We start from the raw sequence: 72,089 nt of genomic DNA, 5'->3' as shown, positions 1-72,089 counted from the left end.
GTGTATATCAATCTACTGAAACGGCCGCTAGCGCATCATCAGCGTGGCATGTAAGTCATGACATACATGGCATGCATGTCATGGTTTTCATGTTACCACCTGTTATTCATGTTCTTCATACAGACACATCGCGCAATACCAATTTTGGTGCATATCAATCGAGCGAAACGGCCACGAGTGCGCCATGAGCGTGGCATGTAAACCATGTCGTACATTTTATGCATGTCATGATTTCAATGTTACCACCTTTCATTTACGTTCGTCATACAGCCGCGTCGCGCAATGCCAATTTTGGTGTGTATCAAGCCAGCGAAACGGCCGCGAATGCATCATGAGCGTGGCAATTAAATCATGACATACATGACATGCATGCCATGGTTTTCATCTTACCAACTGTTGTTCATGTTCTTCGTACAGTCACATCGCGCAATACCAATTTTGGTGTATGTCAATCTACTGAAACGGCCGCTAGCGCATCATGAGCGTGGCATGCAAATCAGGTCGTATATGACTTGCATGTCATGATTTTCATGTTACCACGTCTCACTTACGTTCGTCACACAGTCGTGTCGCGCAATACCAATTTTGGTGTATATCATGCAAGCGAAGCAGATGCGAATGTACCATGAGCGTGGCATGTAAATCATGACATACATGTCATGGATGTCATGGTTTTCATGCTACCACTCGTTATTCATGTTCTTCATACAGTCACGTCGCACAATACCAATTTTGGTGCATATCAATCTAGCGAAACGGCCGCGAGTGCGCCATGAGCATGGCATGTAAATCATGTCATACATGACATGCATATCATTCATGTTACCACGTGTCAGTTATGTTCGTCATACAGAAATATCTCGTCATACCAGTTTTCGTATGTATGCCTTCATTTAAACGGCCGCGAGCGCCCCGAGACCATGTCATGTAAATCATGCTGCACATGACATGCGCGTCATGATTTGCATGTTAGGACCTGTCATTATGTTCGTCATGAACTCTTGTCACGTCGTACCAATTTTGGTATATATGAAATTAACGGAAAGGCCGCAAGAGCCCACAGGCCGTGGAATGTAAGCTGTGCTGTTCATGACATGCGTGTCATGATTTTCATGATATGACCTGTCATTTATGTTCGTAATAAGGCCATGTTATTACACACTAATTTTGGTATACATGCGATTAACGAAACGGCCAGAAGAGCACAAAGTCGTAGATAGATAGATAGATAGATAGATAGATAGATAGATAGATAGATAGATAGATAGATAGATAGATAGATAGATAGATAGATAGATAGATAGATAGATAGATAGATAGATAGATAGATAGATAGATAGATAGATAGATAGATAGATAGATAGATAGATAGATAGATAGATAGATAGATAGATAGATAGATAGATAGATAGATAGATAGATAGATAGATGTAGACGAAAGGAGATGTTTGCATGTGACGGAACTGCAACGTTTCAAACTAATATTGCATTTCGTGATTTCAAAATAAGAATATGAAGAACTTGGTTTGTTAATTGTGAGGTATAAGTGGTTACTTTTGAATATAAATTTATTGACGGACATATTTCGTCATTTTCACTACTGAAATTATTTATTTATTTTGCCAGAAAATTGCTCATAAATTAAGTGAACTGAGTATTGCTATCGTAAATGCTTTGGCAATATCGCCCGCCAACAACAGCATAATTATGCACATCACTACCAATTGCACTATCAATAATAGAATCGATCGGTTATCGATGGTAGTACTATCGATAGTTTCTTCACACTATCAATAGTTCGAAAAAAAAAAAACCATGGATGCTACTGATAGTCAATGTGCCGACAGTTTTGCATCCCTAGCAAGCTCTCCTACATCAGTGTACAATAAACAGTCAACTACTCCAGTTTAGACAGGGTTCACTTTCTTGTTATACCGATTCCTGTGACGGAGGGATCAACCATGTTTTTTTCCTAACTCACGTGAACGCAGCATAGACGAAGCGAAAAAAAGTAAACGCGCAGCTAGCGCACTTCTATTTTCTAGGCCACATTTTTTGGACCTCGCACGACCTTGAAACATGGACATTTAAAGAGACACTAAGAAGAAAAACGGTTTTTCTCGTATTAATAAATTACTCTGCGTCTCTCATAATCATATCGTGGTTTTGGGACGTTAAGCCCCAGATATTATTATTATTATTAAATTACTCTTTCACGACACCAAAATCACCACGCATGCCGCGGGAAGACCATTGGTACGTGAGAAAACGCCAAGGAAGAAAAAAGCGGGTGTCGACGACACCTTGAAGTTCCTGCACCAAACGCCATGACGTGCGCATCAATATTCTTTCCTTGCAAGTATGAACCAACTAGCCCAGCAGCAAGTTTTATTGGACGTCATAAATTTTGACCGCGTCTACTGTGACCCGCCTACTTCTTAATTGATAAATATGAAATCCATTATCTTACGAGGGAGTCGGAGACTTTACATATAAAGTTTCAGAGAGAGGGAGAGAAGCAAGGAAAGACAGGGAGGTTAACCAGACGCACATCCGGTTTGCTACCCTGCACTGGGAGAGAGGGATAAGGGAGCGAAAAGAGAGACAGAGCATGAGAAGAGGAATTTGACACAATCGCGAGCACACTTGGGGAGGGCCGTAACAAAGGGGGGGGGGGGGGTCGAGGGGGTTCTGACACCCCCCGAAATTTTTTCATACTTTAACTTTCCGGGTGACACTAAAATACTTGCACGCCTTCACAGCGACCACCAGTTGCCAAAGTTAGCTGTGCTACACGCAAACACCCCCCGAAAAAAATTCCTGGGTACGGCCCTGCACTTGGGGTAGCACATCCAGTCTACAGGCGGTCGCTCAGATTTATTGCCTTCGGGTACTTCAGTAGCGCTTTAGTTGCCTTCTGTGCACTCGAAGCACGTGTCCAAGGTCCCAGAATTTTGCCTATAGAAAATGGTCTGGAGTCCAGTTGGTCCAAAAGTTTCAGAAAATTTTGTTAAGCCAGTATGGTCGAAATACGACTAGAACACTTTGAAACCCGTGACGTCACGTCGGAGTTTTCGGCGTGAAATTGAGAAATGAAGCTTGTGCCTCGATTTTCTCTTCTATTATGAGCCTATGATGGTGATATTAACGACAACATAGTTTTCAGAGTATAATGTATCAGTCTAAACTGACTCATAATAGTCGAAGGTTCATCGCTGCGCCCCGCCCTCCCTATTTAGGCAAAGTGTGGGGAGACTTTGTGCCCCCCCCCCTCAGGTGAAAAGGGGGATACAATTCCCCCCCTCCCCCCCCCCCCCCCTATGCCCGCCTATCCGATTATACGAATAGTCTACCTCTGCTATGGGAGAGCTATATGCTGTCCCTATAGGGAACCCAAGCTCAAGTTTGCGGCGCGACGACAGCGCCGCGCTGCGGCTCTGTCGGAAAGCTCTGAACCTTCGCGCGGCCGACTCAGCCCCTTTCACGGTAGCGGTAGCGCACGTGCGCACGCGTTCTTCTCTCGGTGCGGGTAACTGAGAGGCCGTCAGTTGGGTACGTTGAACCGAGAGGCTTGCTGTGCGAAGCTGCGCATTTCCGCGATGCCAGAAGCGACTCCGCGGAAGCGCAAGCGTGGTCCGAAGTATTGCGGTTTAGCGGCCAGCCACAACAGTGCAGACAACACCAAGGTACGCGATTCACGTGTTAAACTGTATCGTTTCCCGGGCGTGTCGCACGAGAAATAAAGGCGGCAAGCGTGGATAGCTGACAGTGCTGTCTCGCCTTCTATTTTGGCTGTCTGAGTTCATCGCTTTCGTTCGTTCCGACTACCTGAATCGGTAAGTAACACGGCGCATGCACGCAGCGACTACATTAATGATTACTCGCTGTCTTCTCGTATTGTTAGTCCAGTTACGGTTGTAGGTGAAGCAACTTTGTGTTTTGATTCCCCGTGTTCGTGAGGCCTACCCGTCGTTGTTGAACGTTCACATTCGCGTTATACCGTTAGCATTGCGCGGTTGGTTGAATTCAACTGAACTCGGCACATCGTCAGAAGTTCGGCGCCTGCATTTCACGCGTCGGGAAGGCTGCTTTATCACGCCGGAACGGACGTCTGTGCATTTTCAGCAAGCTTTGACATCGTTCTGCAGGTTTGCTTTGTTTTTGTCACTTTATTAGGGTGATATATATTTAAGCCGCTAAATATAACTGGCACTTAATACATGCTTTGCAATTGCAACCTTGAATTAACCACCTTCTGACTTTGTGCGATTTTCTAGCCGCGTTCACGCAACAGGTCAAGTCGATATCATAAAAAGAGACTGCAAGCATGACGCGAGAGCCGAAAAAACGAGGCGAGCAGTTCATCTTGCTTCACAGTGGTTAAAGCTCAGCTAGCTGCCTCGCGTCTTAATCGGCGGGTGATTCTCCAGCGGCACGGAAGACTTGACTCTAACCTTCTCAGGAAACAGGGCCATGACCGTGTAATTTCTTTTTTTCGCACTCCGCAAACGTTTGTTCACGAAAGTACACGGCTGCTACTGTAAGCATGCCATATCAAAACAACAATCATATGATTCGTAGTCCACGCCGCAGAACATCGATATAGCGTGTACGGTTTCATTTCGGAGTGCATGTGGACCATTATTCATCTTTAACATGACAGAATGAGACTTACCTCGAGGTATACGTCCTGCACGGTGTAATCGCGACTTGGGAAATGCATTTCGCTTTGAGTCGGGCGTCGTTGTCGTCGATCGACTGCTCTTCACCGTTAACGTGATTGACCAGCCTTTCTCCTTTTATCAAGTTCGCTTTTCGGAAGTGCTTGTCCAGCTGCGAGATCTTTTTGAACCCGCGCTGCAGGCGGTACATATTGAAGCGCCGCGAGAGCTCTGCACGTGCACAGAAGCGAGCGGCAACGCGGTGGAGAGAAGGGAAAACGCGCGCTGCTGACACCCCAGTTTCTATCTTTCTGCCAGAGATGGCGCTGCCTGTCAAGAGCAGCAGCGCCGCTTAGCGTTGCTTGGGAAGCCTATACTCCACCTCACAAGCTGCCATGGTTGCAGCAGGGTGTAAGCTACGTGGTGTAAACAAACCACGTGCTTGCGCAGCAAAACGTAGTTCTGTTTTATTGCATTATAATTGGAGAAGTTAAGAAAACTGCGTTTCTTTGGCACGTGCTACATCACAGAAATACAATATTAATGAGCACTAACAGACAATAGTGCCAAGGAAAGTATAGGGGATGTTTTTAGCAGTGAATGTAAGGTAAGCGTGAAGAAGGTCGCAGGTTCGGTCCCTGCCCGCGGCAAGCTATCTTTTCGTCCACTTTTCTTTCTTCACATTTACTTTACATTTACTGCTAAAAACATCCCCTATGCTTTCCTTGGCATTATTGTCCGTTAGTGCTCATTAATATTGTGTATAACAAAGAATACGAGCCCTTAAAATTAACACTTCTTTCCTTCAATCACAGCAATACGTGATATGCTAATCATGATTCGCATGTTGTTCATAAGCATTTAATTGTCGTATCGGTAACTGCCGATAATAGTGATGACTGAAACAATATGGCAACGTCCATGCAGACGCGATCGCCCGCTTCGATCCGAACTCACGATTGCTACTTGCCCACTCTTCTGACGGCAGTGAATAAATGGGGGAATCAGGTATCGCTTTGTGTCATCTCATGCTGAGGACCAAGTATCAGGTACGTTTTGTCCGTATTATTGAGATTAGCTGTTTGTTCAGCCACGCCTGCTAAGCCTTGTGCCCGAAAATTTGAAAACGAATCTTGGAAACAGGGCAAAATAGACACGAACACACTGCTTTCGGAAGCATCAGGAACGCAAATATAACGCAAACACAAGCGTCTGTTTAGAAATTACCGGCCACACAGCTCACGACGGCGATTTCATAGTTTCGGGGCGCAAGGAACCAGCGTCGACGTGTGCTGCTATGTTGTTGTTTCGTTTTCTGGGTGCTACCATTGCTGCCCAACGCTAAGAGCGTTGGTTGCTACCGTGTGCTTGCTTTACTCGCCCAAAGCGCGTTGCTGTTTTTTTTTTTTTTTTTTTGCATTTGCTGCCCAACGCTAAGAGCGTTGGTTCCTACCGTGGGCTCCCTCTACTCGCCGATACGGCGCGGATGAATACATCGTGAGGAGTGCTCGCTCCTCCCATTCGCTAAGCAGCCCCGTAGTTTCCACGGGGCTCCAACCAGCTTGTGAGATGGCGTATGGATTCCATACACCACGGTAGTATACACTAAAGCGTTGGTTCGTGCCGTGGGCTCCCTCTACTCGCCGATACGGCGCGGATGAATACATCGTGAGGAGTGCTCGCTCCTCCCATTCGCTAAGCAGCCCCGTAGTTTCCACGGGGCTCCAACCAGCTTGTGAGATGGCGTATGGATTCCATACACCACGGTAGTATACACTAAAGCGTTGGTTCCTACCGTGGGCTCCCTCTACTCGCCGATACGGCGCGGATGAATACATCGTGAGGAGTGCTCGCTCCTCCCATTCGCTAAGCAGCCCCGTAGTTTCCACGGGGCTCCAACCAGCTTGTGAGATGGCGTATGGATTCCATACACCACGGTAGTATACACTAAAGCGTTGGTTCCTACCGTGGGCTCCCTCTACTCGCCGATACGGCGCGGATGAATACATCGTGAGGAGTGCTCGCTCCTCCCATTCGCTAAGCAGCCCCGTAGTTTCCACGGGGCTCCAACCAGCTTGTGAGATGGCGTATGGATTCCATACACCACGGTAGTATACACTAAAGCGTTGGTTCCTACCGTGGGCTCCCTCTACTCGCCGATACGGCGCGGATGAATACATCGTGAGGAGTGCTCGCTCCTCCCATTCGCTAAGCAGCCCCGTAGTTTCCACGGGGCTCCAACCAGCTTGTGAGATGGCGTATGGATTCCATACACCACGGTAGTATACACTAAAGCGTTGGTTCCTACCGTGGGCTCCCTCTACTCGCCGATACGGCGCGGATGAATACATCGTGAGGAGTGCTCGCTCCTCCCATTCGCTAAGCAGCCCCGTAGTTTCCACGGGGCTCCAACCAGCTTGTGAGATGGCGTATGGATTCCATACACCACGGTAGTATACACTAAAGCGTTGGTTCCTACCGTGGGCTCCCTCTACTCGCCGATACGGCGCGGATGAATACATCGTGAGGAGTGCTCGCTCCTCCCATTCGCTAAGCAGCCCCGTAGTTTCCACGGGGCTCCAACCAGCTTGTGAGATGGCGTATGGATTCCATACACCACGGTAGTATACACTAAAGCGTTGGTTCCTACCGTGGGCTCCCTCTACTCGCCGATACGGCGCGGATGAATACATCGTGAGGAGTGCTCGCTCCTCCCATTCGCTAAGCAGCCCCGTAGTTTCCACGGGGCTCCAACCAGCTTGTGAGATGGCGTATGGATTCCATACACCACGGTAGTATACACTAAAGCGTTGGTTCCTACCGTGGGCTCCCTCTACTCGCCGATACGGCGCGGATGAATACATCGTGAGGAGTGCTCGCTCCTCCCATTCGCTAAGCAGCCCCGTAGTTTCCACGGGGCTCCAACCAGCTTGTGAGATGGCGTATGGATTCCATACACCACGGTGGTATACACTAAAGCGTTGGTTCGTGCCGTGGGCTCGCTTTACTTGCTGAACACTTGAGCGCAGACGCTATGGTAAGCCATCATAGCTATGGGGCGCCGTGCAGACATGCTGCGCGGATGAATGCATCGTGAATAGTGCCCGCTCTTCCTATTGGCTAAGTAGCCCCGTAGCTTTCACAGTGCTCCAACCAAGCTTGTGAGATGGCGTATGGATTCCACACACTGAGCGTGCACGTTCGAGTTGCAAGCAGAAACGAAAAACCCCACTCGAAAGACGCATTAATCGGAGCGCCACGCGCTATGCCACCGGTGGCCGTATGCATAAAACCGCATCGCCTAAACAGTGCAAGGTTTTTTTTGGGCGGAAGTCTGAATTCCTTAACCGATTTTCGCATTCTTCTAACAAGACATCCGTTATTTAAAGGTGCACAAGCTCCTACAGTGTTCTTTTATGCGCTTCATGGCGCATATAAATACAAAATTACAATAATCCCCAAGTTTGTTTTCGAGATACCAGGCACTTCGTTATCGCCATGGAGCTTCAAAGCTGAAGCCGTGCATTTTGATAATTCCCATGTCTCTTTCTGACGAGTTGTAAATCACGTCGGTGGGACTCGAGAAGAACATCTTCAAGCGAAGCTTGTGTTTACTGACCTGTGAGAAGCTGGTGTCCCAAACAAGCCCTCCTCACCCACAGCTGGCGCGTACCAGATAACTAATAAATGAAACGAAATAAATTATTTTTCCTGGGCTAGGGTTTGAACCCGGGTCCCCCCGATCCAAAGGCGAGTGCCTACACCACTAGACCACGCGCCCACACTTGTCCAGTGTGAACTGGACTGAAACACACAAATGCATTCTGCCGATGATGCAGAAAAAAAAAGAAGCAACAGTTGGGAAGCAGCCCGCTTGCTACGGGCGCTTCACTGAAGTATTTCGTGTTGGCGAACTAAAAGCAATCTGCTGGACAACGCGTAAGGTCGATGTCAGGAATTGAACATTTCAAGGAAATTTCGAATTCGAGAAAATTAAATTCCTAACCCGCGCTTCCGCGATCGCGTCTTGTTCCTTTTGTTCGGCCGCTCCAGGCAGGGTTGCCACTGACTTTCGAGTAAAAGTCGCCAAACGACGAGCAAAAAGTCGCCAAAAGTCGCCATCTTTTTTACAAATTTCGCCAAAAAAGTCGCCATTCTGGATATGGGCGGCATACCTAGTAATAAAAGTTTAAACTCACGTATGGCACCGTAGAACACAGTGTCATCCAATACCCTTAAATTATGTTGACGTTTCTCAATGCCAGTCGTATCGCCCGCTTCACCATGGGAGTCCATGGTGCTGCTTCTCCGACTAGCCGCAAGATGTGCGTGGTGGCGCAAGGGTGAATGAATGAAACGCTTATGATATCCTTCCATCCCTGTCCGCTCGTTTCAAAGGTACAAGTGCGGTAAACTTTGGGCGAAAACTGTGAAAGCGTTGTTTGTAGGCAGCTTTACGTAACCTTATATGAATTAAAAGGGTTAAAAGGTTTATTGAAGGTAACACGACAGAAGTCTTACAGGAAACGATCATTAGTGAGTCTTACACCTTTTCAGTTTGAACTGATGTGATACCGGACGCCACCGACCTTTTCTTATAGTAATTTATACCTACACGCGTTAATCCGATGCGTTATAATAATAAACAGGTAGACAATGTAAAATGTGATATAGCAATTTTTTTCATTGCACGCGCTCACTGAGAGCAGTGGAAAATGCTTCAATAAATATTTTTTTCTATTTGACAAATAGCCGCGTATCCGCCTCTCTTCGCTATTCCAAAACTGTCTTTACCAGCTAACTTGGGTGCATTGCAACAGTGAATAAGTCGCCAAGCTATTCAGAACAGTTGCAGCTTTGGCCGAACAAATGGTCGGAACGCTCGGCCAACCCGTCGTCTAGCCCCTTCAGAAACAAAACTTTAGAGAAGCTTAAAGCACCTAAAGCCATAAACTTATAGTCAAACATTACCCCCTCGTGGTTTGTAAGGCAGTTCGCTGACTTACATTTTGCTAGAATGTCGCTGTGGGACGTTCAAGTACCTCCTGCATCTAGATGAATTGGAGATACGCACGAATTACAGGATGGACTTCCGAATGACGCGTAATGTGCACATTCTACTCGTGGGTCTCAAAACGAAGGAAAATACAGAGAATGTTGCCGCTCATTCGTTGGGAAGACACTGAGCTTAGGATGCATAACTCAGTGGAGACCTTCGCCGAAAATCGTCAAAAATTCGCCATGTCGCCATTCATAATTTTAGGTCGCCACGGGCCTCTCAAATTCGCCAATTTGGCGAAAAGTAGCCACCATTGGCAACCCTGTCTCCAGGGGCTGGCGAGCGCTGGTAAGAACATGGAAGACGCCACGCCGATTCAGCCCGAAAACAGCGTTCCGGGGACGGCCGTTATCTACAGTAAAGCTGAAGGCTTACGTTACGAGGGAACATTGTGCAATGCTAAAGAAAGAAGGAAAGAAAAGCAGTAGGTGAGACGCACCCACCGCCAAGCTTCGCTTGTTCCCATCTCCCCGATAAGGAAAGGACTCCTGACTTTTTTGGTTCTGCTATCATGTTGCAGCTACACGAGCACCAGCCACGTACACACCCAGGACGTTCTTTCTTTTGGGGGGGGAGGGGGGGGGAGGGGAGGGGGCCAACCCAAAGTAATATTTCTATGCAAATGAGGGGGGGGGGGTACACTAACTAGCACAAACGTGAATAATACCCACCGTTTGCCATAAAGCCGCAAAATAGAAATGGAAGAAGCTGTATCTCAGAGGTACGCCTGTGAGGTGCACCCTTCCTTTATTTGTCAAACAAGCGACCAAATCAGGTGGACTCTCGCGGGAAAGAAACGCAGGAAGGGCATTGCCAAGCGCTAGTAAACAACCAGCGAGAATGCAAAATACGTATTTCTTGTAACGTTTTTTTTCCTGATCAGCTCTGGAAGACTTATACAGGAAGATATATTTGCGGGACATTCACAGCTCTTTTGGATCTCTCGTTTACTGCTTTACAAAGTTGAGGGCAAAGGCCGACTCGCTGGAGTTCCGGGAGTAGACATCCAACTCCTCGAACACCATTCGATGACTCCCGTTGAACAACTCCTGCCGTGGCAGTGGCAGCTTAAAAGCTGTAATTTGTCCTTCGTTGAAGTTCCGAAGCACGCGCCTGTTGCACATATCCGCATGCACTTTCTTGAACTGCAGCTCAAATATCCTTATACAGCGGTTGGCCCATCCCTTTCAGATGCCGGCATACTGCACGCAAATGCAACCATCTTCACAACAGAGGCCTACGCGATATTAGGGATGTTAAGCACATTAAATGATCAAACATACCAAGGGCAACTATATACAAGGACTCTTCGAGCGTCGTGAAAGCGTTAAAGACTCTGAAAATGCACACAAATCCAGTAACCGTACGGCTCTATTCACTTTTATGCAACACTTATTCGTCCCAGCAGAATGTTGTGGTATGCTGGGCGCCTGAGCACCGTGACATCGAGGCTTATGCACTGTAGCACTGGCTGACCGGCTCGCCATGTCTTCCCATGCAAACGGTGCCGACACGTCCAGGGAGGTCCCTGTACTGAGCTCAAGCCCTTTCTGAAGAAAACGCTCGTCACACTGGCAGCATTTATGGGACAGTCAAACAGAGAACAAACACCAAATGGTTAAACGAGACCTCGGTAACTGGCCACCTACATCAAAAACCCCCTCCCTCGCCCTTGCCTCAGAGTGCCAGGGCAAGACAGAACATACACTAACGGAGAGCAGTGGGAGACCGCACTGCTAAGCCCAGACCCAGAAGTGCAACTCCAAGTCCTTAGGCAAGTCGAGGGTGCCGCCAGACAGGGTTGCCAATGGTGGCTACTGTTCGCCAAATTGGCGAATTTGAGGGGCCCGTGGCGACCTAAAATTATGAATGGCGACATGGCGAATTTTTGGCGATTTTCGGCTTAGGTCTCCGCTGAGTTATACATCCTAAGCTCAGTGTCTTCGCAACGAATGAGCGACAACATTCTCTGTATTTTTTCTTGGTTTTAGACCTAAGAGTAGAGTGTGCACACTACGCGTCATTCCGTATGTCCGTCCTGTGTGTAACTCGTGTGCATCTCCTCAATTCATCTAGAAGCAGGAGGCACGGGAACGTCCCCCAGAGACATTCTAGCAAAATGTAAACCGCGAGGGGGCAGTGTTTGACTGTAAGTTAATAGCTTTCGGCGCTTTAAGATTCTCTAAAGTTTCGCTTCTGAAGGGGCTAGGCGACGGGCTGGCCGCGTGTTCCGACCATTCGTACCGCCAATGCTGCAACTGTTCTGAATAGCTTGGCGACTTATTCACTGTTGCAGTACCCCCAATTCAGCTGGTAAAGACTGTTTCGGAATAGTGAAGAGAGGAGGATACACGGCTATTTGTGCAATAAAAAAAATATTTATTGAGGCATTTTCCACTGTTCTCGGTGAGCGTGTGCAATGACAACAATTGCTATACAACTTTTTACATTGCCTACCTGTTCATTAATAACGCATCGGATTGACGCGTGTAGATACAAGTGACTGTAAGAAAGGGTCGGTAGCGTCCGGTATCATATTAGTTCACACTGAAAAGGTGTAAGACTCACTAATGATCGGTTCCTGTAAGACTTCTGTCGTCAGGCACGTAGCCAGGATTATTTTTCGGGGGGGGGGGGGGGGGGCCCAAGGCCTAATTGTTCGAAAGAAAGTATTTCTATGGCAAAAATAAAACAAAAGTTGCCCGGGAATATAGAAGGCCGGACGAATTTCGGGGGGGCCCGGGCCCCCCGGGGCCCCCCCTTGCCTACGTGCCTGTCTGTCGTGTTACCTTCAGTAAACCTTTTATAATCTTTTTAATTCATATAAGGGTACGTAAAGCTATCTACAAACAACGCTTTCAAAGTTTTCGCCCAAGGTTTACGACACTTTTACCTTTGAAACGAGCGGACAGGGATGGAACGATATCATGAGCATTTCATTCATTCAGCCTTGCGCCACCTCGCACATCTTGCGGCTAGTCGGAGAAGCAGCACCATGCACTCCCATGGTGAAGCGGGCGATACGACTGGCATTGAGAAACGTCCATATTAAGGGTCTTGGATGGTACTGTATTCTATGGGGCTATACGTGAGAGGAAATTTTTATTACTAGGTATGACGCACATATCTAGAATGGCGACATTTTTGGCGAGATTTGTAAAAAAATGGCGACTTTTGGCGACCTTTTGCTCATCATTTGGCGACATTTACTCGAAAGTGAGTGGCAACCCTGCCGCCAGAGCTCAAGGACTCATGGCTGCCACCTAGGGAAGGGAGCCCATCCCTCAAGTCTTGCCATCTTAAATAAAAGTTATTTCCTCCTCCTCCCGTTACCTTACCAGCAGAAAATGCCACATCATCCTTTGATGTTCTTAGGTAGGGAACCTCTCTTTAAACACGAATCACCATTACAGTTTTTAAAAGATGTACATAGTCTTAATGTCATGCGTCCAGGTAACCCGAGCACAGCCTCTCAACAGAGGGTGCTGCTGCGGCATTTACACTATAGAAAGCACCTGCCTCCCAGTTCTTGGACCCAAGGGAATTGACGAGGCATTCGTGCTAATTCAGTATTCTCAGTTTTATTACCACTCATTCTATTTATGCACACTCACATCGCTCTCGTGATTTTAACGCCTATATGTTGTTACGCACTTTATTGTGCAGAATTTTAGGCCCTGATACAGCCACTTAACACCATCATTGTTCACATGCCACGTCGCGTACTGGCGCTCTTTGGCCATCAGTGGCCCTTGCGCCATAAAGCACCATTTATCGTCGTCAAGACCGACTCGCTGTCAGAGGGGCTCTCCTTTTCTTCCCCCCAGAATGTCTCTAGAATTAACTTTGACCCGCGGTTCCTGTGGCTCTCTATGATGGAGACGTTCGGGAACAAAAGGATGCACCCGCTGCACATAAGATGCCCGCACATAAGATGCACATATGATGCCCGCTGCTCGTAACCTCACAAGAGGGTAGCGCTTACGCCTACCCTGCAGGCGCTCACCATTTACTCGAGCATTTAATCATCTTGATATAAACTGAGCTCTGTCATCGTTTGGTGAAAAAATAGCGCTTGGAAAATAGACATGGAGCTTAGAAGACAGAGCAGGAAAGTTGGGACAGTGTTGAGTCACCATTCTTGACTGCTAACGCTGTTCCCGGTCTCCTCCTCGGTCACGTGTAAGCGCTTTTTTTTTTTCGCCACAACATGATGCACCAACCAGCTGCACTTCTCGCCTGGATAAGTTCAGTCGTCGGGACCGGAAGAAGTTCGAACCGCCGTTGATCAGTCAACTGTGCAGGCGCAAGCATTGCATGCGCTATAGCAGCTTCAGCAGCGAGCACACAAAACGGTGGCCAAGACTATTTACAGCTATTACAGAGCTATTTACAATCATAGATTATCTCTGGTGGCCGGAGACGCAGCAGGTGTGCCACTTCAAAGGAATGCATGCCGACATTACGAGGTGCATGAGTTTTGTTAAATGTAGATGTAGATGTAGATGTAGATCCTGTACTGCTGGCTCACACCCACTCAGGGGGTTTGGCCAAGAATCAGGTATCTTAGAAAAAATATTTAAAATCTAGAAATCAGAATGATTTCTTATTTTGTATAACAAAAATATTTTTACAAGTTAATTTTGCGAGAATAGTAATTAAAAAAAGGAAATAGGTGGCTGGAATTAATTTTCCTCAAATAAGATATGAGTTATTGCAGAAAAGAATCTTGCTGTATTTTGCTTTTGGTTAACTATGGAACTTTGGGACTGTGGTTATTGTGCAAATCTTTTTGATTGTTCTATGAAATCTTGCATGGCCTCACATACTTTCCCGCTGCTGTGCCCGAGGGTAAGTGCACCTGGAGATAGTAAATTTGAGGTTGTCAACTCTAATCCCATGATGCGTAACGGCGTTTCTAGAGATGTCTTTCGTAATGTAGAAAATTTTTGGCAAGAGATCAGACAGTGTTCTATTGTTTCCTCTTCCCTACAATAACATCAAAGGGATGATGGTGCCAAACCGGCTCTATATAAATCAAAATTTAATGATGTAATACGACAACGCAACCTCGTATTTATAACTTCCAGATCTCTGTTATGACACGTTAAACTTTTACAGGGTGTTAATAAATGATTAAAGTCCGGGGAATTTCTTACAGATGGTATACTGAATTCTCGCATCATCATTTGCCTCCTACTATAAAAGCTGATGTAAGGGTAATATTAATACTACTGTAAATTACTATTACTATATTACGTTACTACTATTATATATTACGCTAATATAAAAGCCGATGTAAGGGTAATATTAATAACTGGGCCATCTAACGCCGTTTTCGCTAATGCATCAGCTGTTTCATTTAGAAATACACCTCTATGCCCAGGTACCCATACTAAACGAACATACTTTAAGTGATCAGGTACTAGGGATTTGAACTCTTTCAATATTTTCTTATCACCGGATGCCGTGAGAGCACTGCACACTGATAAAGAGCCCGTTACTATTACTGTGGAATTTATTGATCTGGGCAGCTTACGAAGGGCCAAGACTATCGCTAAAAATTCTGCAATAAAGATGGGTGTGTAATCTCGAATTCGGAGCGAAAAGGACCAGTCGAGAGCAGGGCAGTATATACCCATGCCCCTCTTTTCATCTCTCTGCGTCGCGTCCGTCGCAATGACTTTTGTTAAACATTCTTTCGGAAGAGCAGCGAAGACAAAGAAGTGACAAGCGAGCGTGGACACGAGCGCACGTCCGCATTCAATTTTTTTAGTTTTTTTTTTACTCAGCGTCAATAAACAAGACATTCTCTACTTCGAATCCGCTGCCTGGTTTTCAACAGTATGGTGCCGCGACCAGGATTACGAAGAACAGTTGAAGACCCCTGACGATGAAGCGAGCTACCTGAAGAGGACGGCCGATCGAAGCGATCAACGCGACGACACTGGGAGACTAAAACAAAGAACGATACACGTCATCACGATCCCATCGATTCTCGACCTTACCACATGGAAAGGCTACCACGGAAATGTGCTACCGTTCGAGCTTCGGTCACCAGGATCATCAACGACATGACAACTCTTATGCGGATGAAACCAACGCCGACTGGTGAGCTAACCGATCATCTTAACCTATTGAAGATAAAGGAAACGATGCTCATAGACCTTGACAACCAAATAGAAAAGCATGCCACTGACGATAACCTTGAGGATGAGATTAACAGCGTCGGGCAATATCAAGATTCTATTGTCCTCAGAAAGTTCCACGCTGAACGCATTTTATCCTCTCCTCAAGCTGTAGCTACGCACACATTTTACGACGATTCTCATCAAGCACGTGCGCAGATTAAGCTACCTAAGCTCGATCTACCGAAGTTTAATGGAGACCCAATTAGATGGCCCGAGTTTTGGGATCAATTTGAGTCAACTATTCATCAGAACTGCCATCTCGCAGACGTGGACAAATTGAAATACCTCCGGAGCTACCTGTCGGGTAAAGCGGAAGGTGTCATCAGCGGCCTGGCCGCAACTAACAAACGTTATAGCACAGCTATACATCTCCTCAAAGAAATATTCGGCCATAAGTCGCTGATTGTTAACGACCACATGCGCCGCCTTCTAAACCTACGTAAAGTCTGTTCGGGGGAAGATTTAGAAGGGCTTCAAAGGTTGTATGAAGAGGTCCAAACCCGCATGAGATCCCTTCATAACCTTGGTGTCGAAGACAACGAATATGGAATACTACTAAAGACGGCGATAATACAGAACCTTCCGCAGGAAATGGTGCTCCGTTATACTCAGCGCACCTTGTCTTCGACAAGCACAAGCGGTACTAGTGACCAAATAGATGAATTGTCTACTCTTCTAGACTTCTTGAGCCTTGAAGTCGGGAACAGGCTTTACTGATGACTGTTGACCAAAGAGAACGAGTCCTAACCACAAAACGACAAGCTACTGAACATACACAAGTTCCTGCATCTATGTTAAAGGGACACTAAAGAGAAACAATGAATTGGTTTAGATTGATAAAGTGCGCTCGGAGAACTCTTGTGTAGTTTATTTCACCACCATAGGTTTATTATTAGAGGAGAAAACCAACACTCTAAAAAAAAAGGGAGCGAGAATGGAGCAACGGGCTCCGTTCCTCCTTCGGAGCAGCGACTTTCTCCTTTGCGGACGATTTACTCGTCGCGCCCTCTTGCGGCAAGCGCCAAGGGAGAAACGTTTCTCCTCAACCACGTGACTTGCGCGCGCGCGCATGCGCACGCCGAGTGTGATTCCGTGCTGCGGAGAGCGGACGCTTTTTCGCGCTCGCTCGGCAGTCTCAGACCAGATTATCCAGTGCTACCGATCTCGGCCAGTCGCGTGCAATTATTTGTACCTAGGATTGATGCGAGCAACACACGAGTGACGTTCATTGTTTTTGTTCTATGTGTTGAGTAACGTGTGTGGCGTTTTTTTTTTCTTTTTTTATAGGCTCGGCGTGTGAGCGATGCGATGCACCGCATACTTTCGTGTGTCTCGTGTTGTTTGTATACGTTTGCGCACGATCTGCTTGTCACAAATACAGTAAGTCCCGCTTCACAAAACAGTCTTGTTTTAATGAACACCTTAGACTGTACACCAATAATTCAATTTTTTTCGGCGTTAACATACTTGGCAAGAGCACGCGTTTTTAGTTTTACACAGCACTTATCAATACAACAAGCAATATAAAGAAGCATGAAAGTTAATTTTTACAACATTTTAGCACACGTGATACCACTGGACAGCGCATGCGTGAAAGTACGATGACGTATAATTGCTGGAGTTTGACGTGTCGAAACCACCGTATGATTATTAGGCACGCCGTAGTGTGGGACTACGGATTAATTTAGATCAACTGGGATTCTTTAACGTGCACGCGAACATAAGCACATGGGTGTTCTTTGCCTTTCGCCCCCATCGAAATGCGGCCGCCGTGGCCGCATTTTAACGTTAACCTGCTTCATAATTGCACATATCTGAAAAATAAGTCAATGACTTTTGTCAATTAAGCCAAAATTCTCAATCACATGCGTTTTGGAATACGCATGCCATCACTGAGAATTAGGACCGACTTATGCACGCGTGCAGTATGTATCTCTCGTTCTCAGGATTTTGCTTTGGCGTGCGAAACTCAACACAAAATGCGCCTCTAATGACAGCTGTGCACAGTAGGTAATCACTAACACTCTCACTCACCTTTGTGAAAAGAGTATTCCAAATCCAACGCAAGACTAACCACCGCCACAACAACAACTACACAGTTGTCGCACAATGACCGCAATTTCACACGCCAGGCGAATACCGTGACGTAACAGTAGCAGAGCAGCATGTAGGTACAGCGTACTGAAATATTACAGAACACGTAGTGTGGGTAGCGTTCTTTTCCATGATTCGCGCAGTGTAGCGCCAGTTTCTCTACTCAAGTAATCGAGCTGCCGCGGCGCCAAGAGCCACTGACATCGCTCTCGAAAGACCACCGTCCGGCGCGAGGCCATCTTGTCTTGTTTCTTCACACGACCCGCGTTGTAATGTACGTATACACAAATGAGACGGCCGTACCGCATCAGAAGCATTGTCACTGAAGGGCTAGCAGTTGAACGAATCCATGGCCCATCGTCATACTTGTGGTCAACGCATAAATAGAATGTGAACCGATGTCAACGCCAAACCACTCAACGAAGTCGACGCGACGAAGGCGACGGAGTCTGAACGGCATGTTGGGCATGTTGCTGATCTTGCGCCCTCCCACAGTAACTATTGAAAATAAAAGAAATGAGAGAGAGAAATTTCATCTGTGGCCGCTGTCGGAAGATGGCGCTACTTCAAAATGTCATCGGAATGGTATGAACGGCTCTCAATGTGGTCGTTTTCGCACTAACTTATTCAACTCTGTAATTATATCGTTCATTATTATGCGGCTTTAGATTAACAGGTGCGCTTGGCTAAGCCATAGCTACTATTTAATAATTTCGGCGTATATTGTGACGCAGCCATGGAATCGTAAAGAGTTGAATAAAAAATGACGCACCTTTGTGCCACCATGGTCCACTGTAATTCATTGACTATATAAGGGCCAGCGCTTCATAGAGGGGTATGTGTAAGCGTCTGTACGTATGCGTCTGTAGTGAATGGTTTTATACAAGCGAATGAATTGTGTATGTATTGAATTCATTGTGTGTGCTATGTATCTGGCTAGTGAACGTGTGCGTATTAATAAAAGCTGTATGAACTTTCCGGTGCCCTTGAGTAATCCATGAATGGGCCTACCTTCCCGAAACGCCGTGTGCAGTATGAACGTACGCCGCCTCTGACAAAAAACTTCTTTTTTTAGTATTGTTTAATCCCTCTAGATGGCGCCAGCTACTACCTACTTCACGGCCGCGGCGCTCTCACAGCTCCACCTACTTATATGAAGTTGAACATCTATCTATCAAAACTATGCTCTGCTGCGCTGGGATTGTTTTGATGCTACAGAATGTACATTTTGGAGGCACAAACGCGTGGATAACGTCGCTACACCGTGTGACGCTTCGACAAATAAAGACAGCAAGCCTAACGTACAGTCTCCGGGTGAGAGCCACTTTGCAGTATCCGTCTCTTTTAAAGTGAACGCCGTCTCGCTGGCCGAGCGAAACGTACGAGTTCCGTCGTTCCGTTTCGCGAGGTTTTCATCACTACAGGTTTGTCTCCTTGATTTTATTGTTATATCGTTCGATATTAAGCTCAGCGGGACCGTTTTTTGTGATTGCCAGTGCCGCATACTCTTTATCAGTCGAGAATCGATGCACTCGCTAGGCCTAAATCTATTGCTCGCTTCGCTGGCTTGGCGTCAGCCATCTTGATTTTGACGGTTTCTCCATTGAAAAGGGAGGAACGGTTTCTCCATTTGAAGACGAACATTGGGGACATCGCCGTTTCTCCCTTAAAGGAGAGAGGGTCACTCCATTTTCTTTAAGAGTGTATGCGCGCTGCGATTGGCATAGCCGTCTTCAATAAGACGTCATAGTCTTTCTCCAACATGTCTCGTCAACCATTTGCGTTTGTCCGTCGCGTCGTGACCTAACAGATCGCGCTGTCGACGTGTGCCGTTCCTGTTTAAGTTCTCCAAGGGTGGGACGCCTGTCGTACGTTCAAAAGAGGAACAGTGGCAGTACCAGGAACGTCGACGCGCCCAGAAGCGCGAGTGTGCGTGTCAGCCAATGCCGCCGACGACGATCGCGCAAGTGAAGCCAAACGCACGTGCGACGTCTCGCCATCGGAACGCTTCCCCAGTTTCGCTAGCTGTCCCTCTTCACAAACAGTTGGAAAGGCACTAATGTTTTTATGTGTGCACATTCGAGGGATACTTCATGCCCCATAAAAAAAAAAAATGCGTCCGGAAGTGAACGCGCTGTTATCCACAGGGACGCATGGGTTATTACGTTGACTGTTATATGAATATGTGGCATTACTGCAGACGGAAAGCGGGACATTACAGATGCCGTCGCAAGTTACCATGCAATACATGCGGTATACCGTAGCGTAAGTTATGGCTATTTCTAGCGTTTGCTAAGTGATAAGCACGTGATGATAACACTGACTTGTGTCAGCTAAATGACGGATAATGGCGGCTAGTGTTGGATAATATAGCCTACAGTGTTGCCATGAGCACTCACTGCGGTGAGGGGGCCCGCATCTTTAGGCGGGCCCCCTCATCGTAGTGACGGCACAACACGAGTCTTCGACGTACGGTATCCGAAACGTATGGCGAGGTATAGCATTTTCAAGCAAAGCTTGTGTTGACTGACCTGTGTAGCTAATGATGGTGCTCCAAAAAATTGTCTTCACCCACAGCTGGCGCGTACCAAAGAAATAAAAATTGGTGGAGCTACCCACAAGTGATGCGAAGACTGAGGATACAGCGCAGCTGGAGGCCTTCTTCTCCTCCTTCCCTTCCTCCTCAACCTCGCTTCGCTTTCCCACCCCTTGTTATAGTATGCTATGCAAGACTATGCTAAAGCTCACCCTCCCCTTCTTTCTCGTCTCATCAACCTCACATCATTCCTTCTAACCCTCACTTCCCTTTCCCACCCGTTGCTATACTATGCATGGTTATGCTATGCTTTACCCTCTACTTTCCTCCTCACCCTCACTTCCGTTTCCCACCACTCGCTATGCTATACTATGCAAGGTTACACTATGATTTACTCTCTCCCCTCCTCCTTTCCCTCCTCCTGACAACCACATCACTCCCTCTTACCCTCACTTCCTTTTTCCACCCCTCGCTGTACTATACTATACAATACAAGGCTATGCTATACTTTACTCTCTTCCCTCCTTTCCCTCCTGCTCACCCTAATTTCCGTTTCCCACCTTCTTGCTATACTGTTATGCTGTACTATGCATGGCTATGCTTTGCTAGGAGCTGCTTGGTACCCGCTTTCAGTGGCGCATACCCGCCCGAGATTCTGCCAAAGCTACTGGGAGTTTTGCTAAACTTAATCAGCTCCGCTGTTAATAGAGCGTTTGAGAATTGGGGGCCCCAAGGAGCTTGGGGACCCAAGAAGTTTGCGAGCCGTCAAGGCGCATGCGCAGAGCCCAAGCCACTCTTGGGCTCTTGCGTTCGCGTTGACCCGAGACGCAAAAAAAAAAAAAAAAAAAATGGGGGACCCTTAAGCTTCGCCTTTACGAGTTGAACGCAATAGCGAGATCCGGCCCCTAGTGCGCACTTCAACCAGTAAGTGCATACTTATTAATGTGTATTGTTACACACACACGCACACAGACACACACACGCGCGCGCGCGAATGGTACATACAGGGTTTTGATCTAAAGCAAGAGTCGCATGACCTCCAAGGTAGACGCCGCGCGCTTGCCATCTCGGAGGCCATGAAGACTCTCACAATGCCTCACAGACGGCAGCACATTATCTAGCGTTTGCTGTTTGCTTGATCAACGCCTCCTCTGGAAGGCCGGTGGTGGCTTGATATGTTTTCCGCTAGATGGACATAGTTGTCCATTTTTAGAGCTGTTTGAAAGTTCGTGTGTGTTTTTAGCGGCGATGGCTGCACTACCCCGGCCTTTTTCGACGTAGTTTGATGGCCTCCCAAATGCACCTACAAATCGCCGAATGGGCTCGTTTTCGTCGTGACACCTGTCCAACAAAATGCGTTAAGGAAAGAGCCTGCGCCATTCAAATCTTTTCACTACATGGCATTTATGTAGTGTTTTTTTTTTTTTCCGCGGCAGCTGGAAGTAACATCGTGGCTTTGTGGTAGGACACCTGCTTGCCACGCGAACGGCCCGGGTTCGATCCTCAATAGGACCGAACATTGTATTCTTTACTTTATTTGCTTCTTTCTCGATTTTTCGCTCACAACCAACGGTGCCGACGCCGACGGCGGAATTTCTGCGACACGAGCTCTCCAACGCTATTGCGTTAAAATTGAAAACTAGCGTGGGTCCCCAAGGCGTCTTGAAACACCAGCGAGACGACGCAGACGCAGCGCGGGCCACGAAACAGTATGGCCCGCGTCTCGCATGATTTTAATTTCGCCACGTGTGGCGCTCCATGGGTTTCACCCAACGCAGCTTGCGTTTGTCTCTATTCTCAAACTCTGCTGCTACTCCGAACGCAAGAGCAAACAAAACAATAGGATGCTGGCGGTACTGTTGCGCATTCAAATGCCACAATACGTAGAAATGAGAGAGGACGTTTCCTCCCATGTTTTTAGGGGCGAAGCTCCTTAAGGCGGCACCCGTTCGTCCCTCGTAGTCGTAGTCGTAGTCCGTAACCAGTCTTACGCTTTGACCTCCAAGGTGGTGCCGGTGGGAGATTTTTCCTGTGCGTTGTTGAACAATAAAAAATTCGCAGCGGTAGCTACAAGCCGACTTCTTCTGTCTCTCATTCCCATTAGCAGCCATTCTTTACCTCCAAGGTAGTGCCTGGTGAGATTTCTCCTGTGCGTGATTAATCAATAACAATTTTGTTCAAAACGCTGTTGATTGATGAAATAAACCAACGAAAGACGCCAGATGTTTTGTAAAAGCAAAACGGAAGAACGCCAGATGTTTCTAAAGCAAGAGGAAAAGACGCCAGCTGCTTAACGAAAGACGCCAGATGTTTTCTAAAGCAATGGTTTTCTAAACAATGAAAATTCACAGCGTACATGTAAAATTAAAGTGAGCTGCAAGTCGTCATAACTCATCGAACCTTTAGTATAAACGCGCCCTATCTCACGTCGGTGATGATGTACTGGGCAGAATTCACGGAAGATTCACGGTTTACCGATGAACCTCCGCAGCTTCGCCCACTCATCATCATTCACTCCGTGGATATGCTGTGATTTTTTTAATCAAGAAGCTCGCTAGCAGACGCTGCATTCGTCGGCGTTGTCTCTCGCGGGCGAGGGCGCGTTCTCGCTCCTTGCGAGCTGGTAGTTGAGCGTTCATCGCAGAAAGAGCATTTCCATAGTCAACGCGCCGTTCACTCTCTCTCGCCCCAAGCAAATGGACTGTCTCGACAGCAGACGACGATGCACGCCGACACGCCGAGACGCCAAGGTGCTTCTCCCCTAAAACTGGGGCAGCTCCGCAATAGTGGTACGAAGACTGAGGTAGCAGCGGAGCTAGCTTGCGATAGTGGTGCAAGGATGGAACCAACAGCGGAGCGAGTGCTGGGACTCCCGAGGAAGAAGCTGCTCTCCCATGCCCATGTCCCTTCCTCGCTTAAACGACATGGGTTTGGCGGGAACACGTTGCGCGACTAGTGTTACGCACGTGATTTTGGCGAGGACATGTCACGTGAGTGACGTGACTAGTGTTGCGTCATTTTGCCGGGAACATGTCAAGTGACTAGTGGTACGTGATTTTACGCCACGTGACCAGTGTCACATGATTTTGGCGGGAACGTGTCACGTGACTAACGTTACGTGATAATGGCGGGAGCATGTCACGTGACTAGTGTTACGTGATTTTACGTCACGTGACAAGTGTTACATCAATGCGGCAGTTCGGGCACGTTGGTAATCCGTATTTAAAAACTAAAAGCGCACGGAAAACACGGACGAAAAAAAGGCACACATATACATATACACAGGCGCTGTGTATGTGCATGTAATCGGCTGTGCATGTGTACATGTGTGCCTTTTTCTTCTAAAACATGAATAGGAACGGATGCGGCGTTGCATCCTGGCAGTCAGGCGAGCACAGTATGTTCTGCTCTTGCTATCCTGTCTTGTGGCGTCGGGCTGGTTTCTAAACCGAATTGCGCGTGTCTGCTAGATTTATTCGATAGTGAGGGCCACCAGTGGAAACCGGGGCCAACGAGCAGAATTTAACCGGTGTTTTGTCCTAAATAAAACGGACATTTTATGCAGCATGCGGAATATGTAACAATTTTTAACACGAAAGTGTTTTATGCCGGGGTCCACTAAGACTTCAGTGACGTATTTCCGTCACGGAAATGCCGTAGAAAAAAATTTACACGATCAGATGGCAAAGAAAAAAAGTTCCGTCAACGGGCATCGAACCCACGACCGCTCGGTCCGCAACAACAGATGCCGGGCACGCTATCCACTGCGCCACGATCTTTTTTTTTTAATCTTTATTGCAGGGCTTCAGTTTTCAACAGTGAGAAGAGAGTACATCCTGTCTGCAATTGTTTCATGTGCAACAGTAATTCCATGCGAGGTACCCAATCGGGTACATCCTTTTGCATATTTTGCAATTCCAGAAACGAAGTCAGCGCTTCACAAAAGTATTCTATGGCTCGCCGAGCATCAACGTCAGCGTTACGTACAGCCATTCTAGACCTCCAAATGCTATAAAGCGCCAATAACATTGTAATATCATAGGGAAATCCATCATCATTTTCAATCATCAAATACCTTATGCCCTGTGCGTCCAATGGGAAATCTTTCTTTAGTGTCCTTTGCAGGACGTCCCAGAAGAACACCCCGTCCCAGCATTCCAGAAAGACATGCTCAATGGTTTCTGGTTTACGACATAAAAAAGCACTGGTCACCCCATGGCACGAACAACCCCTTTTCAGACAACCACGTCTTAACTGGCAAGACACCAGCATAAACCTTAAAGAAGAAAGTTTTAACCCACGGACGCACAGACATGCCTTTTACGCGTTTTAGCACTTTGCTCCATGTTCCACAACAGTACTGAGAACGGTGCAAAGGAATGGGGAGAACAACATCACATAAATCTTTATATAACTTTTTACGGGAAACAGTGCCTACATATTCAATAGAAAATCGTGCCTTGAGGAAGCGAAATGACTCGATAATCTCTTTAAAGTAACCCTGTGTTCGACCTTTCAATCTAACAGAAGACACGACAAACTCAGGCAAAGCATTGGCCAACCGCACTTGGCAGACCGTGCGCAAAAACGGGTCTTGAACGTCACGAAGGTACAAGAAGCTATTTACGAGCTGTCGCAGAAACAAATGCGACAAACCCAAACCACCGTCACGCACACGTCGAAAAAGATTCGTCCTAGTAGTCTTCACCCAGGTGGAACCCCAAATAAAGACGGCAAAAATACAATGAAGTTTTTGAAGGTTGACTCGAGATCAATGAAGTACTTGCAACACGCACCACAATTTTGTAATAAAAAACAAGTTACAAATGGTAGCGCGTGCGAAAATGGATAAATCCTTGGCCTTCCATTTTTCTGCTTTTTCTCGGATTTGAGATGTCTGCCCGAGCCAATAAGGATCACTGTCGCTATAATTTTCGAGAGGAATGCCTAAATACTTTACCGGTGTTGTGAGCCACTGGACGTTCGTGAAATAATTTGGCATGAGCTCCCAATCTCCATGCCAGAAACCAAGACATTTTCTCCAATTCACTGCGCTTCCACTAACCTCACAAAAGCGTTTTACGATGTTAACTGCATCTGCAATACTTTCGAGGTTTGTACAAAAAATCACTATGTCAGTTAACAAAGAGGTAGGAAAGTCTATAGAATTGCAGCGCTCTGTACGCCAAGGGTGCCCGCTCTCTCCTCTCCTTTTCTGCATATTCATTGAAAGCTTTTGTCTAAGTATATTGAACAGTAACGCAAATCAAGGATTCAGGCTTCATGCATGTGAAGGGCGCCTACTGCGCCACGGTCAGACACTCTACAGGCTCTACAAACGCGCCTTTTGTATCTACCACTCTCCCGGTTGGCGGGATGGTGTTGCCCTCCGGGAGCGGTAAAGTAAAGTAATTCGTCATTACTGTGGCCTCCGCGATTAGCACCTGCAACGCGTTACACGTCCGTCCCATTTGGCGGGTTGGTTTTCAATAAAATTTCAATTCTGTGAATGCCTTAACACACCGCGAGGTGGCGACCTTACCCCAAGCGTCGCAAAAGCGTCCGCCTCGCTCATAGCAACACGTTAATCCAAACCAAAAATAGCTCTGCGACGTGCGCCTGCCTCACCTGGCTGTAACACCGCGTTCCCCGCTCAAGCGCTCGCCCCGAGAAAAATCGCGGCCGGGCTACCGGGGCGGCACGATGCGCTTTGCGTTTCCCTCTAGTCCGGCCGTGGTGTTCAATCACATTAACATGCCGCGGGATGGCAACTAAGTTGTGCGTCCAATATGCGACGCTCTTCTGGCTATCGCACCTCGTTCTCTGATTACGCTTTAACCGTCAACTACTAAAGCTACCACAAGGTTTTGTGTAATCATTTAACATGGACGTTAGTCGTCGGAATGGAGATGTACCACAAATCATCAAAGTGGGTGCATACACTTTAAACGGGGCCATTAGCTGCCAGACATCAATATGCATTGTGGAAACTCTCTTATATCAATGTAGAGCAAACATTCAGTTACTTCTGTAAGGGCACGCTTCACTTTCGTGTTAATCCGATTTCTACGATGGAGGGATCAACCATGTTTTTTTCATCTGACCACCACCAAGCTCCTTCTGACGCCGCTGCGTGCAGTGAATGATACAATTGGCAGGTAGTCTACATTATTTGCCAACAATTATGCAGAAGGAAAGACGCGTGCGTGGGCACGTTCGCCTAAGCTGCTGAACTGTTATGAGAAATACGCACGCGATGGATGCCTCCGTTGAACTTCACTTGTGCTACAGACAAATTTCTGGTCACGAACAAAGCAGTGGACTACTCGAAGCTTAGCTTTCTGGAGTCAGCTGATGCGGTAAAGCTTCCTTGTGCATTGGCTGCCGCGGCGAAGTGACATCGCAATTTATGCCTCGCTAAAAAACGGTGAAATGTCTTGCCTGTGTCTGCTTAGAATAAAGGTGTTTGATCAAAATCCACAATTGCTGGAGTTTTAAGTGCCGCCAAACAAAGTATGATTATGAGGCACGCCGTAGTGTCGGAATCAGGATTAATTTTGACCGCTTGGGGTTCTTTAATGTGCACATAAATCTCAGTACGCGGGTGTTCTTTGTATTTCAACCCCATCGAAATGCGGCCACCGTGACCGGCAATCTATCCCGTGCCCTCGAACATAACAGCGCGACACCATACATGCTATGCTAGTACGGTGGTTTGCTTGATCAACGTCCGCGTGCATACATACCGCGGGCTGGGCATACATACCACGGCAGAAAAACATTGCACGAAACTACCCCTTGCCTCTTACTTTTTTTTTGCTGCAGTAGTGGGCAGCTGGTATCGACACAGCACGTACTTATCAATGGAGGCTTGTGAGCCTGCACTAGCTTGACACAAATCTCAGCACGCATTCAGAAAATGGTGACGACGGAGTCACCACCGCGGCACAGCACTGTCTCTTCGACGCCGTATGCACAGACCAGGCCCGTAGCCAGGGGGGGCACTTGCTGAAAGCCTTGACTATTTGAGAAAAACGCCTATTTTCATTATCTATTTTCGGTAAAACACCATATATCAAAAATTCCGGGGGGGGGGGGGGGTGGAGGCGGGCCCCCCGCCCCCCCTCCTGGCTACGGCCCTGGCACAGACGTAGTCTGCTTTGCAGGGCTTTTCTCCGTTTTCCAGTGCTTTCCTGAGAAAGTAGCCTTCAGACAAAGTTATTTTTTACTAAACCATACAGCAGTAATACTGGCGCAATGGCTGCTCGAGCTGTTCGCGCCAATATGAAGCATGGGAACGGCGCATGCGCGTGCGCTCACCGCGGTACAGTGCGGCTGGTCGTCTGGGCGCGAGCGGCTGAGTTATGTCGCGACTCCCCGCCAGGTGCCCTTTTTCGGCGCGCCACCTATCCAGCGCTGGTCTCCCATACCCCACCGGCAAACACCAGCCAGCCGGTCTGACAAATGACCTCCCTGTCCTTCCGTTTTTCTTTTACAGCGAAAGCTGTTATGAGATCATTTCAGCGGCCGTTTTTGGCGCCGTAGTTGTCCGCCGCCGCCGCCGGTGTCCGTAACCACTATCGCTCGAAATAAGAAAAAAAAGAACGGAATAAGAAAAACGCTAGGCCTGCGCTGAAACAAGGGGCTCCGCCATAATTATTCATCGTCATCAGGCACAGCATCAACAAAGTGCGCATAATGCCTTACATGCGTTTAGCAGGTACCAAGGCTCCCTGTAGAATGACGAAAAATGACACAGTGCCTGCTGCCCTACTTCTCAAAATTACAATGATTTAAAGCGTAGTGGGTTCCTCGCAATTGCACTTGTGTTGGTTGCCAAGGAAGCCCATAAGCGCATGATCCATTTCCTCTGGGTCTCAGTAAAGTTCTTCGCCCCCCCCCCCCGTCTGTCTCCCACGTCAACGTATGTTATACAGCATGGCGGGAGAGGGAAATAGCGACCGGGCGTCAACCAATGCAAATTACATAACTGGTGGGCCGTTTAAAGCTTCCAACCCATTACAAAGGGCTGAGCCATAATTCTTCATCGTCATCAGTCGTCGCGCCAACAAAGTGCACATAATGCCTTACAGAGGTGTAGCTGGTGCCTCGCTTCCCCGCATAAAGACGAATAATGGCGTTGTAGGTGCTTCGCAACTTCACAAAAATTGTGATTTATGGCGTAGTGGGTACCTTGCTAGTGTACTTGTATTAGTAGCCCCAAGAGAGCTTACAACGGGCTCTAGAAACGCCGCTCTTCCAGCTTTCGCTGTGACTGTGCTGCGGTTTCAGCGCAGGCCTGGCCTTTCTCTCCTCCTCCTCCCCGCTATATGTATACCCCCACTGATACGTCTGCGTATGCGCGCAAAATGAGAGGCGCTATCAAGCGGCTCCAGCGCAGCGTCAGGCGGCCGCGGCGCAACGGAGGCGCACAGCTGGGCACGCGCCGGCGCCAATGCGTCTGCCACGGCTATGACGTCACTCCTCTGGAATGCGCAGACCGGCGAGGTGCGCACGGCGGCGGCGGCTCCGGTGCGTCAGCTGTGCGCCGTGTGACGTCACTGCTCCTCGCGCACGCGCAGCACGGCTCTCAAACTGCCACACGGAATTTCTCCACCTCGGCGAGTGTAACTAACGCTGCAAAAACAATTGGGAAGCAGTACACTTGCTGTGGGCGCTTCATTGCAATATTTCGTGTTGGAGGACTAAAGCAATCTGCTGGACAACGCGTGAGGTCAATGTCACGAATTGCACATTTCAGGAAAATTCCGATTTCGAGAACATTGAATTCCTATCTGGCGTTTCCATGACCGCGTGATGGTCCTTTCGCTGGGTCGTTCTACAGGCTGACGAGCGCTGGAAAGAACATGTATGGCGCCACGCCGATACAGCACGAAAACAGCGTTCCGGGGACGGGGACGGCCACTACCTACAAAAAAATAAAGAAACAAAGAAATTTAGGCAGCTTCGCACTAATGGTGCTAAGCCTGAAGGAAGCCGGAACTGGGCGGCTTTCTTTGTTTCTCTTTATTTTTCTCCTTCTTTCTTGCTCACATTGTTTCTTTTTCTTTTTTCCCACTGTTTTTCTATGCATTTTTCTGGCTCTGTTCACTTTCATTTCTTTCTTTTTCTCTCTCTCTCTCTCTATGTACATCTTTCTCTCTCGCGCACTCCTTCTTTGTTTCTTTCGCTTTCTTCCCTTTCTTTTTCGCTCTATTTCTCGATTCCTCTTTCTATCTCGCTGTCTTTCTTCCCTTTCTCTTTCTTTCTATGCTATGCTTCACTCTGTCCCCCCTCCGTTCTATCCTCCTTACCCTCACCTCCCTTTCCCACCCCCTTCTATACTATACTATACTATACTATACATGGCTTTGTTGTGCTCTCCTAGCGTGCCTGGATAGCCGAGTGGTTACGAAGCTCCCCTTCGGGTCGTGGGTACGCGGGTTCGAATCCCGCCTAGCCAAGAAAACTTTTTGCCAAGAATTGCTCTCTTTCTCTTTCTTTGTATATCTTCCTTTCTCTCTGTACCCGTTCTCTCGCCCATCACAGTTATTGCATCCCACACCGGACAAATCGGCGCAGGTGTTCTGGGAGCCAAGCAGAGGATGAAGCAGAGGACGAAGAGATCTCGTGCAGGTTCATGATGATGACAGTTTTCTGTTCGCTCTGCGCGGACTAACGATCGGCTTCAACAAATTCGCTGTTCAAATCAGCACGTCAGGCACGCCCACGCCACGTTTCGTTTGCCCCCATTTCCCAGGGATTAAAGTCAGGGGGCGCTCGGGGGGCCTGGCCCCCCTTCCATTTTTTAAGGAGGGGCTATTGGTCGCCGCCCTCTGAAGCCCCCCCTCCCCCTTTCTAATGAAGGGAGACTTTAAGCCCTGCCCTTTCCACAATTAGGGAAGGGATCCTAATTTTTTTTTAGGCTGGATGTGCCCCTGTGAGTTTGGCGCACGTAACTGTTTTGCATTCATTCATTCATTCTTTGCTGCGGCGATCACTGCTTCTTTTGGTTGAACCTGCCGCTTGCTTGATGAGGAATTTGTAGCAGGCATAAGCGGCATCATTCCAGGCATTTTCGTTATCTTGCAGTCGTTTGGTCAAATGATGAAAAGGATGCTTAATATCTTTTTTATATTAATTCCCATTGTGCACGTTACGCGTAAAAGCTATTCGAATAGGCAGGAGAACTCTGCAATGCAACCAGATTGAGCACGGAGGCTTTCTGGGATCACTTTAGCTAGGCGTGCGCCTGAGTTGTCGGTTCTATTGAGATACTCCATCGATTCTAATACGTCCAAACCATTTCGCAGCTCCACTCGTGTTCCGGCACAGGCGGCCGACGCGTGAACTTACGGCACTGCTGCTCCATTTTGCTTCACTTGCCGTGTCCCCCGGGATCGGATATACGGCAACGCACCGTTGCTCTCAATGGCGCGTTGCCGAAGCTAATCGCGGAGGCGACGCGCCTGCCGCAGCGATCTCAGACGCGCGAGGAGTAGCCGCTTGCGACGCGTTGCGCGTTTCTCTGTGCTCGCTTTCTCCGTACTCCCTGCGTGATTGTTTGCGAAAGGTGATCGCTTGGGAAGCAGTTCTTTCGATTTAGCACGTGTGAAAGGGACAAAGGTGAAGAATGTCATCTTGGTGCGCGTGTTCCACGAGCGGCTCGGAAAGGAACACTGGTCATCACTTCTCCGAATCAGGGCAGGTACTTGCAAGAAATATCTCCAGAACGCCAATCCCACCAGAATCGTGAAGGCTAACTTCGCTACAAGTCGCCTAACCGAGTTCAGGGAATAAAATCAAGTACCTTGATCAACCATAGTTCGCCTTGTACGCCTTTCTCAAGAAATCAGAATTAATTCACCCGAAAATTAACAACAGTCCCCTGTTTTACGACTTGCTTAGTCTGACAAATCTAAGTACATGAGCCAGTGTCATTTTCGCCTCCATAGAAAAAATGCGACCGCCGTAGTCGTGATCGATTCCACAACCTTCGGGTCAGCAGCCGAGCGCCGTAACCACTGCTCCACCGTGGCGGCTAAACACAGGTTGACGGCAATGGAATATTCGTGGGAGAGGACAGCTAGACGTGTGAGACTGTACCATTATTATAGGCCACGTTTGATTATCTTTTGATGTTTCCTGGAGCTTAGCTTGTGAAATAATCGCTTTTTAAAACAGTCGAGGTTATTGAAAAGGTTTAAATCTCGGAATCTCGGCTGTCACGGCCGCCGAAAGCTGCAGCGACGATAGTTCACATGGGTCTTGTAGCAGACGACGCGTGAGGCATGATGCAAGATTAGGGGGCCTACATGAACTATGCAAGATGGAACTGCAGCGCCGCTAGTTCTCGCGTCGGCCGTCGCGTCCACTTCGGAGAGCAAGCGTCTATGGGGAGCTGCGAAACTGACCTGGTTCTAGAAACGTTGATTCCATCATCATTTATTTTCCGTAACTGTCCCATCGCGTGGCCTCGTGCCGTTACCACTGCCGTCCCAATCGGCGCGTTTCCAAGCGCAGAAGGGTAGTTTTAACGCGACAGCATTATGCTCCATCTCACATGCTGGTTGCAGCACTGTGGAAGCTACGGGGCTGTTTAGCCAATGGGAAGAGCGAACAGCCCTTACAATGTATTCATCTGTGCCGCGTCATCTGCTCGGCGTCTCCATCAACTTTTCCAGGACCAACTTCTCACGCATTGAACGAGTAGAGCTAGCCCACGGCAACCAATCGTTGGGGGAGGGGGCGGGGCTCTGCTTTTGCTGCCCAAATAAGCGTTGCGCAACATCAATACAGCCCCCCACACCCACTGTTCAGAAAAACAAAAAGCGTGTTGGGCGAGTAAAGTGAGCACATGGCAACAAACAACGCTCTTATCGTTGGGCAGCAACGGCAGCGCCGGAAAAACAAAAAAGCCACAGTTTCACCGCAAGGGCGAAGCAAAGAATGCGATAGCCACACATTGTAATGTTTTACGAAGTATGGCAGCTAACTCTTTTGGACCCGATCTCGCGTAACTATACAAAACGCTTGTGTAAGACAATACGGCCTCTCCAGGGAGAGATGCTCTTTCCGCACAGTCTCGTCGCGTTGAGAGCGCAGCACATAAAAGGGTATACGAGCCGCCCGCTGATGGCTGCCCCGAGATAGAGCGCGTGCCAGCGATCGCAACCGCGCCCTTAAATCAAAGTTCAATGCTGCTGCTCGAGCGACGCCTCCCTCCCCTCGCGTCTTTTCAGGCTTGTTCAAGACGGGCGGGGCGTTTCCTCTCTGCTTCGACGGCAGGCCTCCCGAGTGGCGTGATGTTCTCGCATGCGCCCTGCAGCGACGGAGATGGGCCGGCTCGTGTGATCTCTGCTTCAGCCGCGTTCGTCATTCCCGCTCGCGCGATTTTCGCCGCGGTAGAACATACAATGCGCGGGGGGATGTTATCGATTTGGACTTTATACGGGACATGACGGTGACGGCGACGGCAAAAACCCGTCGAGTGTGTTCATATAATCGGTATCGCAATAAAACAACATGGCGGCACACATCGACGCGGGTTTCTTGAGCTTCAAAAGGATGAAATTGCCGTCGTCAACTGTGTGGCCCGTAAGTTCTAAACCGACGCTTGTGTTTGCGCTATATTGGCGTCCTGACGCTTCGATAGCAATGTATTCATGTCTATTTTGCACTGTTTTGAAGATTCGTTTTCAAATTCTCAGGTAAAAGGCTCAGCAGCTGGGTAGCCATCGGTTGCTACTTTGCGCCAAATTGGCTACTTTTCGACGCCGTCCAGCGACTAAAATTTCAGGTTCGCTCCATGGCTACTTTCTGACTACTTTTGATCCTCTGTTTTCGCCCATTAAGTAGCCATTTTTCTTATCATTTTCAGATAAAATAAACTATTTGCAAGTTTTGTGTCGTGTCAGCCGATGCGCACTCGTGTCATCCCCGTAGCAGCATCGCTCATAGCAAGCATCCATCTAGAGATCGCTCCGCGATGCTGGCCATGGCCTCTGAGATTGCACGTTGGCAAAACCTGCCGGCATGCAATCTCGGAAGCCATGTGCTGGCGTGGCTGCCTCCCCAACGGCACCGCAGAGGGGTGCTGCGGTGCCTGTGCTGTTAAAGTCACTGGAACCTTAGGCACTGTAAAGGCTCCTCTAAGGCTCCCAACAGCGCCTAAAGCCTTTCTTGATAGAGGGGCTTTAGGCGCTGTTGCTGCGTGTGTCGGAAAGCAATTCGAACTGTACACTTAGAGCGGCGAGCACAATGTCGGCCGTCGAGTAATCTGCCAAGCGGTTAAGCGCGCCGGCATTTATACATGTGCCATCAAAGATTCCAGCGTTATCGCTAGGAGCCGCGTAAGTTCCACAATAAACTCTAATGTTTGCTTTGTGCGCGTAATCTCATCGGAGCGTTCTAAAATAATTTGGATTGTTCCCAGTCATTCGCGCGCGGTTTGCGCAAGGCAGTAGTCACACGTGTAATGGGGCGGTAACATAAAAATACAAAAAAAAGAGCGCGTGCGGCATTATCATGGCATGTAGGTAATGTTAAGTCAATTACTTTAGGTCATGCACAATTACGTATGCCGCGTAAATAAATGATTGCAGTGACCACTTCACATTTAGCCCATTCATGTCACCACACTCATGATATGTCAAATTCTTGGACAGGGGTGTCGCTGGAGCCAACCTTTAGAGACCTGTATTCGTCTAGGCAAACTTCTGTCTTGTTTGCATTTCATGATACGTCATGTGCTTCACGTCTTGACATGACATATTACTACATGTTTGCACACCTGCGCATTCTGGTTTATAGGAGAAGGAGAACGACCACAACGGCATGACGAAATATGCATCGTCTGTTTATGCCATTCTTGTCAAGATGTATACTAGACGACATGCATGTCACGCCGTGACCTGTCATTCACGTTTGTCATGCACACAAATCATTTGATGCACATCTTGGTATGAAGCCAGGTAATGGAACGACTACGATGGCCTCATGACAGTATGTTGCCGTTCATGTCGTGAAGTGCGTATGACGTGCAGGTCCAGGCCTGTCGCCAGGGGGGGGGGGGGGGGGCTAGCCCCCCCCCCCCCCCGATATTTTGGTGAAGTAGGTGGTTTTTCCAAAAATAAATGATGAAAATAGGTGTTTTTGTCGAATAGTCAAGGTTTTCAGCAAGTGCCCCCCCCCCCCACCCCCGAAAAAGATTCCTGGCTACGGGCCCGTGCAGGTCATGATAATCTTGTCATGACCTGCCATTTATTTTCCTTTTACACGCATGTCATGCCACGAAACTTTTGGTATATATCAAGTTAATGAAACTGACCACTGCGCCCCGAGGCGCAGGCGGCTATATCATGATTTACATGATATGCATATCATGACATTCTTGTCATGACCTAGCCACTAATGTTCCCCATACGTTCATGCCATGCCATGCAAATTTTGACGTACGTTTATCAAGTTAACGAAGTGAGCGTGAGAACTGAAAGCTGTAGGCGCGTAGATAGATAGATAGATAGATAGATAGATAGATAGATAGATAGATAGATAGATAGATAGATAGATAGATAGATAGATAGATAGATAGATAGATAGATAGATAGATAGATAGATAGATAGATAGATAGATAGATAGATAGATAGATAGATAGATAGATAGATAGATACGGTCAAAGTGCCTTTTGTTCGCTAAGAAATGCCTCGCATTTAATAAAGTACAACATGCAAGCAGCAGGAAGAGGGCGCTTGGTGTGAAAGTGGCGGTATAATATTAGGAATATCATAGCAGTAGCGTTCACCCTACAGACCGACTGAGACGAGTGCTCTGACAATAAATAGCACCTTGACTAAAACCTGGACTATTTGAGAAAAACACTATTTTTTATTATTTATTTTTGGTAAAAACACCTACTTCACCAATATTTCGGGGGGGGGGGAGGGGCCTGCGCTGGCTACGGGCCTGATTCTAGGCAAAAATAGACTTATAACGCTAGTCAAGCAGCGAGATTTATTCAAACTGCCCACATCTTCTTTGAAGACAGAAGCTTGCGCTCTCTAGCGGCTTTCGCACGAAGCGAACCGGGCCTCCGAGATGGAGAACTCTTGTGTCGGCAGAATCCGTCGCGTCCGCTGACACGCAGTAAGTGGAATGTATGGAAGATGGCGCCACCACACCAAGGTAAAGTGTTGTCCGCGAGCGCTGTTTTCAAACCTTACGTCCGTCAATTTCGAACGAAACGCATGAGCGCATAAAAAGTGCAAGGAGGTATCTACTGCAAACTTCAGACAGACAAACCTACAGATATCTCTCTCATTTTTATATGCAAGAGCATAGCGTACGAGCTCGCGATTTGTGAAGGAGGGTCTAATGGCCTGCACTATTTACTCGGACATAACGCACTTGTACGGAGTGCCAGAACACACAGTATGACTGGTTAGCACTGTCCAATGCTGATCAGTGTTACAGACCTGATAGTAAATGTAAGCTAGACATTGTCAAATAATTGCTAACACTGGCAAGTGTTGCTTTACATTGGCGAATGTGCTTTAGTGTTTTCATCTCCTGAATAAATGATGACTAGCAGTGCTGGGCAGTATCGAAGATACATGTATCTTAGATACCATCTTAGATACTCTATGGGTATCTTGTATCTGTATCGCGATACTTCTCGAAAGACGAGTATCTGTATCTGTATTTCCGATACATTCGAAAATGTATCGTGTATCTTAAGATACAAGATACTTCTATCGCAACACAACCGTGCGAAACAATAATCGCTGGCCAAGCTCCGCTTCTCAAGCTGGCACTGGTGCCACTAAGCCATCTGAATAAGTCTTAGGGCAGTGACGCAATCTTATTTTTCCGCCAGAGTACCCCAGCGAGGGCAGAAGATGAAGAAGACAAGCGCGCGGATGTGTATACGCCGCGCCCACTTACCTTTCGTTTGCTCGATTTCCTTTCTTTTTAGTTGCGCTAATGCCGCGACACTCGCTCTTAGCCACTGTCCTGCGCCGCGTCTATCGCGCAAATTCTGATGTTGCTACACTGTCGTTATTGAAGATTCTCTTGCGTCTTGCTCCGTAACGAAATGTGATGCGTGCAAGAATGGGGTTCCTTTGCGTCGCGTGGATTTTACATATCAGCGATTTGAAGTATCTCGTGGATGTAAGTTTGACTTGCATTCAATGAATTAACTTATATGGAAATAAGAATCTAACAACGTTAGCACCACTGGTACTGATGCTAGATCTAAAAGAGCAAGCGCTTACCTAACAGAAAATATCTTGGCGTAGCGTATTTTTCACTCCTTCCTACATTTATTCAAAGAATTTATGAAACCATAATTTGATTATTAACACAAGTGATTTCTTAGCTGTCATTTTGCATCCCTTACATTATCTAGGTCTCTGCACTGTTTTTCCGGTCTGGTCGCTGCACTATGTCTTTTGTAACGCGCTCCCAAAATAAGATCTCTGCTGTATTCTTCTAACTGTCTACTTTAATTCAACTACTGTTTACACATTTACACGTTGCCAAGGCTATTTTGAATACAAATATCTGAATATGTGGGCATACCTTGAGTAAGCAGTACAAATCATTCTGCTTACCGCTTAGGAAAATAGCGAAATTGAGTTTGCATTATAATAATGGAAATCATTAGGAGCCATCTTAACGATGTCAGAAAGGGGATTCGAGAAACTTTGTTTTACTGAATGCTCTGTTTTGCTCATGAGCGTCCCAACGAGCCGTTTCATGCAATTTTCCATAGGCACTGAATTTTATATTGTCTCAACAGGTAAGTTGACAATACTTCATGCTCATAGCTGTTAAGGGGGCTGTCTGTATTGTGCTTCTGTACTCAATGTGAATGTTTGACACACAACCCCCTCTCTATTTTACTTATATTTGTTTTCGTGTTTTAGGCTTTCTTAAACATTTTTCGCATTACTGATCGCCGCGTAATGGGAGCTATAAGTGGCAATAGCGTGAATAGCGGTGGTGTCCTGCAACGCTCTGTGGAACTATGCAATACGTGTGAGACGTTTGTGTTGCACAGTTCTCTCGTTGAAGAAAAATTACTGAAAAGATTGCACGTTAGTGAGTAGCCTATATCAACAAAGAATCCTTTACGCCAGCAGATAAGTAGCATATGAAAATTCATTGCGGTTTTACGTCATCTACGTATACACCAGGGGTCTCAAACTGAGCTTATAGCCGGCGGGCCGCAGTCGCGAAATTTAGTTCCAAGGGCCGGGACAGTGAAGATGGTGGGAGAGAGTTTGAACAAAATGACGTTTGAAAGGAAGCCTTCCCCATATCTCATATATTGGTCATTTCTGAGGGGGATTTGGAGTCAGAATTCTAGAAACATCGATACCGATGTACAGAATGACTGATATGTGGACGCGGATTCTGAAATATAGAGTTTTTGTTCCATCGTTATGTTTCAGCACATGCTGACCAGATGTTCATCACGAAAGGAATGCTTGAGACCAGTCATGTCTGTGCAGCTAATGGACATACTTATTTAGAAAATAAAAAGAAATGAGACGAAGACGGTCATGTGTGCGGGCCGGGCCGCTAGCAAAAGGTCTCAAACGCCTAGTATACACCATGCCCCCCCACCCCCCCCCCCACCAAAAAAAAGAAAGAAAAGAAGAACATGTCGCTACCAGCGTTGTTGCTGCTGTACACCTGTCCGGATATACGGTATTGTGCAAGCTGTCTTTTACGGACAAGGTAAAAGTCCACACCGGTATTTGCGCCGTCGTGCGAAGGCTTCTTATTGAAGTCATTGTGATTATATGGCAACCTGCTAGATGGTCGGCAAGCTGTGCAAAGCAAGTACCGCTGTCAGCGAAGTGTACAAAGAGTTGTCCTGTGAAGAAGCTAAAACAAACCGCAATATGTTGTTTCGGAAGGAAACTCATGTCCTTTGAGCAAGAAGGGCAAAACTTTTGAGATACTAACAGACATTTCATTCAAGTGAAACAAAATAGGCCACAGTTAAGAAATTTTGAAGCAGACATTTTCGTGCATAGGCGTTGCTGCTACATTATATGCATCTACAATAACAAATTTGAGAATGTATCGAAGTATCTTAAGATACAACTGCCAAGTATCGTATCGGATACATTTTTTGCGGCAGTATCTTGTATCTGTATCTCCAATACTTCTTGCATGAGTATCTTGTATCGTATCGCGATACAAATTCAAAGTACCTTTGCCCAGCCCTGATGACTACTTTGGCTAAGTTGCGATGTGTCGGCTGATGTTGGCAATCCTCTCTAATAGCATCAATACTGTCTGCATTATAGGCGCTGCGCAAGGGGGGGAAGGGGGAGGGGTGCGGGCGCCCCTCGCTATTAGCCTAAGAGGGGGGTTGCAAAATCTGCCCCATACATTGACTTAGTAGGGGGGGGGGGCGCTGCGATGAACCTTCGCCCCCCCCCCCTCTCCCCCACTGATGGGGAGACCTGAGCACGGCTATCGTCTGTCTTCATTAAATGTCACTCGAATGATAAAGTTTACCTATTTTTATACGCAGTGTCCTTCTGTGTTGTGCTGCGTCGCGAGTGTTCGCTTTAATTGATAGAAATGGTCAAGACTATCCGCATCCCCAACTTCGACGTCCCCGTAGACTTTATATGGTGGCTTTTAGTGAATGCACTGCTCACCAGTGTTCAATTGACGATGTAAGCGCGCGATAAGGAATCCATTATCTGCGCACTTCTTTGACCTGAAATGTAACAGTGAGCTGGAGTTTGAAGTAGACTTCCTTAGCGGCTCGCAGTCATGCCGTAGGTTGGCATAGAATATTCTGAGCTCAGTCAGACTCACTCAACAAATATATTTCACGCTTAGCGGGTCGAGGAAGCCGCCACAGCTTTAGGGCTCGTAGCCAAAGTCTAGGCGGGATATTCGCTCAGATCCCCAAATAACTCGCCAGGCCCTTTAAAAATTTGGGGGACTCTTGAGTGTCAGCTTCAGGAGTCGAACGCGATAACGTAATCGGAACCCGTTCGCATCGCCTTTCGTTCGCATCGACACCTCGACTGTGCTGGAAGGAAAGCAACCTCTGTGAGCGTGTAAAGTGGCCATTTCAAACTACCCTAGAAGTGCCCACTACGCCATAATTAGGGCTCCGTGTTTTGGATGAACAATCGCCGCAAAAAGTTTTGGCAATTCGGATTTATCCGATAAACTCCGATTTCAAAGGCCCATATAACCCTGTCCCGTTCTTTATAGAAAGCGTACGTATTCTGAGCGGTCATGGATAAATCGGCAGGCTTGGCCAATACAAACTACTTAACAACGTCCTGGAGGAATTAAGACGATAATAATAGAATAATATCTGGGGTTTACCGTCCCAACACCACGATATGATTATGAGGGACGCCGTAGTGGAGGGCTCCGGAAATTTCCACCACGTGGTGTTCTTTAACGTGCACCTAAATCTAAGTACACGGGCTTCAAACATTTTCGCCTCCATCGAGAATTAAGACGAGGTCATTTAAAGTCGATCGTGATTTTGTTGTTCCTGCCCTGTTGAAGCCGTCGCGGTAGCTGCGCCGTAAGTTTGGTCTTGTGGCCGTGGCCAAGGGCATGACCATCATCTCGCTGAAGACTGGATGTCCGTATAGGTGGTTCTCTTTTTATGTATAGGTGGTTCTCTTTTATTGGTGTGTTATCTTGTCTTTCTTGAGAAGCGACTACTATGCGAAGGGAAAGAAGTGCGAGACGCTCAAAACTCTTTTTTGTTTTTTCATCGCCTGAATTTCTGCACGACTTGGTGTTTAAGCTGAGGCTGACGAATTCCCGTGCTGTGCTCTCAAACATTAAGGAACTTGAGAGCACTCTGGTACACCAGGTTTAACCCACACTCAAGGTTTGTTAGTACGCGCTTCTCGGTCAGTGGCCGTACCCATCTGAGGTCTTCACATCAGATGTCGCAAGTCTGTAGGATCGGCGTGACGACAATGACCGCTCAACGACTGCCGCAGACGTTCGTGGACACTACGCTGCTGTCACTGAAAAGTGGAGGCAAACAGTTGAGAGGCATCTCTACGATGTTCTCCAGTACACCGATGAATCGTTTAGGTACAGTGTTTAAGTCGTGAATCCAAATGTGGAGCATGAGCTGCCCCGCGCGTTCGAAACATATATGTGCTGATTTTTAAGTTAGTGTTTCTTGAAACTGACGACATGAGTCAGCTCATGAGTGATTTTTCGAACTATCAGAGCTATGAAATCAGTAAAATTGTTGAACCCCTGTGGTTTTGTAGACTTCACACTGTCCAGTGGCTGCACTGCTTTCTCGCTGCGCGTTGAGTCTGCTGGCACTGCCTGCTTTTAGTAGAAATGCTGAAAGGTCATTTTCAAAGCTTATGATCATCAATAGAAAGGAGCGCGCTTCCATCAATGGCAGCAACATCGTAAAGTATGCTTGCGTCTATTACAACGAGCTCCATGGTTGTAATGCGCACAAACGTAGGTGTTTTGTGCTCAAGTATTTGTAATGTGTGTAAATGTATTTCTACGTTGGAACATTCCATACAGTTAGAGTACGCTTCGTGTGTTCTGATGTTCTCGTGTTCGGATATCATTTCAGAAATTTCGGAGGATTTATAATTATGCACCATTAAACTCCGAATTTCTGAGAATTGGGTATTCACGAGAAATAAGCTCCGGTAAACGTCGAACTTACGTCAAAAAAAAAAAAAATAATAATAAACTCCGAAAAACACTCACCGAATTTCCAGAAAAATAAACTCGGAAAGCACGGAGTCCTAGCCATAATTCTTCCCACTGCCCATTGGCAAAATACCCTCTACGCGTTCGTAGGAACGCGCGCACCTTCGCACCTGCCCACTGTGTTGATGCTGTTGCTGATGACGATTATTTATGCCTGAGCGCTTTGTCGTGGGTAGGCCTTTAAACCACCCACTCGTTGCGCAATTCGTATGTTTTGACACCTGGTGAAATTTTACGCGTCTGCCACGCAGTATTACATGCGTTAAGGAGGCCCCTCACACTACATCACATTCGTATATAGGATTTTTCTGAAAGAGGTTCAAGCACACGGCGTTAATAAAGCGGTAATAAAGCAGAAAAACTGGTACGGCCATGTGGTGCTCGGCCACCTGCTCGCCACGCATAAGGCCCGGGTTTGATTCCCACTCAAATCGGCTTTTATTATTTTATTTATTTGCATCTATCTCGATTTTTCGCTCACGGAGAACGCTCATTTTTCGCTCGCAATCAACGACGCCGACGCCGGAATTTCTGCGAAATGAGCTCTTTAACGCTCTCGTGTTAATAAAGTTGTTGTTCTGTTCTGTTAGAGCTCACTCGGGCTCAGACTCACTAAAGTTTTCCTCATCCGGCCTCACTCAGACTTAGACTCACTAAAGTTTTTCTCATCTGGACTCACTGGGACTAAAACTCGCCAAAATATTACTCCGCCGGACTCACTCAAACTCATACTCACGGCTTGATCCGACTCTTAGTGTGTCCGTTTGAGTCGACGCATAAGCGAATTTGTCGACCTATGTCGTGCATAAAACTTACTGCGCAACAAACCAGTTGATTCAGTGGTATCTTCTGATAATCTGTGGCCGTATAACCACTCAAAGCCATTATCACTTCAGTATTCCAAAAAGTGGCGTTCAAAATATGCACTTTCTTGTTTCTTCTCTAATAAAGTGAGTTGCTGCTGATTAAAGACAGGTGCTTGCGCGGCAAGTCGAAGAGATAAAGCAACCTTTGCAATGTACTTGTGGTAGGTTGCCAACCAGTATTCATCGGTTACTGAAATTCTTCATTGGTTGAGCCACGCCAGAAAGAGTTTGATCTGAAGGATGGCCCGTGTATTTATTAGACGTATCGATGTCCCTTCCGTAACTGGAAAAAGGCGCGTGTGCTTGCTTTATAGTTAAGAAACGCATTACGCACAAATTATCAGGCCCCGTACGCGACAGTGCACATTTCCACTGCTGGTGGACCTTACTGCACAACAAGCAGTAAATACTGCAGTACATCCTACATGTTTTGCAGCATAAAGGCACTGCACTGCGGCACAGTTGATCATATCAAATCGATGATCGCACATGTCATAAATAATGTAAATAAACAGCGCCTTAAATATAAGGCGCAGAGGAAGCATGGCGGGAAACAAGAAAGGTGCATGTGGACGGCGCGGGCAGCACAGATTTTTTTTTTCTTCCTCCAAAATGATTGATTAGTCAGCTTCGCCGCTGCACAGTGGGGTAATGCGAAGAAAACTAAATGCCAGGTTGTGACGCGTACTTTCTGTAGCCGCTCGTTGTTGGAAAGACTATCAACACCACGAATCGCTACGTTGCTCCAAGGGACCAGTGTTCCCCAGTCCGCGTTTCGCAAGAAAGACAGTTTTCACAACACGGCGTTGCTGAAAAATGAATAATAGGTAAACTTCGACGGCTTCCAAGCAGCTTAGAACTAGCACTCGCCTCTAGGGACTGTCCAAGGCTAGTGAATATTGTTACGTAAAGATAGACGGAGGAGTAAGGCGTATTTACAACATATTTACAACATATTTACACTATGCCCAAGTGTGGATTAGATGGCCGAGCACGCGCGAGTGTCAAGTGAAGTCTTCGGCACCGCTTTTGAGATATGAGATATACTAATGTAGCAGGTTGAGGTATGAGATATACTAATGTAGCAATATTTTATCTTCAGACAGCCATATATTACAGCGAAAGCTGTTATGAGATCATTTCACCGGCCGTTTTTGGTGCCGTAGTTGTCCGCCGCCGCCGCCGCCGCCGGTGTCCGTAACCAGTATCGCTCGAAAAAAAAAAAACTAGATAAGAAAAAAATTCCAGGATGGAACGAGGTTCGAACCTGGGCCCTCTGCGTGGGAGCCCAGTGTTCAACCTCTGAGCCATGCCGGTGCTTGAAACTGCTATGCAAAAAGGTCCTATACAGGCTTCATGTCGGGAAGGAACCACATTAGCATATGCAATATAGCGTGGTAAAAGAGTAGAATAAGCACCAAGCGTCGCACAACGCGAATTTTGTAACCAGGTGTCACACAATGCGAATTGCGCAACGACTAGGTTGTTGAATGCTTCCAACCCATTACAAAGAGCTCTGCCATAATTCTTCATCGTCATCACGCACAGCATCAACAAAGTGAGCATAATGCCTTACATGCGTTTAGCAGGTACCACGGCTGTCTGTAGAATGACGAAAAATGGCACAGTGCCTACTGCCCTACTTCTCAAAAATTACAATGATTTATAGCGTAGTGGGTTCCTCGCAAGTGCACTTCTGTTGGTTGCCAAGGAAGCCCATAAGGCTCCCATGATCCATTTCCTCAGGGTCTCAATAAAGTCAATTCTCTCTCTCTCTCGCTCTACGTTTCTCCGGTTAAAGTGTGTTATAAAGCGTGGTGGGACAGTTAAATAACGAGCGGGCGTCACACATGCATTACGTAACTAGTGGGTCGTTTAAAGCTTCCAGCCCATTACAAAGGGCGCAACCATAATTATTCATCGTCATCAACCGCCGCATCAACAAACTGCACATAATCGCTTACATATGGTACCTCGCTTCTCCGCAGAACAACGAATAATGTCGTGCTGGGTGCTTCCCAACTTCCCAAAAATTGCGCCTTGTGGCGTAGTGGGTACGTTGCTAATGTACCTGTATTAGTAGCCACAGGAGAGTTTATAACGGGCTCTAGAAATGCCGCTCTCCAGCTTTCGCTGTGACTGTGCTGCGCTTTCCGCGCAGGCCTGGCGTTTTTTCTTTCACTTAAAATTATAGATTTATCGAATTATCTCGCATCCCTTTGAGACACATATACGCGGTATCGAGTGGTAGACGACGGCCTCCTTACCTGATCCAACACCACGACGTGCGTAGTATGAGGCTTGAGCTCTACTTGAACTGATCTGATGTTGAAACAAGCAATCCGCTTTGCACCACCGCGTCTCTTAGTACACGTATGCTGCGTTTCAAGTGGGGCACGAGAGGTCGGCTTCGCCGCTACGCTCAGTCGCGTGGTGGCTGAGCTCGATTGCCGCACTCTAGGCGTTAGGTTGAAGCTGCCAATAACAATTGTTCTTCTCTGAATGTCGCGGAATACTAGAGCTAATTGATTTTCCCAGCTACCTTGTGGGATAAAGTGTCTCTACTGGAACAATATTACGAGGCCTGAACAGCATCTTATACAAATATATGGCTTGCCAGCTGTTCCGATCATGTGTTGAATTTCGTAGACGCATGCGCTCGATGCTGCAGGAACGTTGAAACAAAAATAAAGCCTAATTCACTGTGCAGCCATGACCCCAACTCAACGACTGCATTATTCATCTAGTTGAGCTGAAAATGAAAAGCGCGAGTACGCGTGTAGTGTGCCTACACATGCCTGCACATGATTGTTTAAGTGGTTTTCCCATAGGTAAACACAGATTTAACGCATAAATACGAAGCAGGCCCGTAGCCAGGGGAGAGGAGGCCTAGACCCCCCCCTCCACCGAAAGTTTGGTGAAGTATGTGTTTTTACCAAAAATAAATAATAAAAATAGGTGTTTTTCTCAAATAGTCAAGGCTTTCAGCAAGTGCCCCCCCCCCCCCCCACCCCCCCACCCTGGCTACGGGCCTGATACGAAGTGTAATTTTCATCTGTACGTATAATGGAATGTTCACGCACAGAAAAAAAATCAGTGGGGCCAGAATGAAAATCTAGTCTACTTGGTGAAGTTGCGGATAGAGACTTCGCAGACAGCAGATTCCAAGCAACCGCTCCCTGGGCAAACGCATCAGTTCTGGCCTCCTCGAAAACTCCGAAAACGTTTCCGTCCTAAAAAAGAAAAAAGCTATTAAAGACTATGAATTCCAACGAGACAAGTTACGCACTCGGATCACGCAAACGTGGTTTCGTCGTCTCGGCACAATGCAAGTTGTGATGCACCGGCTTTGAGTCTCAGAAACGTGTATTTAAACGACGGCGAGTCATAAACAGAAAAAAGCGCAAAACGCACTTCCAAGTGCGCGGTCATGCCAGGAACTCAAAAGCTAAACTATAAGTCTCAAGTGCTGTATTTTCGCTGCTTCTTGATACAACGATGCTACTGCGAGATCGTGCTCTTCACGATTCTGCCATATTTAAAAACAATAACTGTTGCCCAATTGCAATTCAGCGATGTGTGGCTGCGCGCACTCTAATTGACGCAAATGAAAACGGGCACGCAAACCGCATGCTCACTCCTTGTTCTTCGAAACACCGAAGAAACTTCTGGAACTCGGTTTTGAAGTATCAGTTCACCATTGCATAATGCACGAATGGTGCGCGCTGTTAACCATCGCGGCGGTTAACGCCACTACAAGCAAACACCGCAAAACGACCCACATCGGCCAACGCTCGCTTGTGTGTAACGGTGAATCACGAAACACTATATCAAGGCCAGTGGCTTCGATAGACGCCCCATAGGGCGCAGCACGGCTGCTGGCCCGAAGAGAGTGGGGGAGGTTCTCCGCACGGCTACCATTGGCTGCTTTACGACGCGCCGTCGACGCTATACCGTCAAGGGCACCTTCAGTTACGGCCCTTCTGGCCGGGGTCCCACTTAAAGGAGCTCTGCAACACTTTTTGAGCATGGTCATAAAACGAGGCTGATCTTTAGTCGAGGATCCTGTGAACATGTCAGCCAAATATTATAGCGCCGCTCGCGGCCTAGAATTTACGATCAGTTCTCAAAGTCAGCTAGATATCGCTTCCTCTTCTCTGGACAAAGGGTCCAATAAACCCAAATGACGACGCCATAAACCCAAAGTCGATGGTCATTGGCTGATTTGAGCATAGCGAGCTGCATAGTCTCCGCGGCCACCGCGAGATGCCGCCGCGTGCATGCGCGTGCGCTCGCGATAATACAGATGTAAGCCCAGCGTTCGAAGAAAAAGTGCTGAAGGTCGTGACGATCGCTGACGAACGGGTTCTTGCCCCCTTGACATCCTACCCACCTGCGTTGCTTTCGGCGCGCTCGCTGGTACGAAAGGAGAGAGAAAGCACTTAAAGCGTGCTACAAATCCCTCCAACTCCGCTCGTACTCGACGGATTCTAAAATTTTTTGCGGCAGTCGATTCGTGAAGCAATAATCTCCTTTAAATGAAGACATTCGAGGATTACTTGGAAAAATGTTGCAGGCCCCTTTTAAGGCAAGATGGTGGCGCTTACGGCGCTTACCGGAGCGGTGGTCTTTTCGACCACTGCTAAAGCACCCGCAGATGAAGTGGGAGAGGGTACGGAGGAGTGCGAAGAGGACGCGGAACAAGCGGCGCCACGCGGTCTTTAACGCGGACAAGTAAGGGGCGCCGCCAAACGAGTGCCGCGCGTTACAAGCCACCTGGTGCTGACTTGAACACGGAGCTGGCGCGACGGAGTAAGAGATCCTGGCGGGCGCGACGCAAGCGTCACTGGAAGTACCGTACTGGAAGAAAGGGTGGCGCGGCGCACACTGCTGAGTGACGTCAGCCCTTCCCTCACCCTCTAGTGAAATGATGCACAAGCACTAGCGCGTAGTAAGGCAACGGATGAGTGAACTGATGTCGCTAGGTGCTAGCGCCATGAAGTGGGTTCACGACTGACACTGCTATGTAGTACATCAAGTGAGAGCGGTAAGCTGTCCCGAATACAAGCAGGATTAACCTGCGGCAGCGTTCGTCGGTGCTTAGGACAAAAGCTCCACGATTTAAATACTATGCACTCTACTAAGGGAGAGCGGTAAGCTCCCCTTGAGATGACGGACAGTCAACGCGCACAACAGGTTCCCGACAACGCAACGGTTAGTTCATGGAGCCAAGTGTATCGGAAACTTGAAAGATATCTCACAATGAAAAGCCTGCATGTACATTCTGGTTAGATTGGTGGTTTTGTAAGTATATCTAAATATTACTCGGGCTAAACTTAATGTAAACTTGTAAAGCGACAGCACTTGATCCTCGCTTCATATCTTTTAGACCGACATAAGATAATATACCGAATGTGCTTGTGGAAGCTGCCAAAGTATCGATGTCTCGACACGGAGAGACACGTTGAGGTGAAAGAAATACCAGCACGCACGGCAACTCGCTGCGTCCATAGCGTCTACGCCTTCTCAGGGTGCATCGATGCTAGCGTTTCTTCGCACGAAGGAACGCTGGCATCACGATGGCTGGCATCGAGGCACCATACGCCTAGCTACGCAACGCCGCGGCGCGGCGACTGCGCGTGTCATATGAAGCTCTCCCATAACGCCACGCGAGTGTTTCATGACCACTAGTAAAGTATTGACAGACACTGCTAATAATAAGCTATCTACAATTAAATTGCCGCACTCAGTCAGAGCGCCGTGTTGTTGAAGTTGGTGGTCACCTATAGTGACCACCGTGCAAGAAGGGTCTTAGTGGGCTAGTAATATTTTATGGCGCTGACACCTACCGACGTCAGGTTCTTCAAGGAGCACACTAACATTCGCCGCCAGCCAACAGGAAGTTGATGGTTGGCTTGAGTATTATGAAACCCCAATACTAAATAAAAAACTCATCTGAAAAAAATCACAGCATATCCACGGAGTGAATGATGATGAGTGGGCGAAGCTGCGGAGGTTCATCGGTAAACCGTGAATCTTCCGTGAATTCTGCCCAGTACATCATCACCGACGTGAGATCGGGCGCGTTTATACTAAAGGTTCGATGAGTTATGACGACTTGCAGCTCACTTTAATTTTACATGTACGCTGTGAATTTTCATTGTTTAGAAAAACCATTGCTTTAGAAAACACCTTGCGTCTTTCGTTAAGCAGCTGGCGTCTTTTTCGTTTTGCTTTAGAAACATCTGGCGTTCTTTCGTTTTGTTTTTACAAAACATCTGGCGTCTTTCGTTGGTTTATTTCATCAATCAACGGCGTTTGTACAAAATTTTTATTGTTTAATCACGCACAGGAGAAATCTCACCAGGCACTACCTTGGAGGTAAACAATGGCTGCTAATGGGAATGAGAGACAGAAGAAGTCGGCTTTTAGCTAACACTTACACTTCTACAGAGACAGAAGAATTCGGCTTTTAGTTAACGCGCACGCTGCGAATTTTTTATTGTTCAACAACGCACAGGAGAAATCTCCCACCGGCACCACCTTGGAGGTCAAAGGGTAAGACTTGTTACTCACTACTACGAGCACGACGAGGGACGAACGGGTGCCGCCTTAAGGAGCTTCGCCCCTAAAATTCTGCAGATCCCACGCGTTGTGGCAATCGGTATCACGCGAAGCAGTCAGAGAGTACTTCTATGCTGTATTTTATGGCTTTGAGCCAAGCGTTACGAGGTGGATCGACATGCTTTTGTAAGTGTAGTAGCTGTGTGCCCATCGTGGGCTTATCAGGCACGTCGACAACACTGGCGTTTAAATGGTAACCTATGGTGCGACGTAACGTAAGCCCTCACATTAGAGTACATACGACAGTTTTATCGGAACTAAGTGCACTTAATGGCACAATCATGTGAATATCACACGTAACTTTCGTTAATATATTCTTCCGGGATTGAGCAATGCTTCAATATAGCTTGCTGAATCACAGGAACACAGATCCTAGAACCACAGACGTTAATCTGATATGACGCCTGTGTCGTAGGAGTACATATCTAGTGTTTAGTGCTTTCTTGTAAAATTAGATAGCCAGCACAACCACAATTGATTTTGCACGGACATTACGCCTGCATAGGATGTTTTGCCAAAGCAGTTTATAGAACTGGCGTGGCTCTGCGGTAGAATACCTGATTGCCGCGCAGAATGCTTGGGTTCGATTCCTGCTGGGATCCTAATTTTTATTCTCTGCATTCGTCGGGTCAACGCTGCCGATGTCGGTTTTTCTTAACGCTCTCGCATTTAAATTACCAATGTCTGTTCTCGCCGTTCCTGGGTAGATACAAACTGTCGATCACCTGTGGCGCATACCCGTACACCGCGGCCCGTGGTGAACGGATGTGTGCCACTCGCGTCTGGAGGAAAGGGTTTGACAACGTACGCGACTGGATTTTCACGTAATTCCTGTCACGACCGGACAGTCATATTCGTGAAATCCTCTTACCCTCCCATGACAATGTTGGTATACACGAAGTTAAGGAGGTGATCACGAGAGCACCCAGACGTAGGCGGCTAGATAGATAGATAGATAGATAGATACGTAGACATAAGCGCTCAAAGCGCCAAAGCTTTGCTAAGAAATGCTTTGCATTTAAAAGGAAGTAATTGTTCAAGTTATGAGTTCTAGGATATATATGATATCGGAGCAGAAGTTTATTTAAGGTACGGGCCAATCAACTGTCAGGATAATTAATAAGAATTAATTGAAGGAGTTCATCGAAGGACCAGACTGTTTTCTTGTGAACCACTGGGAACGTTTCGGTAATTGGCGGAGCAGACCTCAGCCACGCGGTTTTTAAATGCGAAGCATTTCCTTTCGAATCCGAGGCGCTTTTAGCGTCTCTATCTACGTGTCTGTCTACCTAGCCGCCTACGTCTGGGTGTTCTCGTGATCGCCTCGTTAACTTGGTGCAAACCAAAATTGGTATGGGAGGGTTCGACGATTATGACTGTCTGGTCATGACACGAATAACGTGAGAATCCTTTCGCGTACGTCGTCAAACAGTTTCCTCTAGACACGTGTGGCACACACCCGTACGCCACGGGCAGCGGTATGCGCCACAGATGATTCACAGCCTATATATTTACCCAGAAACGGCGAGAACAGAAATCGGTCATTTAAATGCGAGAGCGTTAAGAAAAACTGGCATCGGAAGCGTTGACCCTACGAATGCAAAGAATAAAAGTGAGGATCTCAGCAGGAATCGAACCCAAGCATTCTGCGTGGCAGTCAGGTTCTCTACCACAGAGCCACGCCAGGTCTTCGGAAAAAGACCCTACGCAGCCGTAATGCCGGTGCAACGTCAATTGTGGTTGCAGTGCGGGCTATCTAATTTTATAACAAAACAATGAACATTACATATATACTCCTATATGATACAGACGTCATGTCGGGTTAAAGTCAGTTGTGGTTCCAGTGTTGGCTCCGCTGTTATAGCAATCTAATAAACATTACGTTTGTATTCCTATATCATTCAGCAAGCTATGTTCAATCGTTGCTCGACCCCGGAGGAATACGCCAACGAAAGTTGTGTAAGATATTCACATCATCGCGCCGTAAAGTGCACTTCGTTTCGGTAATACTGACGTCTTTGCTCTAAAGTGAATGCTGACGTTTTGTCAGACCATTAGTTACCCTTTAAACGCCAGTGTTGTGGACGTGCCCGGTAAGACCACGATGTGTACACAACTACTACACCTGCAAAAGCACGTCGATCCACTTCGTAACGCTTAGCTCAAAGCCAAAAATTTAGCACAGACAAAATACTCCCCGACCGCTTCGCATGAAACTGATTCCCACAAGGCGTGGGATCTGCCGAATTTTCTACGTGGCCTACGCGATCCGCTTCGGCAGCGCGACGGTGCGCTGCCGGAGTTGATCGCGAAGGCCACGCAGAGAGAAGCGCACCTCAACTCGTGGAGTGCGCTAAACTAATTGGATGAGTTCATTGAAAGCGCAAACTGCTTTCTTGTTGGTATGTGCCATCAAGATGGCACATAACCACTATATTGCAGTCTCTTTTTCCTCGTAAAGTATACCCAAGTAAAGCAAAAAGTTCACAAAACGCCAGGGTCTTGCGCCAATAAAGACAATTAAATGGACCATTCAGATCGCCTAAAATTTTACGGCGAAAGCCTTAGATGCCTCGTCAAACGCGGAAATTGACCGGCGTCTCCCGTCGGCGGCGTCAATATGAGTGACGCAAAAAAGCATCATGATGTGATGACATCACCATATGACATCATGGTAACGTTACAGATCGCTAAAATCTTTGCCGTCATCGTGACGTCACAGTGACTTAACGTCACATGATGACGTCATCACACGGCATCATAGCTTGGTTAAAGGAGGGCCGATCACGGAGGCAGTGCACAACCACGTGAAGTGCCTCCGATGCTGGAGGCTTAGGTGCAGAAAGCTTTCGGAGGGTGGCAGGGCAGGATGAATACAGTGACCGAGAAGACAAAGAAGATGGCTTTCGCCTTCCAGTCGTCTTAGGTGAGTGCATAGGGGACCCTGTGAGCTTTTTTTTTTTTCGTGGTGTTTCAACGGAGGAGTTTGTCGAAATACCTTCAAGAACGTTCAAGAACGACATGTGTGTGTGCGTAATGGTATGCAAGCCATGTAATGTGCCCTTGCACCTGTTAGGATAAAAGGACTGTTTCGCGGCCTTTCACCGAAAGTGACTGGTTGACCTTATACTCCATCGGGGTCACCTCAGGTGTCCACCTCATTTCTTCTGAGCCGAGAGCGCCAATTTCTTTTTTCTTGCGAAAAAGGCATTTTCTCAAGAAGACCTCACACTACTTTTTTCAACAAAACTTGTTCTCACCAATAATGTAGTTTCGTGCATGAAAGGCTTAAGCAAATTATACAACAGCAAACTGTTCAGTATAATTGAAAACTCACGCTGTCGTCGCCCAGAGTTTACCCATACTCCAAGAGTGAGTAACAAAGGTCAACACTTGCGTGTGGTGTGCAAACAAAAGAAAACGAACGGTGAGCAGATCGCGCAGCGCGTGGCTGCTTAAGCCTAACTTCTTAAAGTTTTGCAATTAATGTTTTTATCTTTTGCATACAAAGTAGTGTGAAGAAAGTTTACGGTATTGGTCTATGTGAATCATGTAAAAAAAAATATTTGAAGCCCTGACAGCCGGAATTCGCGTTTATCTGCGGTGTTTTTTTTTTTTTCATTTTTGCAACTAATGTCACCTTAGTGGACACCAGTTTTACCCGCTCTGGAAAAATTTTCGACACGCAGACTTGTCTTTGTGTAGGCAGCTGCAAGTCTGCTTGTCGAAAAGTTTGCTCCAGCGATACCCATTGTTCAAGAATTTGTCGTGATTGAATAGGGGACGTCGCTATTGCACTCTACACGCCTCCACGTTCTCCTGAATTTTCACCCATTAGCCGTTGACTGGCGACGCTGATCTGCACGAACATGATTCACCAAATTCTCAACCAGATTCCGCACACTGAATTAAGCGTTACTTTTCGTATCCACTTACTCTGGACTCCTGGTCATGCCTCTCTGCCGGGCAATGAACGAGCTCACGCTGTAGCCCGCGAAATTTCCCTCCGGGCGGCCCGGCATGGCGAGTCGACCAGTTCAGGGTGGGGGGATCCCCTCCTCACTTACAAAGACATCCTTCGTTATTATACGCACGACCGTCGCACTTACAGCGCGCCACCGCCATCTTTCTCACGGGAGGAGGCAGTAGCTTTGCGCCAGCTGCAGACCAACACGTTTCCAAATCTTGTATTACTAAGTAAATTCTACCCGCACTGCTATGCAGACCGTTGCCCCGGCTGCGGTAACTCGCCGACGACCTTCCATGTCACAATTGAGTGCACTGCAAGCATCTTCCCTCCCTTACCAGTCTTCCTTCACCCCTTACGTAACGAGGAGCTGTGGGATGATACTCTCCGCGACGGACCTCCCGAGGTCCTCCGAGCTGTAATACAGCGGGCCCGACTCGTCGCTGGAGTCATCTTAGGGACCCCGGACTAGGGGTTCCTCCCACGCGCTTCTTTGCCATGCAAACATCAATAAAGACGTTTTACTCTCTCTCTCTCTCAGATGAAAAACGCCACGGAGGTATGCCACTGGCGTGTCAGCTAAAGCTCGCATGCGTGAGCAGTCGTATGGCGGGGTGCGCAATAAATCAAATAATTTTTTTTCTTCGCCATCTCAGGCGTTCCTCTTGCTTTCGCACCGCTGTGCACCCACCGCCTGCATAGCTTCGCGGGTCGTCACTCCCACTAGTCGCTCACGAGCCAAAGACCGGCTCCTTCCGAGGCAGTCCCGACAGTACCCTTACGCAACAATGCGGAGGCGTTCGCGCCTAAACAATGGATTCTTTCCATTGAGTGGCGCAAGACCCGCGTTGCGAGCTCCGCGCGATACAAGATACGCAGCGTCTCCACGGACGCCTGGGAAGAACGGTGCGCACCGCAGCGCACGGATTCGCTTCTTCCGCCAATTATTATCCCGTGGGCATTGCATTCTTCCTTGCTGCACTGCCGTGGAGTCTGCGTATAGGGAACGCTTCCTACGCTTGGCCACTGCAGTGTTGCGAACAGAGAACTGCCCTTTGCCTTTTGCTGACACTGGTACAATTGATAGGGTAGATACGAACGTTGTATATCGTTCTGCTGCATTGTCAGTACTTGTCCGAGCCATACATTTTAAGACAATAATACAGCACGGCAGAGATTACAATTTGCCTTCGAACTCACCAGAGTGGCCGGGCCTGCAGCAGCCGCTGCACTTATTTCATGAACTATCATAACTATCAGACTATCAGACAAAAAGAACTAGCTGGACATTCAGCTCCTCGATAGCACCGTTGCAAAACTCGAGATCGTCAATGAACGAAAGCCTGTGTCAGCGTGATTCCGGTAAATTCCCATGCGAGCAGGTAGCATGAATTGCACGTCTTTGTTAAGCAAACGAATCCAGCCGTTAAGTGCGCCTTCTTGACACAATGTTGGCATTAATGATAGTGCGAGAAACTGACAGGCATCAGCCGCTGAGTGTGCTGCAGTCGCTATCGTCCTGCAGCTCGGTCATCGACATCGTCGACTACATCATCTATGTTGTAAACGATGTCAATTTCCTTGTAGTTACTGCACTTCCTTTTCTGCTCGCGCATATGCACTCGAGAAATCAACTGCTGTCATCGACCCGATCGGGAATTCCACGTAATCATGCTGTAGTGTACACAACCCAGAGGAGCAGAGACACACCTGGACTTCCGCAATTATTCCGACCCTTTTTCGTTCACGAGGCATCCGAAAAGGTTTCCTCTAGTGGCTATGAAACCATTGTAATTATTTGTATTTTCTTTATATTGTCTTTCACTCGAATTAACTGAAATACCAGTGCGGCGTATGGCAGCGCACGCCGGGTGAAAAGACGAAACCGAAAACAAAAGGACAACGCATGCGCTGAACGCAACTATAAGATAGCACATGTTTCCACAACACATCGGTGCTCTGGTCAATAAGCGTGATGCTCTCAGGCCACTCCAGTATTGCAGGTTTTGTCCAGGGGGGGGTTGGGGGGGTTCAACCCCCCCCCCCCCGAAATTTTTGAGTTTTGCTTGCATATATATATACATGCACACATACAAACGCATGCACGAACATACATAAAGTATGGTAGAACCCCCCCCCCCCCCCCGAAAAAAATTTCTGGCTACGCCCCTGGTTTCGTCAGTCTCAGAAGGAAGAGGAGTTCTCTCAGAGTTCGCACCTGGTGCTGCCATTCAGCATGAAGTATCTTGCATATTGAATTTCCGTGGCTTACAGATGGTGGGAATCCTCCAAACAAGGCTGAAACCTCTGAAGCTAGAATCCTATTTCTTAAGAAAAGACATAAGTTTCGCAGGAAATTTCGGTGTCGCGTCGTTGGTTGTGATTGACAAATCAACCGACGGACTCTTACCTTGCACGCAGGGCTTAAAGTCAGAGAGGGCTTGGGGGGTCCGGCCCTCTCTTCCATTTCTTAAGGTATGTCACCACCTTTGAAAACGCATTTTTTTTTTCAAAAAACACATTTTTAAAATTTTTAGATTCCAAGAATCCCCAAATATTCACGAATATTTTGCCGAAAAAATTATGCTTCTATCTTATTTAGTTCCGAAGTTATAGCCAATTTTCAGACATGTGGTGAACGGTAGCGAAACCGAAACTAGTGTTGTGTGCTAACAGAAACTGATATGTCAGCGAACATCAGCGGCAAATGTTGTAATTTTTCTGTTTTGTTTTGGTTTGATTAGTATAAAGTTGTTTGAAGACAATTCTTAAGTCTTTCTTTTTTCAAACGTTGCTTTAAATATCCGTAAGGGGGACGCGTGAAGCTACGAGCGTCTCTGTTGTTTACTTTGCGCGCGCTTCATGCTACTGCTGTTAAGGAGGGGTTGTATGTAAGTGTGTATGTATGTATACAGGTCGCCACCCTCTGAGCCCCCCCCCCCCTCCAATGAAGGGAAATTTAAACCCTGCTTGCACGTAGCTGCTGCGATGAGAGTTACGATGCGGATCGGATTGTCCAAGGCATACTACCGCGTTAGCGATTTTGCTACATGTAACCTCTAATTAAGGTATTTCTCCCGACTTCCGCAGTTGTGTTGGTCGACTGCCAATGTCCCAGGTGAAGGCCGGTAAGATTTCTGAAAGCGGCAGCCGGTTTTTTCTGAGAGCTCACAGGGTCCTTGTAATGCAGCTCGGGCTCCAAACGGAAGAACATTAATGGCGAATTCCACTGGGAGATCCGGAGCGGCCGCCGAAATCCTGGAGCGAGCACTCGAATTTTACCTAGCCAAATCTGCCAGTGGAACACGTGAATGCTCCGCGTGAGGTCGGTCCGGAAGTTGGCGATATTCACCCAGGTATACTTGTGGGCACGAGTCTACAGGAAGCCTTGGGTTTTAGGGACAACAATGGAAAGCTGAACACGTCCGCGATAGAAATAAGTAAGAGACGGTTAGAGTATTGGTGGCAGAAAAGTAGAGATAAAGTACAAAAATGAATAATGGGGGGAAAAAAATAAGGTCATTCTGCCTTACGAGGCAGAGAGATAGACCGTGAATTGATAATTTTTTTGGTATAATAAAATAGATTTAATCAAGGTAGATAAGGTATTAGGCCAGCATGAAACAAGGAAGTTTTTTCTTTTTATTCGAGCATGGTGGCAGACATGTCACCGCCCCGTTATAAAGGGGACGCTCATAGCATCCATCCATCCATCCATCCATGCATACGTCACGTAAATTGGCTCCGGGGACTATTTCTGCTTCCGCTCTGGGCGTTTCCATGGGTCGCCGCTGCAAAGCGGGCATTTCGGCCCAGCAGTGGCGTAAAGCAGGCGTGCCATTTTGTTGTGTTGTGCTGAAAAATATGGACGAGCACATGGAAATCTCTTCTTCGGTGTAGCCGATGATCTTTTGGGGAGTGCGCACAGTGGGTCAGGGAACATTTCTTTAAACGTCATTTCGTAGAGCACGTACGGTTCGTCGTCATCGCTGCTGCTACTACTGTCAGAACTCGTGCTCTCGCTCAGAGCAAGAAGCAAACAAGAGGCTCGCCTCGTAGGCTCGCCCAGCAGAGTCAAACAACGCCATTTTAGTAATGTAAACAAGTGCACAAGGTGATCAGACCCCGCCTTAAACACGCTGAAAACAACCGAGTTGCCCGACTGTACCGGAAATGACGTCACCGCGTTGCCAGAGTTCCGGCGAAATCCACCTCTGCAAGACGGAGCAACTCGGAACGCTCCGTCGCGGAGTGGGTTGCTCCGAATCTGCCAGTGGAAAACACGAACTTGCTCCGAATCGACCAGTGGAACGCAGGTTCTCGAACGCGGAGCAAGAAAACTTCCTCCGGCTCGACCAGTGGAATTCGCCATAAGTTGTAAATCGGTACTCGCCGCCACGCCCGTTGGCCACGCCCCTAAAACCGAACCGATGTGTTAGCAATATGGCTAGTACGTCTCCACTTAACATAAGCTACCAATGACGGCGTTATGAGATCAATGCATACGAAACGGAGGAAACATTACGTGCGCAGCTTACTATCTTACCTTCAGAAGATATATAAGTGGTAACAATCCAGCTGCTTCTCGCCATGACATGTGTTGTATGCTAGTATAACGAAGCCGATTTACGTGGGAAATTGAGTTTAGTGTCGAAAGTGGGCGATTTGCTTACAGCACGGGAGATAAAGATAATAATTGGAGGCGACCCTAATACTTGACTCGGGTGTCTGGTAGTGGAACTCTCGCGTCGTCGGCGTTCATGGGCCCCGGCGTATTTCTTGGGTTAACTTTGCGTCTTGTCGCGCTACCGAAGCGGATCTGAGAGGCCATGCAGAAAGAGCATGGCCTCTGAGATTGGCCAGCGGCACGCCACACCAGCTAATCTCGGAGGCCATGGAAAGAGGCGCGTGGTTGAGATATGCTCCGCCAGGTGCCGCAACGATACCAACTGCTCACAAGAAAAGTTTGTGATGTTTCAGTGAACTCCTTCATTTAATATTCATTAATTATTCTGATAATTATTTTGCCCTTATGCAAACTTATGCTCCGATATCATACGTATTCAATAACCAGAACCGTCGATTTCGTAGCGGTTATATTTTGAAAACAAATTTTCTGAAAATTCGGAACAGCGGAACTAAGTGCTGGACTGGAAGTGCTTAGAGGAGAAAAAAAGAGTGTCCCTCGTTACTGCTGCCACTAATAAAAGATGTATTCCCTGTCCACGGGCAGGGTTTCAGTAACAAGAGAAGAAAAAAATCACAGCATATCCACGGAGTGAATGATGATGAGTGGGCGAAGCTGCGGAGGTTCATCGGTAAACCGTGAATCTTCCGTGAATTCTGCCCAGTACATCATCACCGACGTGAGATCGGGCGTGTTTATACTAAAGGTTAGATGAGTTATGACGACTTGCAGCTCACTTTAATTTTACATGTACGCTGTGAATTTTCATTGTTTAGAAAACCATTGCTTTAGAAAACATCTGGCGTCTTTCGTTAAGCAGCTGGCGTCTTTTCGTTTTACTTTAGAAACATCTGGCGTTCTTTCGTTTTGCTTTTAGAAAACATCTGGCGTCTTTCGTTGGTTTATTTCATCAATCAACGGCGTTTTGAACAAATTTTTTACTGTTTAATCACGCACAGGAGAAATCTCACCAGTCACTACCTTGGAGGTAAACAATGGCTGCTAATGGGAATGAGAGACAGAAGAAGTCGGCTTTTAGCTAACACTTACACTTGTACTTCTACTAACGTTTCCTACTGGAACATGCCAATGGCTGCTAATGGGGAATGAGAGACAGAAGAATTCGGCTTTTAGTTAACGCACACGCTGCGAATTTTTATTGTTCAACAACGCACAGGAAAAATCTCCCACCGGCACCACCTTGGAGGTCAAGACCTGGTATACTAGCGTTACGACTGGTTACGCACTATTACGACTACGAGGGACGAACGGGTGCCGCCTTAAGGAGCTTCGCCCCTAAAAAAAAGTAGCACTCGACGCGTCCATCGAGGCGGGTGCTCTCTTTCGACCGTTGCCAGACGCTTAGTGCATATCTACAGGCAGGAACAACTCGTACACATTCACTGTTAGCGCTAATGACATGAGTTTCCAGTTTTGTTTATCTTTGCGGCCTCGTAAGAAGCCTCGTGCCTCCTCTTTCCTGAAACCAGCAAGTTCGAGGTGATTACGTATCGGGGACGGAGGCTGTACGTTAGCAGCAGAAAAAAAGAGGAGGAAAAAAAAAAGGTAAAGCGGTGCGCGCGCTTCAAACGAGTAATTATACGCCTCGGTGGAGACGCCGAAGCGTCCCGCAAGTGCTGTAACGCTGTTAAAATCCTTGCCGCTCCACATGGCCCCCTAGCTGGACGAGTTGCCAGCCGGACTGGCTTATACAACATGCACGCAACGCGCGGAACTATACGTCAGAGATGTTGTTATGTACGCCGACCTTCCGTATTTCGCGGGTTGAGCACGCATGTATACGTACACACGCTCTACGTTCGCGTAAAATGAAGTTGCTCGTGTTCCGGTATTCCGCTACGTATGCGTAGTATCGTGTACGCGTAGGCGCACAAGGGCCACGCAGCCTGCTGAACGTATACGCTAAGGACGACAAAAACGAAAACAAGAAAAGCAAACGGACAGACACATGACCGCGCAATCGGCATAAAGAGGCCGCTTGTGCAGAACTGCCCCACCATCTCGAAGAACTGACGCAGACGTAGGAGAAAAACGCGCGCGCTGGAGAGTTTTTCCGTGGCTCCAAAACCGAGACTAAAGCGATTTTACGCGCGCGCAGTAAAAGAGCACATCTTTATTTCTTTCTCTTTTTCTGTTTTTCTTTTTCTTCGACGTCCCGCTTTCCGGTGTCTGAGCGTTACCAGAGTCCTAACGAGGTTAGACGACCGAAAGTGAAAGGTGGGCCTCTCAAAGAGTGAGGAGTGAAAGAGAGAAGCCTGACGCTCGATGAAGATGCTGACGAGTGAGTGAGCTGAAGATAGCGGATCTGTGTATAAGCATGTATACAATGTATACACTCCGTTCTGTGACTGCCATGGCGGGCAGTTGAATATACACACAGCAGCCGAGCCAATGACGGAGCAGAAAATGTGTCCTGCGATATTACGTGTGCCGGAAAGCGACAGGCAAGCGTCATCTGCCCAACCGCTTTCCTCTGCATTAGTGGTAGGTTCATGAAGAAGTGAGTGAGAGAGAGAGCTCATCTATATGCACGGAAGTTTAGTGTCCTGTCCCAACGTTCATACATCAGAAAGTTATGGCTCTGAATGTGGAGCCCCTTGCGGTCGTTTTCTTCCCCCCATTTCATTGCCTTGGTTTCGTGAAAAACTCCGAAAGAAAGCGCCCCGTTCCGGATCCCTCTTTCTCGAAGCGCTTTCAAATTTTGCGTCCTGCTTCATTGCGGGAGCGCTCACTCGCAGGGCCTTTTGTCATGTTGTCTCCGTTCGTTCGTTCGTTCGTTCGTTCGTTTGTTTGTTTGTTTGTTTGTTTGTTTGCTTGTTTGTTTGTTTGTTTGTTTGTTTGTTTGTTTGTTTGTTTGTTTGTTTGTTTGTTTGTTTGTTTGTTTGTTTGTTTGTTTGTTTGTTTGTTTGTTTGTTTGTTTGTTCTACTGGCTTAGGAACAGGGCGGGGCTAAGTTGAACCGCTACTGGAGACGAGAGACGAGAAATGGTTCCTTTTCCTTCGCCACTCGCACTCAGCCACCATCGACAGCGCATTCGACCGCTTGACAAAGCGTGCCTAAACACACGCATTTGGGATAGCTCGTGACACCGCGCCTGAGAGTGCCTTCTCGAATGGGTTGTCCGCGAATGACAGAGAAAGCTCGGGCTTCTCTTTCTTGTCATTGTTTTATATGGGAACGCCGAAGACAAGCTATGTGACCACAGGGTGCAACTTTATTTGGGAATCTGTTGTGTAACTTAGTGTTCAGTGCTCTAACAATGGCCCGGTACTGACGAAGCGTTGGCGTATACGTAGGCGCCATCTGGCAACTGCAAGAAATTCGCTTGGAGATCGGCGTTTTACATCCCCGCTCGCTTTGGAAGCAGCATTGCACAATCCCCCTTGGTGAGTTTCAAAACGCCGACGACAACGTGCGAAAAGTCACGGTCACTTTAGGCAACGCCGTGGAGTGAACAGGTGAAAGCCTATGCTTTCACGAAACATTCAGTATGTCATTTTCACGCTTTCATTCGATTGGGCTCCTCCTCCCCGGCCTCCGAAGCTTTCTGAACCTCGCATGGTTTTGCACGACCTCCGCGATCGACCCACCTTTGAAAAGGCGCCGATGTCATGTGATGATGTCATCATATAACGTCATTCATGACGCCATTGCTGACTTCGCGGTGGCGCCACGATTGCTTGCGATCTGTGCCACAATGGTGACGTCACGCGATTATGTCACTACATGACGTTAATGCTGACGTCACGCGACGTAACATTGGTACCTTTCATGTTGTGAATGCCGGATGCTGAATCTTTCGTCTCACGAGATATGTAAGGCGTTCGCCTTAATGATAATGTGTAGCGTTCAGTGCACCATCAGCCACCGGAATCTTTTGATCAGCGGACGAGCAACTGAGACATCAGAAAGTATGCTGTGATTGACACTCCTCCAACAAGGACTGTACACGTGCCTGTACGAGCGCTGTCTCTTTTATACCCCTTAATACAAAGCAATAAGGTTACATGCTGCCAAATGTGCTGTATGTCCAGAACGGAGCTGATATCCCGCTACTTATTCGCATATATCAGTGCTGGGCAGTATCGAAGATACATGTATCTTAGATACTATCTTAGATACTCTATGAGTATCTTGTATCTGTATCGCGATACTTCTCGGAAGACGAGTATCTGTATCTGTATTTCCGATACATTCGATAATGTATCGTGTATCTTAAGATACAAGATACTTCTATTGCAACACAGCCGTGCGAAACAATAATCGCTGGCCAAGCCCCGCTTCTCAAGCTGGTACTGGTGCCACTAAGCCATCTGAATAAGTCTTAGGGCAGTGACGCAATTTTATTTTTCCGCCAGAGTACCCCAGTGCGGGCAGAAGATGAGGAAGACAAGCGCGCGGACGTCTACGTCCAGCCCACGTACCTTTTGTTTGCTCGATTTCTTTTCTTTTTAGTTGCGCCAATGCCGCGACACTTGCTCTTAAGGCTCATTCACACCGAAGGCGAGGCGGCCAAAGCGGCAAAGCGGTGAGGCGGAAAGCGGCAAAACCTCCTCTCCAGGCGGCGAAAGCGGGGCGGAAAACGAGGCGGCAGGTCCGATCGCTCTCGGACCAATTTTTTGCCGCTCGCCGCTACTCGCCGCTTTGCCGCAGCCAATCAGAACGCGCTGCGGCGGTGGCGCGGCGGTGGTGCGGGTGTCTCTTTGGGAGAAGCCGTGCCACGTGATAGCGACACGTGCGCTAAAGCGCGAGAGGCCCCGCCTCCTCGGCCGCGCGGGCAGCCAAGAGAGCCATGCGGTCTGAACAGGTACGCGCGCTCGCCGCCTCGCCGCCTTGAAAAGCCCGCTTGGCCGCATTGCCGCCCCGCCTTCGGTGTGAATGTACCTTTAGCCACTGTCCTGCGCCGCGTCTGTTGCGCAAATTCTTGCTGTTGCTACAGCGTCGTTATTGAAGATTCCCTTGAGTCTTGCTCCGTAACGAAATGTGATGCGTGCAGGAATGGGGTTCCTTTGCGCCGTGTGGATTTTGCATATCAGCGATTTGAATGATCTCGTGGATGTAAGTTTGACTTGCAAGCCATGAATTAACTTATATGCAAATAAGAATCTAACAACGTTAGCACCACTGGTACTGATCTAAAAGAGCAAGCGTTTACCTAACAGAAACTATCTTGGCGTACCGTATTTTTCACTTCTTGCTACATTTATTCAAAGAATTTATGAAATCATAATTTGATTATTAGCACAAGTGCTTCCTTAGCTGTCACTTTACATCCCTTACATTACCTAAGTCTCTGCACTGTTTTTCCGGTCTGGTCACTGCAGTATGTCTTTCGCAACGCGCTCCCAAAATAAGATCTCTGCTTTATTATTCTTCTGTCTACTTTATTTCCACTACTGTTTACACATTTACACGTTGCCAAGGCGATTGTGAAAACAAATATATAATTATGTGGGCGTGCCTTGAGTAAACAGTACAAAACATTCTGCTTACCGCTTAAGAAAATAGCGAAATTGAGTTTGCGTTATAATAATGGCAATCATTAGGAGCCATCTTAAAGATGTTAGGAAGGGGATTCGAGAAACTTTGTTTTGCTGAATGCTCTGTTTTGCTCATGAACGTCCCAACGAGCCGTTTTAGGCAATTTTCCATAGGCACTGAATTTTCCATTGTCTCAACAGGTAAGTTGACAATACTTCATGCTCGTAGCTGTTAAGGGCGCCGTCTGTATTGTGTTTCTGCACAAATTCAATGTGAATGTTTGATACACAACCACCTCTCTCTTTTACTTATATTTGTTTTCCTGTTTCAGGCTTTCTTGAATATTTTTCGCATTACTAATCGCCACATAACGGGAGCTATAAGTGGCAATAGCGCGAATAGCGGCGGTGTGCTGCGACGCTTTATGGAAATATACAATACGTCTGAGACGTATCTGTGTTGCACATGTTCTCTCGTTGAAGAAAATTGCTAAAAAGATTGCACGTGAGTGAGTATAGGTTCCTTTACGCCAGCAGATAAGTAGAATATGACAATTCATTGCAGTTTTAGGTCATCTACGTATACACCAGGGGTCTCAAACTGAGTTTATAGCCAGCGGACCGCAGTCGCGAAATTTAGTTGCAATGGCCTGGGCAGTGAAGGTGGTGGGAGAGAGTTTGAACAAAATGACGTTTGAGAGGAAGCCTTTCCCGTATCTCATATATAGGTCATTTCTGAAGGGGATTTAGAGTCAGGATTCGAGAAACATCGATAGGGATGTGCAGAATGACTGATATCTGGACGCGGATTCTGAAATATAGAGTTTTTGTTCCACGGTTATGTTTTGGCACATGGTGACCACATGTTCCTCAAGAAAGGAATGCTTGAGACCAGTCATGTCTGTGCAGATTACGAACATACTTATTTAGAAAATAACAACAAATGAGACGAAGACGGTCATGTGTGCGGGCCGGGCCGCTAGCGAAATGGCTCAAACCCCTAGTATACACCATGCGCCCCCCCCCCCCCAAAAAAAAAAAAAGAAAATAAAAGTCGCTACCAGCGTTGTTGCTGCCGTACACCTGTCCGGATATACGGCATTCTGCAAGCTGTCTTTTACGGACAAAGTAAAAGTACACACCGGTATTTGCGCCTTCGTGAGAAGGCTTCTCATTGAAGTTGTCGTGATTATATGGCAAACTGCTAGATGGTCGGCAAGCTGTGCAATGCAAGTAGCGCTGTCAGCGAAATGTACAAAGAATTGTCCTGTGGAGAAGCTAAACCAAACCCCAATAAATTAATTTGGAAGGAAACTAATGTACTTTGAGCAGGAAGGGCAAAACTTTTGAGATACTAACAGACATTTCATTCAAGTGAAACAAAATAGGCCACTCTTAAGAAATTTTGAAGCAGACATTTTCGTGCATAGGCGTTTGCTGCTACATTATATGGATCTATAATAACAAATCTGAGAATGTATCGAAGTATCTCAAGATACAATTGCCAAGTATCGTATCGGATACAATTTTTGCAGCAGTATCTTGTATCTGTATCTCCAATACTTCTTGCCTGAGTATCTTGTATCGTATCGCGATACAATTTCAAAGTATCTTTGCCCAGCCCTGGCATATATCATTTCTTATCCGTGTATTGCAACTTTGTATCGGTATCGATTTGAATGTTGCATGTAGCGCTAAAAGTTTTGCGTGTAGAGGTTCGTCTTGCTCGGTAGCTGCAGGAAGAACATTCCGAAAGTTTAAAGCGGCCATCGATTTCGTACTAAACCAGTCAAAGTATTCGTACGCCCTTAAAAGTAGGCTGAAAGAAAGTTAAAGCTTACAATGGGAAACAAGACGCATTAAGTTTGATTATGTGGTCTTTCTACACGATAAGGGGAAAAGATGAGAGTTGATGGTGTTCGGGAACGACGTACTTCGTTACATGAGTCTTGCCGCCAAATTAATCAACACTAATGTGCCATGGTATGGTTGAGTTTATGGAAAATAATGACGCGCGCGTAAGTACGGATGCATGCATTTTCACGTATGTTTTGCCTTTGTCGGAAACGTGTAGTCGGCGTCAAAAGATTGCAGACGACTAAGTCTGAGAAAACTTAAGAATTTCCCAGCAATCTGAGACTGTATTCTGTGGAACCGCAGTAGACTTAGCACGTTTTAGAAACCGCCAGAAACCCAACTGCAAAGCTGCCTGCCGAAGCAGAGGGAATATTCAGCTTTTTCTTGTGTCTCGTGGCCTCTAGACTTCTGACTGCACGTTCTCTGACCTATTAAGTTAGAACAGGGGTTCACGCTATTGCACATATAAGTGCACTTCCTGATTTTCGTTCTCTTTGACACCGCGCGGGCGAATGCCGGCACCACAGACTCACCTCCTATCGTTCAGCGCTTACACGTATACATGGAGCAGTCGGCGTTTGCAACACACCAGGAAGGCGGGATGTTTTGAGCACCTATCAAGTCCTCTTAACAGCGGGGGTCCTTGTTTTGATGTCTCTCTTCCGTTCCTCGCGTTTCGCCGAAAACGTTCGCACGCCTCCACACAGAACCAGCGTGGTGTCCTCACTTTCGTTCGTTCTCTATCGGCCTCAACATTTTCGTAAGTTGCGGATGTGTTCGGCGGTAGGATACGGGACCGGTTGGAATAACTGATCGCTCTACGGTACCCAGCGACTGGTCTCTGCATGAAGGCACCAGGATTCCCGTTGCGCGGTCGTGTCGAAGACCCACGCCGGGTGTCAAGAAGACGTAAGGGCCATCAATTGATGATTAATTTGTCTGCGTCACGCTCGCCCTTCCTGTTTCTTTTCTTTTTCAAGGCCGCATGTTCGATGTGTTAAATGACCGAAGCGTGTTCACAGCCCTTTCCATCATCTGTCGCTTCCTGATCGCGCGTCGTACCTGCACGTGCCGTTTTCCGTAGGCGCATAGCTGACTAACTTGCCATCGCTTCTCGGACCAACGGTGTCCGTTAAGTTTGCTGCTCGAGTCACAGCCGCCTGAAAGGGGAAGTAGTGTGTGAGTGAAAGAGAGCAGGGGGGGGGGGGTGTTCAGTTCGTGAGGTCTTGCTTCGGGATCGCCGTCAGATGAATCACGGCCCGCCCACGTTCCGGTTTTTGCCGTAGCTACGGGGGAGGGTCATTGAGCAGCGCATTAGCAAGCGATAAACGCAAACACTCTTAATGAGCTTTTCAGATGTGACTGATACGTGCGTTCAAATGATGCATCGACTTTCCGTTAGCGGCATTCCTCATTCGTCAGAGAGCTACTCTATCCAGGGATGCGCCGAAACTGAAACTGTGAACGTCGACGTTCTTGACAGCTACGTGAGGCCGCTCAAGAGAGCAGGAAAGATTAGCTTCGCGTCGTGAGGCGAGCTTTGTGGTTATTACAGTGAGAAAACAAAAACGACGACGACCAATAGGGAAAAACTCTGCATTAGTGAAAGCGTGTGAGATGAGGACACGAGCAATCAATCGTGCTGGAAAGAGTGGAGAAGAAAGGGGCGTGTAAAAATAATGGCAGGCAGAATTATTTGGCAACATTGAACAAAGTTTGAAGCCTAAGGAACAGCTGAAGCATGTAGCAAAGTACATTCAATTGGTCTAACCATCACGTAACATTTTTAGGTTTTGTGATTTGTAGTGCTCGCTCACAGAGATGTGCAAAAACCGAAGTGACGACGCTATGCCGTCACAATTGCCACGGGCGGGATTTCTTGACGCCAGCGCTATGATATCAGCGTTACTGCCATGCTTAGTGCATTGCCAGCGAATGCGGTAAAAGCGGGGATGCACCTCGTTGAATCGCTAACAGGTGCTTGAACGGAAGAAGCCGCTGTGCCTATAATAGCAGAAGTTGAAGGAGAATCGGTGCTGTAGCCTGCCCACGTCCATGACACAGAACTAGTGCCAGCTTCGTCAGCGTATCGCTTTTCACGTGTTCATTCGCAAGTTCCGGCAAGAACACGTTCTCCTTGACGCCGTGCCCAAGATATACCCCGCACCTGTCTGCGCACACATGCGCATATCTATGAATACAGCTTTTCACCGACCAGCGAACCTAAAGGACTCACATGACGAGCAACATTCCGTACGTATAGCATAAGCCAACAAGCAGAGACGCTACACACTCACCGGCGACTACGAGTGTCCTTTACTCGTCTATTCCTGCCTCGGCATTCCCGGCACCTCATCTCTGACCCCCTTCGTGGGCGGGGAAAACCGTGCTTACTTTACGTGATGATGAGTAAACGTTTTTATTGAGGCTATAGCTCCCAAGGTTTAGCGGCAGGCTGGGCGAAAGGGCACGACTGTTTGCAGGAACTATATACGATGTCAAGAACGCAAGACTGCACCTCCGCCAGCCGCCGCGAGGCGATGCATTACTGATTTCTTCTTCCGCCGTTAATTCTCCTACAGACTAATTTCGGTGTCGCCATATTAGGCTGTAGCTTTGCCATTTTGTACCTTTAACTAAACGAACAGTTCTACGGTAGACGCATACGCATGAGAACGGTTGGGCGGCTGCATTCGACGGTTTACGACCTTATTAATTCACCTCACGATATAAAAAAATAAGAAAACATTCGTTTAACAGCCCAAGGTGGCGGTGCACATTGCCTTATGCAAAATCGTCTATAGCTGTAGCAGTGTATGCTGCGCCAATGTCACATTTTATATACTTCAGCGCTTCGCGTACCTATAGGCCCCCCTCGCCGTCTTTTGCTAACAATCATGGCAGTGTTGGCAGACGCAGTGCTCACGGATTGAAACGCGACATGAAAACTTTGAGTATAACGACTGCTAGCACGGTCACCCAGGAAAACTGCGTCATGACGCACGAACCTATCCGCTAAATGTAATGTTTGCACTGTTGTTAAGCGTTCGGGTCGAAATTAAGCCGATATGACACGAACTGAAGATGCGTTTTTACAGCTGCATGAATTGCATTATTATAATGTGAGGCAGTGAAGAAATTATGTTCGCCCTCCTTTACACAACCCAGGTGATTACCTGCCAGCGGCATTCTATCAGATCGAGTATATTTAAGCCCATGCCAAGACTCTATAAGGACCCTTCCGCGTGAATAACCTAAGATCTAGCTGCATGCGGCACTGTGGGAATATTGTAACAGTTGATATGACGTCACTAACTCCGTTTTTGATTGGCTCAACCTGTTCTGATGGCATATGCAAGCACCATGACCAGCGAGGTCAAACTGCTATGTTCCCACCCCTCATAGTCAAACTTTGCGATGGAACGTATACCGGGTTTCATCTCCGAAAAAGAAGAGAAAGAACACGTGACAGGAAAGATGGATGCCCACGGGACTGTGGTAGATTACAGCAAGAGTGATGCCGAACGACTTCTTTTCAAATAGAACAGTTTGTAGCTGAGCAAGCATGCGTCCTCCTACCATAGAGGACTCGAACGTGGGTCCTCTGCCTCGTCGCGCAGTCGCTCTATTATTCGAGCTAACCGGCACACCAGGTGGCTACCATGCCTTCCCGAACGATTAATCTTAAATCATTTGTTCCATAGCCTTCACTTGGAATAGCTTAAGCTCATTTGGCTAATTCCTACAGAAATTACTGGTCGTAATATTGTCACGTGGTCGTGACGATGAAGGAGGCAGATTCAAAAGCGTTCAAAAGTCGAACTGTTTATCGGGCGAAGCTGTCCTCAGCAAAGCAAGAGAATCACACTGCAAAACGATAGCGGCGAGTACAGCCGTCGGTAGTCGAAAAACTGATTGGCGGCGAAATGCGTCAGCTTTTATGCATGCGTCACAGTACATTCTAGTGTTATCACTGATGATCGCCTATAATCTGGACGGCACTAAAACTCTCGCGTCGAGCATACAGTGTTTGTAGAACAGTCGGCGCCGAGCGTCACAGGAAAGTGAGAAAGGCCGTCCCCGTAAAATAAAAAAAATTACAGCATATCCACGGGCTTGGGCGAAGAGCTTGGGCGAAGCTCCTGAAGCAATCATGGTTACACCGTGAAATGTTCAGTGGTTTCGCCCAGCGATACGCCGCTTTGATTATTTTTCCTTTTTCCCTTTCTTTCTTCTTTTTTTATTTTTTATTTTAATAGTATCTTTATTTTTTATTTTTTCATTTGTTATTTTTTATTTTTTTTATTTTTTATTCTTTTATTTTATTTTTTCTATCTATGGGACAGCACCATCTAGTATATCGTCACCCAACTGCAGTTTGCATGCATCTCTATGGGACAGCGCCATCTATTGAATGATACGGGAGACGCGACGGCGGGGACACGCCGGATGGAGCGACGACCGACCAGATGATGCTATAAGGAGCTCCGCCCCTAAAACAAAGCAAGCACGCGTGTCAGTGTTGCGCCACGGTTCAGGAAAGCAAAATAAGAAGAAGAATGCTGCACATAAACGACTGTTATTTCGCCTTTCCACATCTCTTTGTCTTATCAATTCCTGAAAACTTAGTCTCAGTTATCACTCAGAATCAAGAATCCGATGCTTGTTCAGTTTCCCGTAATTGGTACGACACATATATTTATCATAGAACAGCAAAAATTACAACGACGGCTCTGGCCACATGAACAACGCGGGAGAGATTTATTTCAAGTTTCTGCCTTGATTTTATTGTTGAATTTTGTTTTCAGACACGGATCTTGCGCTGAGACAAATTTGTTTCAGTCAGGGATGACTGAATTTCTGTTGAAGGCAGTTATCTTAAAAAAAAATTGTTAGAGGTGCCTATATACTTGTAATAATAATAATGATAATAATAATAATAATAATAATAATAATAATAATAATAATAATAATAATAATAATAATAATAATAATAATAATAATAATAATAACTTGGAGGACGCTTGAGCTTCGCCTTCAAGAGTAGAACGCGATAGTGTAATCGGGCCCCGTGCGCATCGCCTTCTCAATTGCTAGCCTCGCTTCGGTTCTCGATGCATGCCTCAACCGTGCCGTAAGGAAACGAACGACTATGCTCGTAACATTGGGCCTTACAAACTATTCTAGAATGCCTACTGCAATTACAGTTGTTACAGAAGTGTCAACTACGCCCTAATTCTTCCTTTTGCGAATCAGCGCAGGGCCCACTACGCGTCCGTGAGGCAACACGCGAACCTATGCAGCTGCTCAGATTGTTGGTGCTTTGCAGCTGATGATTAAATATGTCTGAGCGCCTTGTAATGTGTGGGCCATAAAAACATTAAAACATCTACTCGTTGCGCAATTCGCATGTTTTGAACTTTTGATACCTGGCACGATTCTACGCTTCTGCCAGGCAATATTACATAAGGAGACTGCTTCCACTACATGACATTCATATTGTGTTTTCTCTTTTTCGAAGCTGTTTCAAGCAACATCCTGGCTCTGTGGTAGAGCACCTGCTTGCCACGCATACGGCCACGGTTCGATTCCCACTCGAACCGAATATTGTTATGATTTATCTTATTTGCATCATTCTCGAGTTTTCAATCACGGACAAGATGATGATTTTTCAATCACAACCAACGACGCCGACACCGGAATTTCTCCGAAACGAGCTCTTTAACGCAATCGCGTTAAAGGGGTGGTGCCATCAAATTTCGAGGCTATAACAAGCCTGTTGCGGGTTTCCTCCGTATGCAAGGACACTCCACACGAAGGGTAGGACACAGCAAACGTTTAGAATATATTTTAATTCACTTCCAAAGTGTACCTAAACGCCCATTCTCCCGCTGGAAACCCATCGCTAGCGCGCCAACTCTGACGTAGATCTGTAGGAAGGGCAACGAAAGTTGTAGTGACGTCACACCAGATCTGCTGTAGTGACGTGAGTGACCTCCGGACCTCCGCCACCTCCGCAACGTACGTACCGGCTGTAGTGAACTAGAATATATTCTAGTTCACTATAGTACCGGCAAAGCATCGATTGCTACATCACTCGTCGCGTTTCTAACGCTTCCTGGCTAAGTGCGTCACAGCCTTGTGTGGTCACGTGACCAAGCCTCCTACACTTCTACGTCACTGCCCAACCTCGGCGCCCAGAAACCGAAACCGAAAGCTGTCGACATCAAAAGGCGATATTAAATTATTTAGCGAGAATACATGAATCTTGCTGCGTGCATCATGCTTCCTGGAGCTATAGGAAACGCTTACAGCAAAGAACGCGCAAGCCACAAATTTGGTGGCACCACCCCTTTAATAATAATAATAATAATAATAATTGGAGGTTTAAGTGCAAAAACCAAATTTTGACCATCGGATACTCTTTAACATGCACTTAAATCACACATAACACGGGCTTCCAGCATTCGGCTATGTTTGTTAAGGATTTTGTTCCAAAGACAAACTTGATCGCGTTAAGGACGATCAGCAGGAGGGTTTCCTGTTTCGGGTCGCATTGAAAAAAAATTGTGGCAGCTTCGAAGTTCGCACTAACAGTGCCAAGCCTGAAGGAAGAGCGTAACTGGGTTTCTGCTTATGCCTTTGTTTCCTTCATGTCAGGCACGTAGGCAAGGGGGGGGGAGCCGGGGGGCCCGGGCCCCCCCCGAAATTCGTCCAGCCTTTTATGTTCCCGGACAATTTTTGTTTTCTTTTTGCCATGAAAAGACTTTCTTTCGAATAATTAGGCCTTGGGCCCCCCCCTCCCCCCGAAAAAAAATTCTGGCTACGTGCCTGCTTCATGTATTACTCTCTCTTCCTTGTCTTGTATCTGTTTTTTACACATGTTGCTTTCTGTTTCTTTCTTTCTCTATCGATCTATTTCTTAGAGAACTGCACGGGCCCGGGTAAAGTAGTTTTCATGGCGGACCCGGGTCGGGCTCGGGCCTGAAGCTCCGGGCTTCGGGTTGGGCCCGGGTTTGAGGTGGCGGGCTCGGGTCCGGCCGGCCTTGGACTTTGCTCAGTTCTTAAGATTGTTCCATATACGTTGTGCATACATATATGTTCTACATATTTTATCTCGAAAAAACGATTTTTTTATGTGGGGTCTGTAAAATTCGAAGACTTCGTTTAATATGAACCGCCTGAAGAGATAGAGCAGGGCGTCCCCAACGCTGCCGTTTCTCGTCTCTCTCATCTTCTAGCGCGTGCTATGTTTTCTGTTGTTAACAGGGCCAAGCTAGTCAGA

The sequence above is a fragment of the Rhipicephalus sanguineus genome, chromosome 2, assembly GCF_013339695.2.
Source record: "Rhipicephalus sanguineus isolate Rsan-2018 chromosome 2, BIME_Rsan_1.4, whole genome shotgun sequence".
NCBI lineage: Eukaryota > Metazoa > Arthropoda > Arachnida > Ixodida > Ixodidae > Rhipicephalus > Rhipicephalus sanguineus.
Note: the sequence above shows the minus strand (reverse complement) of the source record.